Source organism: Zea mays, chromosome 9 (genome assembly GCF_902167145.1).
Source record: "Zea mays cultivar B73 chromosome 9, Zm-B73-REFERENCE-NAM-5.0, whole genome shotgun sequence".
NCBI lineage: Eukaryota > Viridiplantae > Streptophyta > Magnoliopsida > Poales > Poaceae > Zea > Zea mays.
The window spans coordinates 146,879,804-146,951,282 of NC_050104.1; the positions used below are offsets into that span (position 1 = coordinate 146,879,804).

General features: G+C 49.6%; 2 protein-coding genes and 1 long non-coding RNA gene across 3 annotated transcripts; 2 read left to right on the forward strand and 1 right to left on the reverse strand.

Moving 5' to 3' along the window:
* Window positions 1-27,697: 27,697 nt before the first annotated feature.
* LOC111590112 (uncharacterized) lies at window positions 27,698-28,268 on the forward strand. The gene is made up of 2 exons (XR_002749197.2): window positions 27,698-27,852; window positions 28,040-28,268. It is a non-coding gene; the product is annotated as an uncharacterized lncRNA (long non-coding RNA).
* A 1,472-nt stretch (window positions 28,269-29,740) lies between these two features.
* Window positions 29,741-31,419, forward strand: LOC100304244 (uncharacterized). The gene has a single exon (NM_001165689.1). The coding sequence runs from the start codon at window positions 29,835-29,837 to the stop codon at window positions 31,266-31,268; it is 1,434 nt and encodes a 477-aa protein (NP_001159161.1). The 5' UTR covers window positions 29,741-29,834; the 3' UTR covers window positions 31,269-31,419.
* Window positions 31,420-36,604: 5,185 nt separating this feature from the next.
* LOC103639325 (putative serine/threonine-protein kinase) lies at window positions 36,605-41,806 on the reverse strand. The gene is made up of 7 exons (XM_008662086.4): window positions 39,546-41,806; window positions 39,141-39,300; window positions 38,735-38,859; window positions 38,403-38,613; window positions 38,087-38,324; window positions 37,691-37,841; window positions 36,605-37,305 (listed from the first exon to the last, which is right to left on the reverse strand). Exons 2-7 carry the CDS (start codon window positions 39,229-39,231, stop codon window positions 37,006-37,008), a joined length of 1,116 nt encoding a protein of 371 aa, XP_008660308.1. The 5' UTR covers window positions 39,232-39,300; window positions 39,546-41,806; the 3' UTR covers window positions 36,605-37,005.
* Between the last annotated feature and the right edge of the window lie 29,673 nt (window positions 41,807-71,479).

A 71,479-nucleotide genomic window follows, 5' to 3' on the forward strand; every position in this document is an offset into this window, starting at 1 on the left:
CGGAGCCCGGTTCCTTCGCGGAGAAGGATCCCTTTCGGGGCATCCCCCTTTCCCGGTCCTTGTTGCAAGAGATAGAGAAAGAGGAAAACGGAAAAGGATACGAAATCGGACGACGTGGCGTACCTTTTCTGACGCGGTTATTATGGCGAAGGTGAAGCGTCGCGCGCTCCTCCCGTCAGAGACGCCGCCTGTCCCGCCGCGGAGTTAATGCGACGGGGCGAGTGGTTGGCGGGGCGGCCGTTGCGCGTGTGCGATCCGTTCGAGGAACGGGTCACGGGTGCACCGTTTCCACGCCGTGAGAGGAGGCTCTCTTGCTGTCCCGGGATGGGACGTGAGCCTGGCTGACGACGTGACCGCTGCGCCCGCCCGCCTGCCACCGCTATTACTGCCGGCCCACTTTCGGTCGCTTTGACCGACGCGCCAGGCTGGCGCTGTTGGGTTGCCTCGAGTCGCGGCATAGGCTCCGCAACCGAAGAGGCGCGATGGTGGCACAAGTAGCGGTGCAGTTGCTTGCATGCAGCAACTGGCGCGCCGGTTGCTCGACGCGTGGGCCTGGGTTCCCAAGCTGACGTGTCAGAAGTTGGAGAAGCGCGTCCACCTGGCGCGGTTGCATGCCGCCTGCATGGCTGCCCGCCCCTTCTGCCCGTTGGTCTGGGCGAAAATGGGGGGTCGCTTGTAACCGCTGGACGGTCGTGCGCACCACGTGCGGCGGTTTGGCTTCTTCTGCCCTGAGCCGGCTTGCATGACATGCGGGACCCAGCCCCCGAGTCGCAGGGGAGGGCCTTGGAGCGTGTTGGAGAAGACTCAGCCTGTGGCGCCTGGGGGCGCACGTAGGGAGAGTTGCCTTTAAAAGGAGGGAGACTCCTTTCGGAAGGCAACCATGTCTTCTTCCTCCCTTAAGCGCCGTGTCTTCCCATCTTCCAAGCCCCCGGATGGGGGGTATCCACCGCCTTTCCGCCTCCTCGTTGGAGGAACGCAACTCCATGGGAGTTGGTACCTCTCAGCCATCGTTCGGCTTCAGGGATTTTCATCATGCTGCCCGGCTGCTCCCCTCCGCCGGCGGTCACCTGAGATGGCGACCTCCGGCTTGATGGTGGGGGAAAGCGAGCCAGGCTGCGGCCTCTTCCCCTCCCTCAGCCTCAAGGATTTTCATCACCAGGGCTGGGGAGGGGAGTGCGCCGAGTTGAGGTCGGCCCCCGAGGGGGCGGCGGCCCGCTCCTTCACTCAGTGATCGGAAGGAAAGGCGGCCGCCGTTCGTGGCGCTGACAGCTGCAGCGTGCCTGGCTTTCAGGCGCGAGTGGCTTCGGAGCCGCTCGCGGTGCCGGCATCCGCCACGGCAGCTTGAAGAGGTTCTGCTGCCGGCGGGATAGCCGGGGCCGGCCACGGGCTGACCTCCAACTCTACGGCCTTCTGCCCGTCCTTGCCTCACAAGTTTTGGCATGGGCGGGGGCCTCCTGGCAGCGGCATCGAGCCTGAGGTCGGCGTTGCCGCTGCTTGGTCCCTCGGAGCAGAAGGCGTCGTCGTCGCCGCTGCTGGAGCAGGTGACGGCGCACCATTCGTCGGCCTTCCGTTGCTCCGCAGGCCTTCCCCCTCGGAGTGGGGTTGTTCGTGCCTGCGGAGGGGGGAACCGGAGTTCCGTTGGTAATGGCACTTCGAATGCCAGTGTTTTTTGTTCATTGTGGCTGTCGGGGCCTGAACATGTATGTAATTTCGGCACGGAGCCGTGTTTTTTCCTCATTTTCGAGCACTAAGTCTCGCCTGTTGGTTATCTGAACCGCTTTACCAAGCATGAGTCGCCCCGTGTTAAGGTGACGGGTGAGGTATCCGTATCCCGGAGGCGTAGGAATCTCTCGGCCCGTTTGGCCTTGTTGTCTGGGGCTCCTCTAGCTTAGTTAAAGAGACCCCTCGGCCGCCCTTCGGTGGACCGAGGCCAGGGGTAGCGATATCAGTATGAATAGAGGCGGAGTTGGCTCGAGAATGGGAACCTAGTTGGCCGGAGCCTAGTCGTGTTGTCCGTCAGCGGAGCCGACGCCAAAGTCGATCAGTTGAGGCCTCGGGTCGGGCTGGCGCCCTTGGAAGCCGGTTGACCGAGGCCCTGGGGGTAACCGGTTGAGCCGCCTGCTCGGGCCGGATTCCCGGAGGAGTCCCTGGATCGCGTCGCCGCCCGAGGCTGGGTCGGACTTTGCTGAGGACGTCGTCGATGCCGAGGGTGCTATGGCTCCCTTCAGCGTGAAGACCCGAGCCTGCAGGATCAGATCATCTTGTAGCGTGTGCTTTCTGCGGCCGCCGAGGCCAGAAAAAACACACCCTCGCCGCGCTTGCGAAGCTGCGCCTTTTTTCCTCATGTTTCGAGCATCTGGACTCTGTCGGTAACAGGGATGTTTGTGTGAGCGAGAGTTGTTTTTCGCGGAAGGGACGAGTGAGGTATCCGTATCCCAGAGGCGTGGGAATCCCTCGGCTCGGTCGGCCTTGCCGCTTACGCGTACTTTCACCCATCCATGAGGCCCTGTCCCCGACTCAGTCGAGAAAGCTTGAAGGACTGCTTCGGCAGGAGAACTTCCGAACGTGAAGACTTGTTCGGTCCACGGGGTCGCTTTATCCGAGCGCAAGTTACTTATCGCAGAAGGTGATGAGTGAGGTATCCGTATCCCAGAGGCGTAGGAGTCCCTCGGCTCGGTCAGCCTTGGCTGCTTACGTGTACTCCGCCGTTTCCAGGATCCGCTTTTCGAAGTAGTCAAGAAGCACGAAAGAAATCCTGCTAAAAAGAGGTCCTTTTTCGAGGAAAAATTCGACGCAGAGGGGGTCTCCCCCCTTTTAGCCCCCGAGGGAGGGTCGGGCTTTGCCGAGGCTAGGCCGACCCTTCCTTGACGACTAAACTTTGCGTAGGTGCGAGGTATATGAACAACTTGAAAACATCTTAAGGGTAGAAGCGACGTAGCTGTTTGATGTTCCAAGCGTTGCCGTAGATTTCGCCTTGATTGTTGGCCAGCTTGTATGTTCCGGGCTTCAGAACTTTGGCGATGACGAATGGCCCTTCCCAGGGGGGCGTGAGCTTGTGCCTCCCTCGGGCGTCTTGCCGCAGCCGGAGCACCAGATCGCCCACCTGGAGTTCTCGGGACCGGACCCCTCGGGCGTGGTAGCGTCGCAGGGACTGTTGGTACCGCGCCGAGTGTAGTAAGGCCCTGTCCCGAGCTTCCTCCAGCTGGTCCAGCGATTCCTCTCGGCTAGCTTGGTTGCTTTGTTCGGTGTAGGCCCTCGCCCTCGGGGAGCCGTATTCCAGGTCAGTGGGCAAGATAGCTTCAGCCCCGTAGACCAGGAAAAACGGCGTGAAGCCCGTGGCACGACTCGGCGTCGTCCTTAGGCTCCAGACCACCGAGGGGAGTTCCTTCATCCATCGCTTGCCGAACTTGTTGAGGTCGTTGTAGATTCGAGGCTTGAGCCCTTGTAGAATCATGCCGTTGGCACGCTCTACTTGCCCATTCGACATGGGATGAGCCACGGCGGCCCAGTCCACCCGAATATGGTGATCCTCGCAAAAATCCAAGAATTTTTTGCCGGTGAACTGGGTGCCGTTGTCGGTGATGATGGAGTTCGGGACCCCAAAGCGATGGATGATGTTGGTGAAGAATGCCACCGCCTGCTCGGACCTGATGCTGTTCAGAGGTCGGACCTCGATCCACTTGGAGAATTTGTCGATGGCGACCAGCAGGTGCGTGTAGCCCCCGGGCGCCTTCTGCAAGGGACCGACGAGGTCCAGACCCCATACAGCGAAGGGCCAGGTGATGGGTATTGTCTGCAGAGCCTGAGCGGGCAGGTGTGTCCGCTTCGCGTAGAATTGGCACCCTTCGCAGGTGCGGACAATTCTAGTGGCGTCAACCACCGCCGTTGGCCAGTAGAAGCCTTGCCGGAAAGCATTTCCGACAAGGGCTCGGGGCGCTGCGTGGTGGCCGCAAGCCCCCGAGTGTATTTCTTGCAGCAGTTCCCGACCTTCGGCGATGGAGATGCATCGCTGGAGGATGCCCGAGGGGCTGCGATGGTAGAGCTCCTCTTCGTCGCCCAGCAAGATGAATGACTTGGCGCGTCGCGCTACCCGCCGAGCATCGGCTTGGTCGAGGGGTAGCTCTCCTCGGCGGAGATATTGCAGGTACGGGGCCTGCCAATCTTGATCTGGCGTGGCCCCGCTCTGCCCTTCCTCGATGTTCAGTGCCCCGCCCTCGGGGGCCGAGGGTACCTCGAGCTATGCCGAGGGTACCTCGGGCTGAGCCGAGGGTACCTCGGGCTTGGGCGCGTCGTCGAGCTTGACGGAGGGTCGATGCAGATCCCGGGAGAAGACGTCCGGGGGGACTGTCGTTCGCCCCGAGGCTATCTTAGCCAGCTCGTCTGCGGTTTCGTTGTAGCGCCGAGCGATGTGGTTGAGCTCGAGCCCGAAGAACTTGTCTTCCAGGCGCCGAACCTCGTCGCAGTAGGCCTCCATCTTCGGGTCGCGGCAGTGGGAGTTCTTCATGACTTGGTCGATGACGAGCTGCGAATCACCGCGGGCGTCGAGGCGTCTGACCCCTAGCTCGATGGCGATCCGCAATCCGTTGACCAGAGCTTCGTACTCGGCCACATTGTTGGACGCCGGGAAATGGAGGCGCAGCACGTAGCGCAAGTGCTTTCCGAGGGGCGAGATGAAGAGCAGGCCCGCGCCGGCCCCCGTCTTCATCAGCGACCCGTCGAAAAACATGGTCCAGAGCTCCGGTTGGATCGGAGTCGTTGGCAGCTGGGTGTCGACCCATTCGGCCACGAAATCCGCCAACACTTGGGACTTGATGGCCTTCCGAGGGGCGAACGAGATCGTTTCGCCCATGATTTCCACCGCCCACTTTGCGATCCTGCCCGAGGCCTCTCGGCACTGGATGATCTCCCCCAGGGGGAAGGATGACACCACAGTTACCGGATGAGACTCGAAGTAGTGTCGCAGCTTCCGCCTCGTCAGGATCACAGCATACAGCAGCTTTTGAACTTGTGGGTAGCGGATCTTAGTCTCGGACAGCACTTCGCTGATGAAGTAGACCGGCCTCTGAACGGGCAATGCATGCCCTTCCTCTTGCCTTTCGACCACAATCGCGGCGCTAACCACCTGAGTGGTCGCGGCGACGTAGACCAAGAGGGCTTCTCCGTCCACCGGGGGCACCAAGACAGGCGCCTTTGTAAGGAGCGCCTTCAGGTTGCCGAGGGCTTCCTCGGCCTCAGGGGTCCAAGCGAAACACTCGGCCTTCCTTAAGAGGCGGTACAGAGGCAGACCTCTTTCGCCGAGGCGTGAGATGAAGCGGCTCAAGGCCGCGAGGCATCCCATGACCCTCTATACCCCTTTTAAGTCCTTGATGGGTCCCATGCTGGTGATGGTCGCGATCTTCTCCGGGTTGGCTTCGATGCCTCGCTCGGAGACGATGAACCCTAGGAGCATGCCTCGGGGGACCCCGAAGACACACTTCTCAGGATTAAGCTTGACTCCTTTCGCCTTGAGACACCGGAATGTCACTTCAAGGTCGGAGAGGAGGTCGGAAGCCTTCCTTGTCTTGACTACGATGTCATCGACGTAGGCCTCGACTGTGCGACCGATGTGTTGGCCGAACACATGGTTCATGCACCACTGGTACGTCGCGCCCGCATTCCTCAATCCGAACGGCATGGTGACATAGCAGTACATGCCGAACGGCGTGATGAAAGAAGTCGCGAGCTGGTCGGACTCTTTCATCCGGATCTGGTGATACCCTGAGTAGGCATCGAGGAAGGACAGGGTTTCGCACCCAGCGGTGGAATCCACGATTTGGTCGATGCGAGGCAGAGGGTAGGGAACCTTCGGGCATGCTTTGTTGAGACCAGTGTAGTCTACACACATCCGCCATTTCCCCCCTTTCTTCCTCACAAGCACAGGGTTGGCAAGCCATTCGGGATGGAATACCTCTTTGATGAACCCTGCTGCCATTAGCTTGTGGATCTCTTCGCCAATCGCTCTGCGCTTCTCCTCGTCGAATCGGCGCAGAGGCTGCCTGACGGGTCGGGCTCCGGCCCGAATATCCAGCGAGTGCTCGGCGACATCCCTCGGTATGCCGGGCATGTCCGAGGGACTCCACACAAAGACGTCGGCGTTTGCGCGGAGAAAGTCGACGAGCACTGCTTCCTTTTTGGGGTCGAGCCCGGAACCGATCCGGACCTGCTTGGTGGTGTCGCCACTGGGGTCGAGAGGGACGGCCTTGACCGTCTCCGCTGGCTCGAAGTTGCCGGCGTGGCGCTTCACGTCTGGCACCTCCTTGGAGAGGTTCTCCAGGTCGGCGATGAGGGCCTCGGACTCGGCGAGGGCCTCGGCGTACTCCACGCACTCCACGTCGCATTCGAACGCGTGTTTGTACGTGGGGCCGACAGTGATGACCCCGTTGGGGCCCGGCATCTTGAGCTTCAGGTAGGTGTAGTTGGGGACGGCCATGAACTTCGCGTAGCATGGCCTCCCTAGCACGGCGTGGTAGGTTCCTCGGAACCCGACCACCTCGAACGTCAGGGTCTCCCTTCGGAAGTTGGAGGGTGTCCCGAAGCAGACGGGGAGGTCGAGTCGCCCGAGGGGCTGGACGCGCTTCCCAGGGATGATCCCGTGGAAGGGTGCAGCGCCTGCTCGGACGGAGGACAGATCGACGCGCAGGAGCTTGAGGGTCTCGGCGTAGATGATGTTGAGGCAGCTGCCCCCATCCATCAGGACCTTGGTGAGCCTGACATCGCCGACAACGGGGTCGACGACGAGCGGGTATTTCCCCGGGCTCGGCACATGATCGGGGTGGTCGGCCTGGTCGAAAGTGATGGGCTTGTCGGACCAGTCTAGGTAGACTGGCGCCGCCACCTTTACCGAGCAGACCTCCCGGCGCTCTTGCTTGCGGTGCCGAGCCGAGGTATTCGCCGCATGCCCTCCATAGATCATGAAGCAGTCGCGGACCTCGGGGAATTCTCCTGCTAGGTGATCTTCGTTCTTGTCGTCGTCGCGGGCCCTGCCACCCTCGGCGGGTGGCCCGGCCCTGTGGAAGTGACGCCGAAGCATAACGCACTCCTCGAGGGTGTGCTTGACGGGCCCCTGATGGTAGGGGCACGGCTCCTTGAGCATCTTGTCGAAGAGGTTCGCACCTCCGGGGGGCTTCCGAGGGTTCTTATACTCGGCGGCGGCGACAAGGTCCGCGTCAGCGGCGTCGCGTTTCGATTGCGACTTCTTCTTGCCTTTCTTCTTGGCGCCGCGCGGAGCAGACGCCTCGGGAGCCTCTTCCGATGGGCGGCCCTGGGGCTGCTTGTCTTTTCGGAAGATAGCCTCGACCGCCTCCTGGCCAGAGGCGAACTTGGTGGCGATGTCCATCAGCTCGCTCGCCCTGGTGGGGGTTTTGCGACCCAGCTTGCTCACCAGGTCGCGGCAAGTGGTGTCGGCGAGGAACGCGTCGATGACATCCGAGTCGGTGATGTTGGGCAGCTCGGTGCGTTGCTTCGAGAATCGCCGGATATAGTCCCGGAGCGACTCTCCCGGCTGTTGCCGGCAGCTTCGAAGGTCCCAGGAATTCCCGGGGCGCACGTATGTGCCCTGGAAATTGCCAGCGAAGGCTTGGACCAAGTCGTCCCAGTTGGAGATCTGCCCCGGAGGCAGGTGCTCCAACCAGGCGCGAGCAGTGTCGGAGAGGAACAGGGGGAGGTTACGGATGATGAGGTTGTCGTCGTCCGTTCCACCCAGTTGGCAGGCAAGGCGGTAGTCCGCGAGCCACAGTTCCGGTCTCGTTTCCCCCGAGTACTTTGTGATAGTAGTCGGGGGTCGGAACCGGGTCGGGAATGGCGCCCGTCGGATGGCCCGACTGAAGGCCTGCGGACCGGGTGGTTCGGGCGAGGGACTCCGATCCTCCCCGCTGTCGTAGCGCCCCCACGCCTGGGGTGGTAGCCTCGGCGCACCCTTTCGTCGAGGTGAGCCCGACGGTCACGTCGATGGTGCTCGTTGCCGAGGTGGCCCGGGGCCGCAGGCGCGGTGTTGCGCGTGCGCCCGGTGTAGACCGAGGCTTCCCGCATGAATCGGGAAGTCGCGGCATGAGGTTCCGAGGGACAACCTTGCCTTCAGGAGGCAGTGCTCTCGGCCCGCCGGGCCGCAGCGCCTTCCAGGAGATTCTTGAGTTCTCCCTGGATTCGCCGACCCTCGGTGGTTGACGGCTCCGGCATCGCGCGGATGAGCATTGCTGCGGCTGCCAGGTTCTGACCAACCCCGCTGGATGCGGGCGGCGGCCTGATCCTGACATCGTCGGCGACGCGGTGCTGGAGACCTCGGGGCAGGTGACGTATTTCTCCGGCCAGGGGTTGGCCCACCCACGCCTGTCCGACGTCCCGACGGATCGGCTCAAGCGCTCCTGTTCCCTCGTTGAGCCTGGCCTGCGCCTCGCGGACTTGCTCGAGTTGTGGGTCGTAACCCCCCGCCGGAGCGGGGACCACAGCTAGCTCCCGTGGGATGTCGGCGCGAGGCACCGGCCTAGGGAGATCACCGTCCTCCGGCATGCCAAGATGGTTGCCTTCGGAGGGATCCCCTAGCTCGATGTGGAAACATTCGCGGCTTGGGCCGCAGCTCTCGTCGCCAAGGCTGCGGCTTCCATCGGAACAGTCGGATAGGCAGTAGTCACATGCGGTCATGAAGTCCCGCACGGCGCTGGGGTTGCCAAGTTCGGAGAAATCCCAACCGATGCTGGGATCGTCATCTTCCTCGGACCCAGAGGGCCCGTAGGTCGAGACGTCCGTCAGTCGGTCCCAAGGCGACCGCATACGGAACCTCAGTGGGGTTGCACTCGCCTTAATGAGAGCGCCCGCCAAAACGAGGTCGTTTGGCGGGTTGAGGCCGAGTCGAAATGACGCAAGATGGGAGTTAGTCGTTACCTTTTGGTCGACGAGGAGCGACGTAGTCACATCGGGGACTGGTCGCACCATCATCTCTGGTCCGAGGGCGACGTCCTGCAGGCTTTCCGCGAGCGCGCCGGCGCCGTCTTCTTGCTCGGGGTCAGCGTGCCGCGGGGGGACGGCGCTTGCCTCCGTCTTGAACGCGAGGTCGACGTCCGGCGTGCCTTCCGTCGGGGTGTCGGGGGCGTCGATTTGCTCGACGGCCGACGAAGCGCGGCCTCCCACCTGGCCTTGACGGCCCCGTCTCCTCCTCCGTTGGCGGGGGAGAGAACGGAGCGAGCCCGAATGTTGCCCTTCCACCACGCGGGGAAGACGTCGTCGATTCCGCCGCCAGCTGGCGGGTTGTCGGCCGCCATTGTCGTAGTCGCGCGGCGGTGGAAGGAGTATCATGTCGTAGCTGCCGTCGAAGGACATGAACTCAAGAGTCCCGAAACGAAGCACCGTCCCGGGGCGGAGAGGTTGCTGGAGACTGCCCATCTGGAGCTTGACGGGGAGCTGTTCGTCAGCACGCAGCGTGCCCCTACCTGGCGCGCCAACTGTCGGCGTTTCGAGACAGGGGGTCCCTAAGCCGACGAGTGAGTGTGCTGCGTGCCCCAGCCCAGATGGGTCGAGCGCGTGGGCGAGCGCGAAGGGGGGAGAGGCGAGGTGGCCGGAGTCGAGCGTGAGAGAGGTGGAAGTCCCGCGGCCTTCGTGTTCGTCCCGCGCCCAGGTCGGGTGCGCTTGCAGTAGGGGGGTTACAAGCGTCCACGCGGGTGAGGGAAGCGAGCGGCCCCAAGAGAGCGCCTGTCCCGTCCTCGGTCCCGCGCGGCCAACCTTCTCTGAGAAGGCCCTGGTCCTTCCTTTTATAGTCGTAAGGAGAGGATCCAGGTGTACAATGGGGGGTGTAGCAGAACGCTACGTGTCTAGCGGAGGGAGAGCTAGCGCCCTAGGTACATGCCAATGTGGCAGCCGGAGAGATCTGGGCACCCTGCTGGTGTGATGTCGTGGCTGTCGGAGGTGCGGCGGAGCCTGGCGGAGGGACAGCTGTTGGAGCGGTCGAGTCCCTGCTGACGTCGTTCTGCTTCCGTAAGAGAGCTGGGGGCCGCCGTCGTCATAGAGCTTGTGGAGCGCCATTATTGCCCCTCTGGCGGAGCTGGCCGGATGGGACGCCGGTCTTGTTCTCCGTGACCCGAGTCGATTCGGGGTAGGATGATGATGGCGCTTCCTGTTGACGTGGCGGTCTGTGCCCTAGGCAGGGCGACGTGGGGGTTCCTCCGAAGCCGAGGTCGAGTCCGTCTTCTATTGCCGTGGCTGAGCCCGAGCCATGGGGTCGGGCGAGGCGGAAGTCGTTCGGCCGAGGCGAAGTCCGAGCCCTGGGGTCGGGCGAGGCGGAGTTTCGTCGTCTTCTGGGTCTTAGCCCGAGTCCAAGCCCTAGGGTCGGGCGGAGCGGAGTTCGCCGTCTTCCGGGTCTTAGCCCGAGTCCGAGCCCTGGGGTCGGGCGGAGCGGAGTTCGCCGTCTTCCGGGTCTTAGCCCGAGTCCGAGCCCTGGGGTCGGGCGGAGCGGAGTTCGCCGTCTTCCGGGTCTTAGCCCGAGTCCGAGCCCTGGGGTCGGGCGGAGCGGAGTTCGTCGTGGCGCCTTTGTCAAGACCTGACTGCCGGTCAGACTCACTCTGTCGAGTGGCGCTGCAGTCGGAGTGGCGCAGGCGGCGCTGTCCCTCTATCAGACTGGTTAGTGGAGCGGTGGAGTGACGGCGGTCACTTCGGCTCTGCCGGGGGCGCGTGTCAGGATAAAGGTGTCAGGCCATCTTTGCGTTAAATGCCCCTGCAATTTGGTCAGTCGGTGTGGCGATTTAGTCAAGGTTGCTTCTGAGCGAAGCCAAGGCCTCGGGCGAGCCGGTGATGTGTCCGCCATAAAAAGGGGGCCTCGGGCGAGACAGAAGTCTCTCGAGGTCGGCTGCCCTTGGCCGAGGCTAGGCTCGGGTGAAGCATGATCGAGTCACTCGTGTGGACTGATCCCTGACTTAATCGTACCCATCAGGCCTTTGCAGCTTTATGCTGATGGGGGTTACCAGCTGAGAATTAGGCGTCTTGAGGGTACCCCTAATTATGGTCCCCGACACTCTTGGGGTTCATCGTCTCCGAGCGGGGCATCGAATCCAACCCGGAGAAGATCGCGGCCATCACCAGCATGAGGCCCATCAAGGACTTGAAAGGCGTACAGAGAGTCATGGGATGCCTTGCGGCTCTGAGCCGCTTCATCTCACGCCTCGGCGAAAGAGGCCTGCCTCTGTACCGCCTCTTAAGGAAAGCCGAGTGCTTCACTTGGACCCCCGAGGCCGAGGAAGCCCTCGGGAACCTGAAGGCGCTTCTCACGAACGCGCCCATCTTGGTGCCCCCCCACTGCCGGAGAAGCCCTCTTGATCTACGTCGCCGCGACCACTCAGGTGGCTAGCGCCGCGATTGTGGTTGAGAGACGAGAAGAGGGGCATGCATTGCCCATTCAGAGGCCAGTCTACTTCATCAGCGAGGTACTGTCCGAAACCAAGATTCGCTACCCACAAATTCAGAAGCTGCTGTACGCGATGATCCTGACGCGGCGGAAGTTACGACACTACTTCGAGTCTCATCCGGTAACTATGGTGTCATCCTTCCCCCTGGGGGAGATCATCCAGTGCCGAGAGGCCTCGGGTAGAATCGCAAAGTGGGCGGTGGAAATCATGGGTGAAGCAATCTCGTTCGCCCCTCAGAAGGCCATCAAGTCCCAGGTCTTGGCGGACTTCGTGGCTGAATGGGTCGACACCCAGCTCCCTACGGTTCCGATCCAGCCGGAACTCTGGACCATGTTCTTTGACGGGTCGCTGATGAAGACAGGGGCCGGCGCAGGCCTACTCTTCATCTCGCCCGTCGGAAAGCATCTACGCTACATGCTACGCCTCCACTTCCCGGCGTCCAACAATGTGGCTGAGTACGAGGCTCTGGTCAACGGGTTGCACATCGCCATCGAGCTAGGGGTCCGACGCCTCGACACTCGTGGTGACTCGCAGCTCGTCATCGACCAAGTCATGAAGAACTCCCACTGCCGCGACCCGAAGATGGAAGCCTACTGCGATGAGGTTCGGCGCCTGGAAGACAAGTTCTACGGGCTCGAGCTCAACCACATCGCCCGACGCTACAACGAGACTGTGGACAAGCTGGCTAAAATAGCCTCGGGGCGAACAACGGTTCCCCCAGACGTCTTCTCTCGAGACCTGCATCAACCCTCCGTCAAGATCGACGACACGCCCGAGCCCGAGGCACCCTCGGCCCAGCCCGAGGAACCATCGGCTCAGTCCGAGGCACCCTCGGCTCGGCCCGAGGCTCCCTCATCTCGGCCCGAAGCACCCTCGGTTCAGCCCGAGGTACCCTCGGCCCCCGAGGGTGAGGCACTGCGCGTCGAGGAGGAGCGAAGCGGGGTCACGCCTAATCGAAACTGGCAGACCCCATACCTGCAATATCTCCACCGAGGAGAGCTACCCCTCGACCGAGCCGAAGCTCGGCGGTTGGCGCGGCGCGCCAAGTCGTTTGTCCTGGTGGGGGACGGGAAGGAGCTCTACCACCGCAGCCCCTCAGGCATCCTCCAGCGATGCATTTCCATCGCCGAAGGCCAGGAGCTCCTACGAGAGATACACTCGGAGGCTTGCGGCCATCACGCAGCACCTTGAGCCCTCGTCGGAAACGCCTTCCGACAAGGTTTCTACTGGCCGACGGCGGTGGCCAACGCCACTAGAATTGTCCGCACCTGCGAAGGGTGTCAGTTCTACGCGAGGCAGACCCACCTGTCCGCTCAGGCTCCGCAGACGATACCCATCACCTGGCCTTTCGCTGTGTGGCGTCTGGACCTCGTCGGCCCCTTGCAGAAGGCACCCGGGGGCTACACGCACCTGTTGGTGGCCATCGACAAATTCTCCAAGTGGATCGAGGTCCGGCCCCTAAACAGCATCAGGTCCGAACAGGCGGTGGCGTTCTTCACCAACATCATCCATCGCTTTGGGGTCCCGAACTCCATCATCACCGACAACGGCACCCAGTTCACCGGCAGAAAGTTCCTGGACTTCTGCGAGGATCACCACATCCGGGTGGACTGGGTAGCCGTGGCTCACCCCATGACGAATGGGCAAGTAGAGTGTGCCAACGGCATGATTCTACATGGGCTCAAGCCTCGGATCTACAACGACCTCAACAAGTTCGGCAAGCGATGGATGAAGGAACTCCCTTCGGTGGTCTGGAGCCTGAGGACAACGCCGAGCCGAGCCACGGGCTTCACGCCGTTCCTTCTAGTCTATGGGGCCGAGGCCATCTTGCCCACAGACTTAGAATACGGTTCCCCGAGGACGAGGGCCTACGCCGACCAAAGCAACCAAGCTAGTCGAGAAGACTCGCTGGACCAGCTGGAAGAGGCTCGGGACATGGCCTTACTACACTCGGCGCGGTACCAGCAGTCCCTGCGACGCTACCATGCTCGAGGGGTCCGGTCCCGAGACCTCCAGGTGGGCGACCTGGTGCTTCGGCTGCGACAGGACGCCCAGGGCGGCACAAGCTCACGCCTCCCTGGGAAGGGCCGTTCGTCATCGCCAAAGTTCTGAAGCCCGGAACGTACAAGCTGGCCAACAGTCAAGGCGAGGTCTACAGCAACGCCTGGAACATCCAACAGCTACGTCGCTTCTACCCTTAAGATGCTTTCAAGTTGTTCATATACCTCGCTCCCACGCAAAGTTTAGTCATCAAGGAAGGGTCAGCCTTGCCTCGGCAAAGCCCGACCCTCCCTCGGGGGCTAAAAGGGGGGAACCCCCTCTGCGTCGAAATTTTTCCTCGAAAAAAGATCCTTTCTGCCAGAATGTCTTTCGTGCTTTTCGACTACTTCGAAAGTGGATCCTGAAAACGACGGAGTACACGTAAGCAGCCAAGGCTGACCGAGCCGAGGGACTCCTACGCCTCCGGAATACGGATACCTCACTCATCACCTTCTGCGATAAGTAACTCACGTTCGGATAAGTGATTCCGCGGACCGAACAAGTCTTCACGTTCGAAAGCTCCTCTGCCGAAGCGATTCTTTGAGCCTTCTCGACTGTGTCGGTGACAGAACCCTATGGACGGGCAAGAGTGCGCGTAAGCGGCAAGGCCGACCGAGCCGAGGGATTCCTATGCCTCCGGGATACGGATACCTCACTCATCACCTTCCGTGAAAAGAAACTCTCGCTCGCACAGACAATTCTGTTACCGACGAAAAAGTCTAGATACTCGAAACGAGAGGAAAAGAAGCGCAGCTTTACAACACGGCGAGGGTGTGTTTGGGCCTCAGCAGCCGCAGAAAACACACGCTACAAGATAATTCGATCCTGCAGGCTCGGATCTTGACGGCTGAAGGGAGCAGCAGCACCCTCGGCGTCGACTACACCTTCGGCGAGGTCCGACCTAGCCTCGGACGGCGACGCGGTCCGAGGATCTCCACTCTGAAGGACGACGTCATCATCTCGCCCGGGCCATCGCCGCCAGGGTCTCCTCCAAGAATCCGGCTCGAGCAGGCGACTCGGCTGGTCACCCCGAGGCCTCGGCCAACTGTCCCCCGAAGACATCAGCCCGGCCCGAGGCCTCGGCAGATCAACTCCGGCGTCGGTCCCGCTAACGAACGACCAGGCCAGGCTCCGGCCGACCAAGTCTTCTTTTCGAGCCGACTCTGCCTCTGTCCGTGTTGACACCGCTACCCCTGGCTTCGGCTCATCGAAGAGCGGCCGAGGGGTTCCTTTAACTAAGCAAGAGAAGCCTCGGACAGCAAGGCCGACCGAGCCGAGGGACTCCTACGCCTCCGGGATACGGATACCTCACTCGTCACCTTTGCACGGGGCGGCTCACGCTTGGTGAAGCGGTTCAGACAACCAACAGGCGAGTCTTAGTGCTCGAGAATGAGGAAAAACACGGCTCCGTGCCAAAAATACATACTTGTTTAGGCCCCGACAGCCACAATGAACAAAAACACTGGCATTCAAGGTGCCATTACAAACGGAACTCCGGTTCCACCTCCGCAGGTCTGAACAACCTCCACACCGGGGAACCTGCGGGGCGACAAGTTCCAGGTGACTCGCCGGCGACCTCTGCAGCAGCAGCCATGGTCCCAGGACGGACGCGGCCACCAGGAGGCTCTCGTTCGCGTCCCCGCTCAAGGGATGCAAACCAGCCATCAAAGCCAAAGAGCGGGCCGCTCCGAAGCGCACCGGCAGGTCCTCGCTCCTGCCCTCACCACGAAAGCGAGGAAGAGGGCGGAATGTTGCATCCAAGCTGGGCAGCAACAGTCCGCCTTCCTCGGCATGGCTGGAGGACGTCTCCTCCGCAGAGCTGGAGGATGGTATCCACCACCAGAAGCTGGAAGAAGAGGTGGCCAGCCGACCCGCGCGGGAGGTAGAGCCCCGGCTCACCTCACTCTCCGCCCCAGCAAGGATGATGAACATCCTTGAAGCTAAGGGCAGGACCAAGGTCGCCGCCCAGCTTGCTTCTCCCCATCCAGGGGCTGGTGGTCACCATCTCGGGTGACCACCGGCGAGGGGATGCAGTCGGGCTGCATGATGAAAATCCTTGAAGCCGAACGATGGCTGAAAGGTACCAACTCCTACGGAGTTGCGTCCCTCCAACGACAAGGCGGAAGGACTGCGGGTGTCCCCCATCCGGGGGCTCGGAAGGTGGAAAGACACGATGCATAAGGGAGTGCGAAGACATGGTCGCCTTTCAAGGGGGTCACCCTCCTTTTAAAGGCGACTCTCCCTACTTGCGTCCCCAGCTGTCGTGGGCCGAGTCTTCTCCAACACGCTCCAAGGTCCTCCCCCTACGGCGCGGGGGCTGGGTCCCACACGTCATGCAAACTGGCCCAGAGCAGAAGAAGCCAAACCGCCGCGCGCGGTGCATGCAACCGCCCAGCGGTTACGAGCATTCCTCCACTTTCGCCCAGACCAGCGGGCGAAAGGGCGGACAGCCATGTAGGCGGCATGCAACCGCGACAAGTGGGCGCGCCCCTCCGACTTCCAACGCACCCAGCATGGGGGCCCACGCCCACGCGCCACGCAACCGGCGCGTCGGTTGCAACGTGCGAGCAACTGCACCGCCGCTCGCGCCACTGCCACGCCTCCTCGACTACGGAACCAGTACCGTGACTCGAGGCAACCCTGCATACGACCCAGCAGTGTCAGCCAGGCGCGATGGTCAATACGGCCAAAAATGGGCCGGCAGTGATGGCGATGGCAGGCGGGCGGGAGCAGCGGTCACGTCGTCAGCCAAGCTTGCGTCCCATCCGGGGCAGTGAGAAAACCCTCTCTCATGGCGTGAAGACGGCGCGCCCGTGTTCCGTTCCTCGAATGGCTCGCGCACGCGCAACGGCCGCCCCGTGAACCGCACGCCCCGTCGCATTAACTCCGCGGCGGGAAAGGCGGCGCCTTTGGCAGGGGAAGTGAGCGACGCTTCGCCTTCGCCATAATGACCGCGTCAAAAAAAGGTATGCCACGTCATTCAATTTCGTATCCTTTTCCTTTTCCCTCTTTCTCTCTCTTACAAAAGGGACCGGGAAAGGGGGATACCCTGAAAAGGATCCTTCTACGTGAAGGAAACAGGCTCCGAGCCTCCCTACTGATCAGGGGTTCGAAGGCTAGCCCCTCGGAGGGTTTCGACTGCCGCCTCAGAGCGCGTGGGCTCCACACCCACTACTGAGAGCACCTAGAGGGGGGGTGAATAGGTGATCCTGTGAAAACTTAAACTTATAGCCACAAAAACTTGTTAAGTGTTAGCACAATAATTTCCAAGTGGCTAGAGAGGAGTCTCAACAAAACACAATACCACAAGAGATCAAACACAGAGATGACACAGTGGTTTATCCCGTGGTTCGGCCAAGACCAACGCTTGCCTACTCCACGTTGTGGCGTCCCAACGGACGAGGGTTGCAATCAACCCCTCTCAAGCGGTCCAAAGACCAACTTGAATACCACGGTGTTTTGCTTTGCCTTTCAATATCCCGTTTGCGAGGAATCTCCACAACTTGGAGCCTCTCGCCCTTACACTTAAGATTCACAAAGAAATACGGAGTAAGGGAGAACTAGCAACGCACACAAGACTCAAAATCAGAGCAACAGCACGCACACAAGTCGCAACAAGAGCTCGCAACACAACTCAATGAGTTCACAACTCAACAAGAGCTCTAGATGCTATCACAATGAACCAAATGCGTGGAATCGATGTCTTGGTGCTTAGGAATGTTGTAGGAATGCTTGGTGTTCTCCTCCATGCGCCTAGGGGTCCCTTTTATAGCCCCAAGGCAGCTAGGAGCCGTTGAGAACAAATCTAGAAGGTCATCCTTGCCTTCTGTCGTCGGGCGCACCGGACAGTCCGGTGCACACCGGACACTGTCCGGTGCCCGATTCCCTTCCTTAAATAGCGAAGCCGACCGTTGCAGATGCGGGAGCCGTTGGCGCACCGGACATGTCCGGTGCACACCGGACAGTCCGGTGCCCCCTTCCGACCGTTGGCTCGGCCACGTGTCCCGCGCAGATCGCGCGGCCGACCGTTGGCCCGGCCGACCGTTGGCTCACCGGACAGTCCGGTGCACACCGGACAGTCCGGTGAATTTTAGTCGTACGTCGCCAGTCAATTCCCGAGAGCGGCCAGTTCGCCCGAGGCAGCCTGGCGCACCGGACACTGTCCGGTGCGCCACCGGACAGTCCGGTGCCCCAGACCGAAACAGCCTCTTGGCTGTACACAGCCAACTCTTCTCTTTTCCTCTTCTTCCTGTTTCTGATACTTAGACAAGTATATTAGTACACAAAACCAATGTACTAAGACTTAGAAACATACCTTTGCTCTAGATTTGCACTTTGTTCATCCATGAGCATAGATTCACATTTAAGCGCTTGTGTTGGCACTCAATCACCAAAATACTTAGAAATGGCTCAAGGGCACATTTCCCTTTCAATCTCCCCCTTTTTGGTGATTTATGCCAACACAACATAAAGCAACTAGAACAAGTGCAATATCACTTCAAATAAAACTCAAATTTATTTTGATTCAATTTTGGCATATATGGATCATCCTTTGCCACCACTTGGTTTGTTTTTGCAAATCAAACTCAAATCTCTATCTTTAAGTCAAACACACATGTTGAAGCATAAATAGAGTCATTCCAAAAGAGATTGATCAAAGATTTCAAAAACTCCCCCTATTTCCCATAATCAAACACTTCTCCCCACAAGAGGCCAACTTTTGACAAAAGAGACAATGCAAGAGTTTTGACAAACCAAAAACTCTATCCTACTGTTTTCAAAGTTTCTCAAGTGGTAGCTGATCCATTTATTGCTTTGGCCTTTATTTTCTCCCCCTTTGGCATCAAGCACCAAAACGGGATCAATCTTGGCCCTATAACCCCATTGCCTCACCAAAGTCTTCAATTAAGATCAAATGGTAATAAGAGTTTATGAGATGAACTTGGAATAAGTTACCCTCTCATCGGAGTGCAGTGGAAGTCTTTCATGGTCCAAGTCCACCTTTTCCCTTTCAATCCTCTCTTCGAGACTAAATCATCAAACTTAAGCACATGGTTAGTCTTCAAAGGGTCAAGTTGTAACATATCTCCCCCTAAACATGTGCATCACTTTGCAACGGACTTGTGAGGTCCAGGGAGTGTTTGTACAACTTGAGCACCATAATAAACAACAAAATGCAAAAAGGAACATGATCAAAGGCATAAACACATGTATGCTATAAATCAATCCAGGTTCCGCGAATCTAAGACATTTAGCTCACTACGCAACCTGCAAAAGGTCTTCTCATCTAGAGGCTTAGTGAAGATATCGGCTAGCTGGTTCTCGGTGCTAACATGAAACACTTCGATATCTCCCTTTTGCTGGTGGTCTCTCAAAAAGTGATGCCGGATGTCTATGTGCTTTGTGCGGCTGTGCTCAACAGGATTCTCCGCCATGCGGATAGCACTCTCATTATCACATAGGAGTGGGACTTTGCTCAGATTGTAGCCAAAGTCCCGGAGGGTTTGCCTCATCCAAAGCAGTTGCGCGCAACACTGTCCTGCGGCAACGTACTCGGCCTCAGCGGTGGATAGGGCAACGGAAGTTTGTTTCTTAGAGTTCCACGACACCAGGGACCTTCCTAAGAATTGGCACGTCCCTGATGTACTCTTCCTATCGACCTTACATCCAGCATAGTCGGAGTCTGAGTATCCAACTAAGTCAAAGGTAGACCCCTTTGGATACCAGAGCCCGAAGCAAGGCGTAACAACCAAATATCTAAGAATTCGCTTCACCGCCACTAAGTGACACTCCTTAGGATCGGATTGAAATCTAGCACACATGCATACGCTAAGCATAATATCCGGTCTACTAGCACATAAATAAAGTAAAGACCCTATCATTGACCGGTATGCTTTTTGATCAACGGACTTACCTCCTTTGTTGAGGTCGGTGTGTCCGTCGGTCCCCATCGGAGTCTTTGCGGGCTTGGCGTCCTTCATCCCAAACCGCTTCAGCAAGTCTTGCGTGTACTTTGATCATACGCCTCCTTTTGATGAACCTGTTCATCGTCTTGAGATGGGGGATGCACCGTTGTTGAGGAAGAAGGTTGATCTCGTTCATCTTGTTCCTGTGGCCGCACTTCTCCAATCGCCATGGTTCGTATAGCGGCCGTCGGAACATCTTCTTCATCTACATCATCACAGTCAACAACTTGCTCTCTTGGAGAGCCATTAGTCTCATCAAATACAACGTCGCTAGAGACTTCAACCAAACCCGATGATTTGTTGAGGACTCTATACGCCTTTGTATTTGAGTCATATCCTAACAAAAACCCTTCTACAGCTTTGGGAGCAAATTTAGAATTTCTACCTTTCTTCACTAGAATGTAGCACTTGCTCCCAAATACACGAAAGTAAGATACATTGGGTTTGTTACCGGTTAGTAGCTCATACGAAGTCTTCTTGAGGAGGCGATGAAGGTAGACCCTGTTGATGGCGTGGCAAGCCGTGTTCACAGCTTCCGACCAGAAACACTCGGGGGGTCTTGAATTCTCCAAGCATTGTCCTCGCCATATTGATTAGCGTCCTGTTCTTCCTCTCTACCACACCATTTTGCTGTGGTGTGTAGGGAGCGGAGAACTCATGCTTGATCCCTTCCTCCTCAAGGAACTCCTCCACTTGAAGATTCTTGAACTCGGACCCGTTGTCGCTCCTTATCTTCTTCACCTTGAGCTCAAACTCATTTTGAGCTCTCCTTAGGAAGCGCTTGAGGGTCCCTTGGGTTTCAGACTTATCCTGCAAAAAGAACACCCAAGTGAAGCGGGAAAAGTCATCAACAATAACTAGACCATACTTACTTCCCCCTATGCTCAGATAGGCGACGGGTCCGAAGAGGTCCATATGCAGCAGCTCCAGGGGTCTTGAAGTGGTCATCACATTCTTGCTGTGATGCGCTCCTCCCACCTGTTTACCTGCTTGACAAGCTGCACAAGGTCTATCTTTTTCGAATTGTACGTTAGTCAAACCTATCACGTGTTCTCCCTTTAGAAGCTTGTGAAGGTTCTTCATCCCCACATGTGCTAAGCGGCGATGCCATAGCCAGCCCATGCTAGTCTTAGCAATTAAGCATGCATCTAGACCGGCCTCTTCTTTTGCAAAATCAACTAAGTAAAGCTTGCCGTCTAATACACCCTTAAAAGCTAGTGAACCATCACTTCTTCTAAAGACAGACACATCTACATTTGTAAACAAACAGTTATATCCCATATTGCATAATTGACTAACAGATAGCAGATTATATCCAAGAGACTCTACTAAAAACACATTAGAGATAGAGTGCTCATTAGAAATTGCAATTTTACCTAACCCTTTTACCTTGCCTTGATTCCCATCACCGAATATAATTGAATCTTGGGAGTCCTTATTCTTGACATAGGAGGTGAACATCTTCTTCTCCCCCGTCATATGGTTTGTGCATCCGCTGTCGATAATCCAGCTTGAACCCCCGGATGCATAAACCTGCAAGGCAAATTTAGGCTTGGGACTTAGGTACCCAACTCTTGTTGGGTCCTACAAGGTTAGTCACAATTTCCTTAGGGATCCAAATGCAAGTCTTATCACCCTTGCATTTTGCCCCTAACTTCCTAGCAATCACCTTTCTATCCTTTCTACAAATTGCAAAGGAAGCATTCAAAGCATGATATATTGTAGAAGGTTCATTGACTTTCCTAGGTACATTAACAACATTTCTCCTAGGCATGTTATGAACAACATTTCTCCTACCAACATTTCTATCATGCACATAAGAAGAGCTAGAAGCATACATGGCATGAGAATCAAAGGCATTATATGCATTACAACTCCTATAAGCATTTCTAGGTTGTCTTCTATCATAGTACATAAAGGCATGGTTCTTTTGCACATTACTAGCCATAGGGGCCTTCCCTTTCTCCTTGGCGGAAATGGGAGCCTTATGGCTTGTCAAGTTCTTGGCTTCCCTCTTGAAGCCAAGCCCATCCTTAATTGAGGGGTGTCTACCAATCGTGTAGGCATCCCTAGCAAATTTTAGTTTATCAAATTCGCTTTTGCTAGTCTTAAGTTGGGCATTAAGACTAGCCACTTCATCATTCAATTTAGAAATTGAAACTAGGTGTTCACTACAAGCATCAACATTAAAATCTTTACACCTAGTGCAAACCATAACATGTTCTACACAAGAGTTAGATTTACTAGCCACTTCTAGTCTAGCATTTAAATCATCATTAAAACTCTTTAACTTAGCAATTGTTTCATGACAAGAAGATAATTCACTAGAAAGCACTTCATTCCTTTTAATTTCTAGAGCAAGAGATTTCTGAGCTTCTACAAATTTATCATGTTCTTCATACAACAAATCCTCTTGCTTTTCTAACAGTATATTCCTATCATTCAAGGCATCAATCAATTCATTAATTTTGTCTACCTTAGTTCTATCTAATCCCTTGAATAAGCATGAGTAATCTATCTCATCATCATCACTAGACTCATCCTCACTTGAAGAAGCATAAGTACTAGTATTATGAGTGCTTACTTTCTTCTCCCTTGCCATGAGGCAAGTGTGTCGCTCGTTGGGGAAGAGGGATAACTTGTTGAAGGCAGTGGCGGCGAGTCCTTCATTGTCGGAGTCGGACGAAGAGCAGTCCGAATCCCACTCCTTGCCAAGATGAGCCTCGCCCTTTGCCTTCTTATAGTTCTTCTTTTTCTCCCTCTTGTTCCCTTGATCCTGATCACTATCATTGTCGGGACAGTTAGCAATAAAATGACCAAGCTTACCGCATTTGAAGCATGAGCACTTCCCCTTGGCTTTGGTCTTGCTAGGCTGTCCTTTGCGACCTTTAAGCACCGTCTTGAATCTTTTAATGATGAGAGCCATCTCTTCATCATTAAGTCCGGCCGCCTCAATTTGTGCCACCTTGCTAGGTAGCGCCTCCTTGCTTCGTGTTGCCTTGAGAGCAAGGGGTTGCGGCTCGTTGATCGGACCATTCAAGGCGTCGTCCACGTACCTTGCCTCCTTGATCATCATTCGCCCGCTAACGAATTTCCCAAGAACTTCTTTGGGCGACATCTTGGTGTACCTGGGATTTTCACGTATATTGTTTACCAAATGAGGATCAAGAATGGTAAATGACCTTAGCATTAGGCGGACGACGTCGTGGTCCGTCCATCGCGTGCTCCCGTAGCTCCTTATTTTGTTGATAAGGGTCTTGAGCCGGTTGTATGTTTGCGTCGGCTCCTCCCCCCTTATCATCGCGAACCGTCCAAGTTCGCCTTCCACCAACTCCATTTTGGTGAGCAAGGTGACGTCGTTTCCCTCATGCGAGATCTTGAGGGTGTCCCAGATCTGCTTGGCATTGTCCAAGCCGCTCACCTTGTGATACTCGTCCCTGCACAAAGAGGCTAGCAATACAGTAGTAGCTTGTGCATTTCTATGAATCTGTTCATTAATAAACATAGGACTATCCGAGCTATCAAATTTCATTCCACTTTCCACAATCTCCCAAATGCTTGGATGGAGAGAAAACAGGTGAGTACGCATTTTGTGGCTCCAAATTCCGTAATCCTCTCCATCAAAGTGAGGGGGCTTGCCAAGTGGAATGGGAAGCAATTGAGCATTTGAACTATGCGGGATGCGCGAATAATCGAAAGAAAAGTTTGAGTTAACCGTCTTTCGTTTATCGTAGTCGTCGTCGTCCTTTTGGGAGGAAGTAGACTCATCGCTGTCGTAGTAGACGATCTCCTTGATGCGTCTTGTCTTCTTCTTCTTCCCATCTTTGCGTCTGTGGCCCGAGCCCGAGTCGTTGGACTTGTCATCCCTTGGCTCGTTGACGAAGGACTCCTTTTCCTTGTCGTTGATCACCATCCCCTTGCCTTTAGGATCCATCTCTTCGGGCGGTTAGTCCCTTTCTTGAAGAGAACGACTCTGATACCAATTGAGAGCACCTAGAGGGGGGGTGAATAGGTGATCCTGTGAAAACTTAAACTTATAGCCACAAAAACTTGTTAAGTGTTAGCACAATAATTTCCAAGTGGCTAGAGAGGAGTCTCAACAAAACACAATACCACAAGAGATCAAACACAGAGATGACACAGTGGTTTATCCCGTGGTTCAGCCAAGACCAACGCTTGCCTACTCCACGTTGTGGCGTCCCAACGGACGAGGGATGCAATCAACCCCTCTCAAGCGGTCCAAAGACCAACTTGAATACCACGGTGTTTTGCTTTGCCTTTCAATATCCCGTTTGCGAGGAATCTCCACAACTTGGAGCCTCTCGCCCTTACACTTAAGATTCACAAAGAAATACGGAGTAAGGGAGAACTAGCAACGCACACAAGACTCAAAATCAGAGCAACAGCACGCACACAAGTCGCAACAAGAGCTCGCAACACAACTCAATGAGTTCACAACTCAACAAGAGCTCTAGATGCTATCACAATGAACCAAATGCGTGGAATCGATGTCTTGGTGCTTAGGAATGTTGTAGGAATGCTTGGTGTTCTCCTCCATGTGCCTAGGGGTCCCTTTTATAGCCCCAAGGCAGCTAGGAGCCGTTGAGAACAAATCTAGAAGGTCATCCTTGCCTTCTGTCGTCGGGCGCACCGGACAGTCCGGTGCACACCGGACACTGTCTGGTGCCCGATTCCCTTCCTTAAATAGCGAAGCCGACCGTTGCAGATGCGGGAGCCGTTGGCGCACCGGACATGTCCGGTGCACACCAGACAATCCGGTGCCCCCTTCCGACCGTTGGCTCGGCCACGTGTCCCGCGCAGATCGCGCGGCCGACCGTTGGCCCGGCCGACCGTTGGCTCACCGGACAGTCCGGTGCTCACCGGACAGTCCGGTGAATTTTAGCCGTACGTCGCCAGTCAATTCCCGAGAGCGACCAGTTCGCCCGAGGCAGCCTGGCGCACCGGACACTGTCCGGTGCGCCACCGGACACTGTCCGGTGCCCCAGACCGAAACAGCCTCTTGGCTGTACACAGCCAACTCTTCTCTTTTCCTCTTCTTCCTGTTTCTGATACTTAGACAAGTATATTAGTACACAAAACCAATGTACTAAGACTTAGAAACATACCTTTGCTCTAGATTTGCACTTTGTTCATCCATGAGCATAGATTCACATTTAAGCGCTTGTGTTGGCACTCAATCACCAAAATACTTAGAAATGGCTCAAGGGCACATTTCCCTTTCAACTACTGGTCAGAGGTTCGAAGGCCGGCCCCTCGGAAGGGTTCAACGGCTGCCTCAGGCCACTCGGGCTCCGCGCCCACTACTGATCAGGGGTTCGTAGGTTGGCCCTCGAAGGGTTCACAGCCGCCTTAGACACAGAGCGAGGGATGACCATGGGTACGTTCGATACATAACCGAGGCTCGGGCTACGCTCCCGAGGTACCCTAGGACATTTCCGAGACCAGCGGGAACGATCTTGTAACGGAATCCCATCAGAGGGAGGCATCGAGCCCTCGGACCCCGTCGACAGGGGACCGGGTCCGGCAGATCACCCGCAGGTACTTTTGGGCGCGCCTCTGGGCCTCTAGCCGACCCCTAGCAAATGGGGCACATGCGTCCACTCGGATTACCCGCCAGCAGCTCACCAGAGACACCATGTTCGGCGCCCTCCGAGGGCAACATGGCGCTTTCCCCCCTCCTCCTTGCGGAAAGGCGATGCAGAGGCGTATGTAAAAAAGTCGAGTCTGTCCCTGACCGTCCTCTCGCCCTGTGCGGAGGCTCGGGGGCTGCTCTCGCAAACTCGGCTCCGACCAAACCGTTGACAGCGTCAACATACCAGCCCGAGAACTTGGAACCCGACCGTGCACCCGGGCTACGGCCAGCTCGCATGAGGGAACGACCAGACCAACCGAAGCATTGCGCGAGGCATTAAGACCTCGGAGGAGTCAAACCACTCCTCCGAGGCCTCGGGGGCTACACCCGGCGGGTGCGCTCGCGCGCACCCACCGGAACAAAACGCAACCGAGAAAGGCTGGTCCCCTTGCAAAAAAGTGCGACAAAAGCCTCCAAGCGAGTGTTAACACTCCCTTCGAGGCTCGGGGGCTACTGTCGGGGACCATAATTAGGGGTACCCTCAAGACTCCTAATTCTCAGCTGGTAACCCCCATCAGCACAAAGCTGCAAAGGCCTGATGGGTGCGACTAAGTCAGGGACCGGTCCATTCGACGGACTCGATCACGCCTCGCCCGAGCCCAGCCTCGGGCAAGGGCAACCGACCCCGGAGGATCTCCGTCTCGCCCGAGGCCCCCCTCCAGCGACGAACATACTTCCAGCTCGCCCGAGGCCCAGTCTTCGCCAAGAAGCAACCCTGGCCGAATCGCCACGCCAACCGACCAAATCGCAGAGGCATTTAATGCAAAGGTGGCCTGACACCTTTATCCTGACGCACGTCCTCCAGTCGACAGAGCCGAAGTGACCGCAGTCACTTCGCCGCTCCACTGACCGGCCTGACAAAAGGACAGCGCCGCCTGCGCCGCTCCGACTGTTGCGCCGCTCGATAGAGTGAGGCTGACAGGCAGTCAGGCTCGGCCTCAGGCACCATAGGAAACTCCGCTTCGCCCGACCCAGGGCTCGGACTCGGGCTCGGCCCCGGAAGACGGCGAACTCCGCTCCGCCCGACCCAGGGCTCGGACTCGGGCTCAGCCCCGGAAGACGGCGAACTCCGCTCCGCCCGACCCAGGGCTCGGACTCGGGCTCAGCCCCGGAAGACGACGAACTCCGCTCCGCCCGACCCAGGGCTCGGACTCGGGCTCTGTCCCAGAAGACGGCGAACTCCGCTTCGCCCGACCTAGGGCTCGGACTCGGGCTCAGTCCCGGAAGATGGCGAACTCCGCTCCGCCCGACCCAGGGCTCGGACTCGGGCTCAGCCCCGGAAGACGACGAACTCCGCTTCGCCCAACCCCAGGGCTCGGACTCAGCCCTGGCCTCAGCCGACGGTCTCCGCCTTGCCCGACCCAGGGGCTCGGACTCGACCTCGGCCTCGGAAGACAGACTCGACCTCGACCTCGGAGGAGCCTCCACATCGCCCAACCTAGGGCACGGACCGACCACGTCAACAGGGGGCGCCATCATTACCCTACCCCAAGCTGACTCAGGCTACGGGAAACAAGACCGGCGTCCCATCTGGCTCGCTCCGCCAAACAAGCAATGATGGCGCCCCACACGCTCTATGACGACGGCGGCTCTCAGCCCCCTTACGGAAGCAAGAGGACGTCAGCAAGGACTCGACAGCTCCGACAGCTGTCCCTCCGCCAAGCTTCAGCGGTCCTCCGACGGCCACGACACCACACGAACCGGGTGCCAAAACCTCTCCGGCTGCCACGATGGCATGTACTTAGGGCGCTAGCTCTCCTCCGCTAGACACGTTAGCACTCTGCTACACCCCCAATGTACACCTGGATCCTCTCCTTACGCCTATAAAAGGAAGGACCAGGGCCCTCTTACAGAGGGTTGGCCGCGCGGGGAGGAGGACGGGACAGGCGCTCGCGTGAGGCCGCTTGCTCCCTCTCCCACGTGGATGCTTGTAACCCCCTACTGCAAGCGCACCCGACCTGGGCGCGGGACAAGAACACGAAGGCCGTGGGATTTCCACCTCCCTCTCTCGCTCCGGCTGCCCTTTCTTCCCCCCTTCGCGCTCCGTCTCGCGCCGACCCATCTGGGCTGGGGCACGCGGCGACATTTCACTCGTCGGCCCAGGGACCCCCCGGTCTCGAAACGCCGACATTATTAGATTAACCAATAGGACTGACATATTATGTGTCGTTTCTATATGTGAAAATTATATTAAAAAAGGTTCTCATAATTTTTGCATTTTTCCATTGGTAACTTTTTTAAGAACTTGCATGGTTTTTGTAGACTATCTATAGGTTTTACAGAACTTTATGGCAGCAAGTTCCCATGTGTATAAGTGTTTGGATCATCTCTTCTGCATTTTAATCTAATTCTCGTTATGATACCTCCCAAATTTTAGGCTTGTGATCTGAGTCTTGGGTGTTGAGACTTGAATACTATTTTCATCTTGCACCATAAAGCATCTTGTAATCTGAATTTGCTAAGGTTTCATGGACCATAATTTCATTCTTAAGGAATGAATGGTTTGCAGTGTTATCTTTAGCATCCGAGAAGCATAAGAAATATTTTCTCCCTGTTGTGAATGAACTGTATATTTGCTTATAAAATCTCTCTTGGTGTTATGTACGTATGTACGAAGACCCTTTTATTAACATTCTGCTGTTTTATCGGCCCGATACATGTTGATTGACATATGATACCATTTATCTCAGTTGGCAAGACATGACATTGGCGCTTGATCAAAAGCGATGGAAGAAAGCTATTGAGAAAAAGCAACAGCGAGCTTAAGGTGAGCATATGTCATGTTCTAACTTTTTTTATAAAAGGGTCAGGTTCTAACTTGCTTATGCTTACAGGTCAACTAAATTGGCTTTTTTATCAGATGATGACAGTTGACATCGACCGTGTCATGTTCTAACTTTTTTTATAAAAGGGTCAGGTTCTAACTTGCTTATGCTTCCTCCTGTTTGCTACAGCTCATTATTCTTTCCTGCCCCTTGGGCCCCAGTTGGATGAGCATGTGTCTGGTCATCAATTCTGGCGCATGAAGTTTCAGAGTTTTCTATCTCTACACATAATGTATTGACTGAGGTTCTACTTTTGGTTTCCCTATGTAGCGTTAGAGCACTGTGAAAACGAATGAATTATGTTAAACTGCCCCCAATTTTTATGTTTGCTACATCCCAGATCCTCACATGACATTCATAATGATTCGTCTGTTCTTGAAATCTTTATTATCCTTTTTAACATGCTACTCCATCCGTTCCAAACTATAGTTCTTTCTGGCTTTTCTAGGTACGTAGCTTTTGCTACACATTTAGATATATATAGCTTTTAGTATGTATCTAGAAAAGCTAAAAGAACTTGTAATTTGGAACATAGGGGAGTACATGTTATCTTGCATATGCAGCATTGGTGTGATTGTGTACTCCAAATGAACTCAAACCCCTGGTATAGTATATAGTCGAACAATCTCAAGTTTAGCCAGGTTGATATAAAACAATATAAAAAATTTGAGGGTTTCTTCAGGCTAGGATTTAAGGGTTTTCTTATTTTTTTAATGTTTTAACAGATGAGATAGGTGCAGGTTCCAGCATGTCCTCGTTTTTTGTGACCACATACCTTCACGGTTCATGATGCATCATACCATCTCTTGATCGTACCGCAGGTACATTCAAGGTGCTCCTCTTCTGGGGAACTCCGCAGCTGCTTCTGATGAGATCCTCGCAGTTGACACTCCTTCAGAAGGAGGCGATGCTGTTATTGTCAGTAGCAGTGACAATTCTACATCTACTCCATCAGCTGTCTCGTGGCGAGCCCGGTTCGTTGGGCAAGGTTACAAGCAGGTAAAACACATCATTTCCCGTGGTTAAGGGAGGGTTTTATGGTTCAGTTGAGACAGTTTGCGGATCAAGTGTGAAGCAAAACCATTTGACATCAGATTCACGACCAGGTTTGTGGGCGAGCAGATGTGTGGGGTGACGGCGTTGTTCCTGAGATGGCAGCGCATCTGGACTACTTATCTATTAATTTCTTGAGAATTAAAGCAGGAGGTCTTGAATATTTGTCCTTAACAGTTTATATTGTCAGTTTTACAAGAGTAGATATCTCATTACAGATATCTCATTACACTGGTTGTTGTTCTTGGATTTGAAATTTCTGTTGGAGTTGTTGTCTGGAAATGATAAGAAAATATATATGTTGCTTATGTAAAGGAGAAGTGTAGAACAAAAAGGTCTCGACTTATAGTGAGTTCGTTTTCCCACTGTTCTGTAATCTTTCAGTTGGTTTGACCACGGTTGAAGGAATCTGATACTGCTACCGAGACATGAGAGACTATGCACGAGACATGTAAATTAATAAGACTCATACAAGCGCGGAACAGTGTGCTGATGGGGCATAAGGGTAACACATGCTCAGGTCTTAACATATTTGGTTTTCGAGTAAACTTTCTCTAGACCCCCAAGGAAATATAAGATCCGATTAGATATGTGTCGATGCCCATCCCAGCGTACTCCCGTTGCAACGCACGGGTCTAATTAATAGAGAAGAGGATTTGAATATGGCTCAATTTGTTTGTTTGTGTTGTTACCCCATCATGGGCCTATGGGGATTGGGCTGCCTGATCGTCCTGAAATAGTCCCAACACCGTGTCTGATTCATCATCACACTCTGCACGGCTGGAGTCTGAAGAGAGGTCGTCGTCTCGTTGGACAGCCGAACAACAGCCAGCAGTCCACATCAAGGTTCCTGAGTCTGCACTCTGCAGCCATGGGAACCATCGTCCACGGCGGGCGGAGCGGCATGATGAAGCAGCTCAACGTGGGGGGCAAGCTCTTCTCGCTGGAGGCAAGCTCCCTTTCCCTCCCCATGTCTATCGGTTCCCCTTCCCCTACCCCAACATTCGTGGACCGCGACCCAGCCCTCCTATCCGCCGTCCTCGCTGCCATCCGCTCCCCGTCCACCGCAGCGCCCGACTTCCCCGCGCGCGTCCTCCTCGACGAGGCCAACTTCTACGGCCTGCACGCCCAGCTCCTCGCTGCGCTATCTCCGCCGCCGCTCCGCGGCTTCTCAGCCTCCCTCGCCTCCACCCTCTGCCCCTCCTCCGAGCCCTTCTCCACCGCCCTTGCGCCGCACCACGACGGGTCACTATGCCTCGCCCATGGCGCCGGGCTGGTCACCTATTACTCCCCAGCGCTGGATCACCGCGCCACCATTCGGACCCACCTCCACCGCGTCACCTCCCTCCTGCAGCTGCCCTCCAGTCTCGCCGTCCTTGGGTCTGACTCCGCTCCTGGGCTTCACGTGTACGACTTTCTCGATGGCAAACATGTCGCCTCCGTTCAGTGGTCGGATCCCACTGACACTCGCACCAGCAAGGCGAAGGTCGTCGCCATTGCGGCCCGTCCTCCAGCTGATGCCGCCGATAAGAATTCACCGATCTTGGCAACGTTTGAGTGCCCTCATCGGGAAAACTGCATCATGGCTGTTGACCCTGTAACTCTGAAGCCTACACAGGAGATTGGCCGGCAAAGTGGTAGTGCGGCTAAGTCATCGGCACCAGGTCGAGTGGTGCACCTGCAGGCACTTGGTCTGGTGTTTGCGTCATTCGTTAGTTCCGGGGCATTTGGCTACTCTGGCTATATGAGGCTATGGGACATTCGGTCTGGGAATGTGGTGTGGGAGACAAGCGAGCCAGGGGGAGCTGGAAGAAGCAGTAGGTTTGGGGATCCATTTGCAGATGCAGATGTGGATGTGAAGCAGCAGGCAATATACAAGGTTTGCTCAAAGTCAGGAGATTTAGCAGTGGCAGACCTGAGATGCCTTGGCGATGACCCCTGGGTGTATATGTCATCAGGACCACGAGGGAGCGCAGGAGGCTATGGCAGTGTTCTGTGCTGTCACCGCTCTCAAGTTTTTGTCAGCCGAAAGGATGGATTGGAGGTTTGGTCCCGACTGGAAGAGCACCGCCACAACACAGGGGAATTGACAGAGCAATCAGGAGTAAAGGAAAGACCCAAAAATGAAGGAATTGATGACAGATTTTATAGGAGTTGCTATGTGGACACAGAAAAGGATGCTAAGCGTGGGATGATACAGATGATTGAAGGGGGTGGAGACCGCTTGTTTGTGACAAGAGAAGAGATGCAAGGTGTGCAAGTGTGGGAGACCTCCCACCTTGCTGGTTCTACTTCTCTCTCGTAGCTTTATTCTCTTGTGCACATGGAGTGACCATTCAGTAGGTCTACCAAGAGAATTGAAATTGCATGATGCCAATATTGTTCTTGGTTCATGGCTTCATGCATAATTTGACATTGAACAAATATGTGTTTTATGTAGTCTTGGCTCTCAAGATATATCATGTATCACATGTCTTGCTTCTGCATATGCATGTCATGGTAAATGCTGAGAATAGAAAGACACAATCTTCTTTGATGTAAAACTATTTTCTTAATATCTTAGCACGAATATTTTAGCTTCTACAGTATCATTTGTGCAGAAGTTATTTCAGTGACAGTTTTAATGGTATGCTTTCCACTTTTAATGGAAAGGACATACAAGGCAACTCCCTCTGTTATTAGTAGTATTTTTAATGGTATCCTCAAAGTTATTTTTAATAGTATATTTAATCATCCCTGTTGTTACATTTTATTAGTAGTATTTTTCTAAGGATAAATAGGGAAAAAGGTTACTCCCTCTGTTTTTAAATATATGGCATCTTCGTTATTTCCAATTTGTCTTTTCTATACACTTTTGAGTTTTGAGTGAAAGGACATACAAGGTATGCTCAAAGTTATTTCAGTGACAGTTTTAATGGTATGCTTTCCATTTTAGTAGTTAAATAATTAAATAAATTTGTTGGTCAAAGTTTGAGAAAAAAGGTCAATGATACATGGAGCTCTAAAGAATAATGATGCAGTGAATCTTAAAATAAAAGGAGTAATCCTGAGCTGAGAGTATAATATCAACTTATTATTCTAATCTTGTTAAATGCACCAGAACAACTTATTTTCTGGCATGGAAGTAACCTCTTGCTATCCTTGTCTTTAAAAGGCTATTGGTTAGGACTGAGAAGAGTAAAATAATAGTCCAGGTACTTGATATTTCATATTTCAAACAATAAATTAAAATATCCTAATCCGTTGGGCATAACCATATAGGAAGTGTTTGGGTAGACTGGTAGAGACATTACCCCATCTAGATGATTTATCTCTTCTATATCATATGCATTTCATTCTAGTTGTAGTGTATCTTTTGAAGAAACTGCTGCGATTTCTTTGAAAGATGATGCTGTGGCAACTGCTTCAGTGAAGTCACCACGAGCAGGTTGGTTACTAACTGTTCCCTTTTCATCATCTTGGGCAATCTCATTATCAGATAACTTACGGCTCTTCTATCGGTGTATCTTGCTAATCATAAGGAAATAAATGTGTCACCTAAAATTCGTGATTGGTGTCTCCCTATGTATACAGTGTTCAACCTCACTTGTGAGCTGCGACCTTTTCATTGTTGGAGTAGGACTTTCAAAGTGCAAATCCAACCCTAGATTGTTTTTATCTACAAATTCGTATGCTTGAGCACCTATCCTTCATTTGTTTTGAGCTTGCTGAAATTCATATATGTGTAGTAAATTGTGTTCTACACTGACCATAGTGTACAAGTTCATATGAATTATCCAATAAACTAGGATTGTTTCTTATGAGAAATTTCATAACTCAAAGTTCATTAATTACACCCCCACCAAGAAATAAAGTTCTATTCATTCAAAACAGCAGCTTCTGTTCATATTTAAAAGCTTCATTTCGTAATGTTGCAACGAAAACAGTATCTGCAATAGCAGATTAGTACAGTACAGTTTTTTTTAGGAATTTAAGTACGATTCAGTAGGTAGGGTGCCTGTGTCAAAACTCAAAACAACATATCAGATATAATGCAAAGAAAGACAACAGCGTATTCATCTAAAGTAACATATCAGATATCACCCCAAGACCCTCATTTTTAGGAAAGCCCAAGGACCCTGTTTTGAAGGCTCTTTTATAAACTTGTCGCGCATACTATTCATCCAAAATATCTTGTTACTGGACATATACTGTTGATTTTACTTGGACACAGTAGAACCACATAGATCCAAATAGGCTTGCTTGATGATTATACCGGCCATATAGCTTTGATTAGCACATCATTATAAACTAGGGCCCACTTGAAGCGCATTGGATTGCTGGTATTTTTGGAGGAACACCATAGGGAATAATTCAATTCTGATGGAGGGTTAGAAATTATCATGTTTTAGATGGGATCTTTCCACACTTCTACCTATAGAATCGATAATGTGAGTTTGTGTCATTCTTATAAATTGAAACTAGTTAGTTACCCGTACATTGTTACGGTTTGCATATATCATATAGGCATATATAGGCATATTTTCCTTAAATGAGATATTTATTCAAACACAATTATGTTTTTATATTTACAATATCTCTTCTTGGATCCTGGTACATTACAATCAATGGTTGCAGTGGTGGAAGACCAGCGATTTCATTTGAGGGCGCTAGGGTTTGAATCCTTCTTGCCCCTCATTTTTTGGCTGGTTATTCTGCTCCTCCTTTTCTTGTTTTGGAGGATTCCCAACTATTACAGGCAGCTCGAAATGGGTATGGTATGGGTATTTCAGCAGTCTAGTCTTAACAACTGGCGTTTTGTTTGGGAACTCGACGGCTCGATGGTGTGGTATGGGTATTTCAGCAGTCTAGTCTTAACAACTGGTTTCATAGTAGGTTAGCACCGCATACATTAAACTTGGCGATTTTCGTGCTTTATATTGGTATGAGCTATACTTGGATAGTTTTTTTTATGATATAACTTCATATTGCTACTGGTCTAGCAGCTTCCTTTGTTGTTTCATGATGAGGTCCGCGAATCACATACTCCTAAATATTAGTCGTTTTAGCTTTTATTTTTTATATCTATATTTAAATGAATGATGATAAATCTAAACACATATACAAAAGATATGCATCAAGAATTGTATGAACTCACTAATTCTCTAAAGCGACTACTATTTAGGATATATGGAGTATTATTATACAGTACTTTAGTTTAGTGTCTCCACGGAGTGTTGTAATTGCATGGCAAAAATGGCAAGCTGTGACACGTTGGTTGATCCCTAACTCCTTCGCGGAATGAGTTGCACTACTGCTTGTACATCACGGCCGCCGTGGCCACTCTGACCCGATACACACTTGTTTCTCATTGCTCTAAATATAACGCCTTGTTTCTCATGGGGAAACCACAAATCAGCATTCAGCAACACAGCTTAGGGCTTGTTCGGTTAGCTCTCAATCCATGTGGATTGAGTGGGATTGGATGAGTTTGAATCCCAAACAAGTCAAACTTCTTAAGAATTTTTTCCAATCTCATCCAATCCATGTGTATTGGGAATAACCGAACAAGGCCTTATGCGGTCCGGCGGAAATTGTCGCCTACCAAGTACCAACCACACGCTCATGCGCGCTGTGGTGCCACGGGCGCTTGTGGCCCGCTGCCGTGTAGTTTCTCGTGACAGGACACGACCAACGCACACCAGTCATCAGGTCGACGGTGACTCGCACGAATGCCCCAGCCTAATGAGCCCTCGTCTCTAACCACACACTGACAATCTGGTCTTGCGTCCACGCGCACTGGTGCTCCACGCGCAACGCCTCGGAGCCGCTCCCCAACCACGTTCCCAAAGCCTATGTGCCGCTACCCCGCTCCCCCCGCCTCAGCGCCGAGAATCCGCGCCTCCCAAGCCCCACGGTCCTGTTCTCGGATGGTGCTCCCGTCCTATACACCGCTACCCACGCTCCCCCGGTCCCCCCTCCCTTGGCACCGAGTCGTCTGGCCGTGCCGAGAATCCGCACGCGCCCACGGCTCTGTTCTCCCATTTGGAAACACCGACTTTCTCGTTTTACGCTGTTACCCGTGAATTTGCAATTAGAGATCGACGCCATTTGGCAATTTGAGATCGATGCCGATTTGACAATGTCGAGCGCACCTTCCAAATCACGTTGACATCTGCGCATGCCAAATGTGCCAGTCATCCCCCACCCCCAATATATACCACCACTGTCTCATGCCTCTTTGCGTTTTCAGTCCAAGGATTTGAACTTCTAGCACTTGCTCTTGCGACGAAAGTCAAGGTTAGAGATTTCGGAACATTGCATTCTCATATCTATAGCAGTTTTATTTGTGTATGCCTACTGTTTGGTTTATATCTCTAATAGTGCCTACTGTTTGGTTTATATCTAGAACAGATTCTTAGCTTCTTATATTTTGTACCAGCGCTCTGTTGGGTTGTGTATTGCTTACATTGTATATGCTTACCTGTTGGTTAGTGTTATACATGTATTAGCATTCTATTTGCCTACTCAATTTAAAGCATTTGAATTAAAAAACTAAAGAAATTCAAGAAAAAAAACTAGATTCACCATATAATTAGATGGGGATATTTCCATTCTTTCACCCACATTCACCTTTCCTTCTTTCATTCATATTCACCCACGTTCGTATAATTTTATCCTTCTTTTAGATATGAATTCGAAGTGTAGCACTAACTATAAAACTTTTGCCTTTTTTAAACAACAAATTTCTATTGCACCACATTGGTTGCTCTTATATGGCCAGTGCAAGAACACCATATGGTACAATAAAAACCAGTTTTTGAATAGAATCGTGGTCGCCGAACTGAATAATAACTTTATTCTTTTATTGTTTTTAAATTTAATGCACTTTGTTTAATTTATGTAGTATTATTTTTAACTAGCTATATATTATTTATTTTTTCTCATTTTACTTATGATATTTGAATTAAAACCCGTGTTTCATTGTGTATGGAGTCTGTAAAAAGGAAAACGGACGTGGCGTTGATATAGTGTAGGCCGATGGTATATATAGTGCATTAAAAAGTTGTGAAAGATAAATGCTGACAATGGTCGACAGATCGGTGGACAGTGATGTGGCGGTAGATATCGGAGTTGTTTGTTTCAGCTTTTGGCTACCATAAGTTGTTGTAGACTGCCGAACGTCCAGCTTTTTAGTCTGCTTCTATGAGAATCACTTTAGTCACCATCTAAAATCAACGTGAACACAAAATTGGTCGAGTTGTTACGATAGTAGGAGACCGTCACTTTCTTCACCTAAACCCTTTGGACTCTTTTATCTTTTATGCATGTAATCTCCACGATATTTAGATTATCCACATAGCCATTCTTAGAAAAGCTCCTTAGATATAGCTGAACCAAGCAGATTGGCTTATGGCATTAGAACCAACAAGTATGCAAATGGCTTGTTAGATAAGGTAGACTGAGTAGAGTAGTATAGACTCTCAATACGACTCATCACTCATGTGTGATCCTCTTTGTTGCAAATTATATTACATAGTTATATGCTAGTGGTATATATATTCCTTCTCCGACAACTTTAATTAAGTTTTACATTCATTGTATTACTAGTACGGTTGCCAGAAACAACCATGTACAGTTGCAACTCAATGTTGAATAGTATATTGTAAAAAAACGTTGAATAGTATAAACTGCTACTAAATGTGTCTAATATATAGAGAACTTGATGCCTAAAATAACTGTCCTTTGTAACGTGGCCGCCAGAAGGTAAAATCAATCGTCAAATCAAACTACAATTCCTCTTTTGCAAAAGAACAAAAAAAAGATGAGCTACAATTCCTGTACATCAGCAATTCACAGCGGCCTTCGCATACTACGTAACTCTAAAACAGGATGAAAATGGATCAGGCCTTCCATATCACTAGAGTTTGTGACACCTTTGAAGAGTGAAGACGTCAAACAAGCTTGCAAGCTGACAGTCTATCACGTCACCTTGGTGATGCGTCGGTTGTGCTAAACTGACAGCTGTTCATGTTGGTCTTTGTACAATTGTACTGTATGATTCAGCTGGATTGCCTTTGGTGCTTTGGCTTTGAGGACGTGCCTGCTGTCAAACTCCCAAAGCCGCCAGTACGCTGCCGAGGTTCTTTCAGTACACCTGGTGCAACTACATTTTGCAGGTCAATTTCTGCTTTGTTAGATAGCATATTGACAACCTGCTTCATGGATGGCCTCTGTTGGGACGTGGCTTGTGTGCACAGCAGTGCCACCTTGATGAAACGAAGCATTTGCTCCTCTGGGTACTTTTTCAGTTCTGGATCAACAATTTCCAAGAGTCTTCCTTCTTCTCGCAGCTTCCATGTCTGCAGTTTAACCCATGTAATAAGCTCAACCATTTTTCCAAAGAAGTAGCTATATCTTGAATGTAAACTTCTAAAGTTAGAACACCATCGTCAACAAGTACTGTGAGTCTGTCATGGAAAAAGTTGGTACTTATTATGTGCATGTGTGATTCTACGGTCCATCAAGAGCTGACACAATCATGGCAAATGCTACAAGGCTCGCAGGTTCACAATTAGACCTAGTTTGTGTACTCTTGGATTAAAATGGTTTGAAGGGATTGGAGAGTGTTTAAATCCTCAATAGATCAAAAACTCCTACGATACATTCCAATCCACTCTAATCCCTCTCCTTCCTAGAGTACTCAAACTAAGCCTTAACGGGAAACAAGAGGGAAAAGTGAGTTACCCATTCCACAAGAACATGCATATTAGGCCCCCAAGTCGGCTTGCTGCTGTTTTCACCACTTATCACTTCGAGAAGAAGCACACCAAAACTATATATGTCTGCTTTCTTGGTTAATTGTCCCAACAATGCATACTCTGGTGCCAAATAACCCCTGCAGGAAAATTATATATTGAGATTTCAATGCAAGTACGTTATAACAGACTACTATTAGTCGATCGGCGCCCTGGTAAACTGGCAGCAAAAACAACAAAATCGCTGGGTAAAACCAGAATAGCACAATGAAAAAAAAACACGACATGACATACACATAAGTTCATTGTATATAAGCAAGTAAATACAGGGAAATGTTCCCTTTTTGAGAGGAAGATACATAAAAAGATTTAGAAATGCACTAACATTGTTCCTGCAACACGCGTGCTAATGTGAGTAACGGTATCAGGAAAAATCTTGGCCAATCCAAAATCTCCAATTTTGGGCAGCAGTTTCTTATCAAGTAAAATGTTGCTAGCCTTGATATCACGGTGGACAATGCATGGTTGTGCTTTCTCATGAAGAAAAGCAAGGCCAGAAGCAGTTCCAATACATATAGCAGCTCTTTTCTGCCAGTCCAATGGGATACATTTATTCTTTGGTCCTGGCCATAATTCACAAAGGTAAAGTTAATATGTTTGGATTGACCGACTTCGAAAGTCCAAGTTCAATATTAACTTACCAAGCAAAGCATTCGCCAAACTATTATTCTCCGCATACTCATACACCAATAGTCTGTTTTTCCCTTCAGCGCAGCAACCAATCAGCCTGACAAGGTTTGGGTGCCTAACATTTGATATGACATTAATTTCTGTCAAGAATTCACTAATTCTTTGTTTTGACTCAACTGCAAGCTTTTTAATTGCAATTTGAGTGCCATCTTTGAGGTTTCCCTAAGTGAGGAACAGGCTTTGTTAGTCATTGACTACAGCCTCGAAACATGCATTTAGAGTAGAAGCAACAAATAAAGCACGGATTTTAAACAAAAATGCATAAACAAGTCCTGGGCATCACCTTATACACTGCTCCGAAACCCCCACGGCCAATGCAATTCAACATGTGAAAGTTTTGTGTGGCAGTCTTCAACTCGTTTAGGGAGAATACCTGTACATTATTTCCAGCTCTTGATAAGACATGACCTGCACTTTTATCAGAGTTGCATCATCAATTGCTGTTGAGCACAAGAACACAGACACGAAAGTAATGTCAGCACAGAAGTGCACTGAAATAGGATAACTGTCACTTTGTCAATGGTATACAGTTACGTGTGGCTAAAAAGGAAAAAAAAAATACAATGTTGTCCACGCTTTCAATGCAAAGCGACACAAACACAAGTGTTCTTCAATTCGAAGATGAAATGAAGTCACGACACTATTGAGCAGTAGTCTCCTCGAATCATGTGCTCACAGAACGGATGTACCTGAACTGTGAGACGAACCCGCGACGACCTGACAATTCTGATCTTGCCTCGACTTGGAGCCGCCTACCAAGCAGCCGACCGAACTCCCCATGTTCCAAATCGCAATCCCGTTGCCTCCTCCAGAAGTCTATGTGAAGCCAGCTCCAGTTGGAGGTCGCAACTGCGCGGAGGGTGCGAAGTTATCAGTAAATAAAGCTGTAAAAGCTTGTTTACTTTAGCGCGTCGAACTGTCGATAGACGAAGCAATATTGTATACTCTGCTCGTTCGCAACAAGCTACATAAACTGAAAAGGGGGGCGAAATCGAGGACAAAATGAGAAAAATCTTGAAAAACGCATGAGAATAGCTGGATTCGATGCGCCATACCATTCCCCAAAGCAAAGCAGACAAGAATCGGGCACGAACCTGTCGACTGTAGACCGTAGACGTGATCGCTCCCGCAGACCGCAGACAGCAGACAGCTGAAGCTCCGGACTGTATCCTTCCTCTGCTCCCCTCCTTCCCGATCGTCTCGCCTCCGCGTTGGCGTTGGCAACGCCGGCGCTCCGACGCTGCCTGTCCGGGGACAGGGTGGACTAGAGGGGGTAGGAGGCGGCCGATGCCCGGCGGATTTTTAACCGCTCCACTGCCCCGCGTCGCTGTTGCTTTTTTTGCTCGCTTCTGTGGCGACGCGCCTATTCATTGATCATTTTTTAGACCCATGCATAGTGCCGGTTTGAGTCGAATTAGCCGTGACCCTTGATCAGACGCGTTGGATCGGTTTATTCCACATGAATTGCTCGAGGGTCTCGGAGCCTACATCTGACAAATACGCTTGGGCGTACCCGGAATTCGGTTTTAACAGAAAACCAATAATGATGGACTCACAATCAGCGCGTGACGACCATCGTAGAAACGATCCGCACCTAAACTACACGCACGCGGAATAAACCCCCCAAGCGATCCATACATGATTACTAGTACTGTGCCCGTGCGATACGACGGCGCACAGGAACAATAACACACAATCATATATAATGAGTGACTCTATAAATCAATCTTAGTTCACACCTACATTGTCTAGATTGTCTTAGATCAATTGATTATTAGCTGGTAATCTGGTATGTACTGATGTATATTAGTATGTTATATATAATCTTGTCAAATTGTTTCCGTCAGTTCATTACCAAATAAATATCATTAGGTACATCATTGAATTTATTTTCACAATATAATTGTTCAAAGTATCATGAGATTCACCCTTTGAATTTATTTTCATAAGTATTAAGTACTCACGAGAGTAAAATTTTATATGGCTTGTGGCCATACTCAGGCAAGTTTCGTTCCATAAATGGAGGCAAGAACATGGTAGAAACTGTACAGAAACAAGGAACAGGACCATGCCTACATTGTCACATACTACAGTCTACAGTAGATAGCAAAGATCTTGCATACTATTCACATGATGATTTGAAATCTATTATAATATGAGTCTATATGCAAGAAGCAATTAGTTTTACTCTAAGTAGGAGAGACATTCAATATAATATGATTCTATATGCAAGAATCTGCATATTAATGACCCAACATTGCTGCCTTATTTTTTTTCTTTCAGCAACGCCTAAAAACGCTGGTCATATTAATGACACTCATCAACATCTGAAACCGCATAAAAACGCTTGTGAAATCTCTGCGTGTGGGCACTTGAAACAAAAGAACAACAGATTAGTTAATAAGAGAACATGACAGAGTTGAAACCCCAAAACAATGCACGAAGATGGTAGTACGACCGTGCACGCTACTTCCCTCACTAATGGTATAGGCACGAAAGTATATACAACCTATAGTTCGGTTTGTAGTACAAATAATTCATGTATGTTCCTAAGCTAAGTTGATATGAACACTATTCCAGTTTTACTACATAAATATGCATGTAAGAATGAGTAGATGAATAAATGTAATTGCACACATAACATTGAAATGAAAAATATATGAACATGGCTTTGCTGATGTCTAAAGTTGGATAATTTCTTTCGCTCTCACAATATTAGCAAACCTCTCGTGCGTACGGCGATGGAGACCCTGCAGGCCCACAACCTCTCGTGCGCGGCTACCAGCGCGGCGGGCGAGTAGCGGAGCGAGGTAGCGTCGAGGAGGAGGAGCATCATCGCGGCGGCTAGATCGGCCTTCTCCAGTTGCGCTGCATGGTCGCCCGCGACAGCAATTGCCGCCGCTTGCCTGCCTTCAAAGAAGTCCACGCCCTCGTCGCCCTCGACGGCGAGCGCGTCGCCGTTCGTCCTGGAGGATGCGACCGACGAGCGGGTGGAAGGAGACGCGCTCGGCCTCGGCTTCGCCCTCGAAGACCTCCACGCCCTCGTCGTTCTCGACGGTGAGAGCGCCGCCATCGGTGTCGTCCTGGTGGATGCGGCCGTCGAGTCGGTAGGCGTCGTCCTGGCGGAGCATGTCGGCGAGCGGGTAGAAGACACGGATCACTTTGGCGAGCACGATCGTCATGCATGTTATGGCGGGATTTATTTGTTGTTTGTTGGAGAAGATAAGGCTTATCCGATAGCCATAGCGGATTCTTTGTTAGTTCACTGATGGTACGAAGGTTTGTTGCTTCCATTGCGCGCGGATAGCCACGACGGATTGTTTGTTAGGTCACTGATGAAGCGGTTGGTTTGTTGCTTCCATTTTGCGCGGAGGACATAGTCAGAGAGTATACGTGTGTGAGAGGAGGCATCACGTTCGTGAACGACGTGACAACTGTAGGCTGATTTAGAATAAATGGAAAGGGGGTTTTTGTAAAATTTTGACGCACGACGACCGTTGAAACTGGTGCTTTAAGTATAGTATAGACTTGAGGGCTTAGGGCTACATCTAACCTATGCGTTTGCGTGCACCGAGGATTCGGACCTTAAGGAAAAGCCTCTACACAACTCTAGTTACACGAAGACTCACGAATTGTTGTCGGGTACTTGGAAACATGGTACCTGAAATAGGTCCATAACCTCATTTCGGCTCGTTTGTCGATCAGATCCTCTGCCGGACAGCCCTACAAGGAGCGACTGACCAAGTCCCCGTCGAGCAAACCTACAAGGCAGAGCGACCAAACAAGTCCTCGTCGAGCATGCATGCCTACATGGCGGACGACCGACTAAGTCCACACCGAGCAAGCCTACGAAATAGAGCGGTCGATCAAGTCCCCCCGAGCAAGCCTGCAAGGCAGAGCGGTCGATCAAGTCCTAGCCAAACAACTCGACGAGGCGGAGGTCCCAGTCCAAGTAAAATTATCCCGCGTCATCTACGACAAGACGTGTCATCAACATGCCACGTTTGAACATATGTGCAGCATACCAAAGGGCCATCGGGAGGACTATCGACACAACTGTACGCCCCACGTACGGTCTCAGACGTGTCCCCACTGCCCTATGGGGTAAGTCAACCTTAGTCGTGGAAGAACCTCAGCACCGGAGTCTGTATAGTGCCCCGTGTACCAGAAAAGACGGGACAGTGCACTATACCGAGTATATGCCTACACACCAGCAGGTGATGCAGGGCTCATGACGGCAGAAAGAGTCGTGCAACACACGATCCCACCATGAGAAAAATCCATGGGACCCACCACGCACTACTACAAGGACATCAACAACGGACTCACTACAAGAATTTGTACGACGAACAAATAAGGTGGTACCCCCATACCGGAAGTACGGCTACACACGACACTATGAACGACGTCAGGAACGCTACCTCAACCCGGGGCGATAGATCGCCCTCTTGCTAGTAGAGAACAAGTCTTAACTGAAGTGGACTAAGGCGCAAGCTTGAAACAGTATAATCTCTCTGTTCCAAACTCTATGCTCAAATCCCAGCAATTTACCATTCGGAGTGAGTTTGCGCTAATATCTCCACGAACATATATCTCATTGTCCTTCGGTTTTTGAAACACGATACAACAATTTTCTAAAAAACGATTCTCATATAAACGGAATGAGAAGTGAAGTGTTTAGCGGCCTAAAACCGATTCTGACGGCGCTAGAAGCCGAAACAGGCCCCAAGTATACCCAACCCGGTTCCAAGCACCATAGCCCACACCAGACAATGCTTTACTCGTGGTTTTGTTTGAACTTAGGATCTAATGTTTTAAATATAACATCACCACTAAGTTACAAATACATCTTCATCACGTCTATGAAAAACAAATACAATACCTATAAAAATAATTTTGTTAGAGTACATCATGTGCCATATTGCGTCATAAGACTATCTCCAGCAGTTTATCTATCTATATATTCATATTCAAATTATCTCTACTACTTATTAAGGCGGTAAGGGGTAGGCTGCCATTCTGTGTTCTGCCATTTCCATTCCCCCCTCCCCGCACTGTCTTCCCATTCTCATTCCCGGTTGTCATTCCGTGTTCTGTCATTCCCATTACCCTCTCCCCCCTCCCCGTGCATCCCACGCCTAGCTAAAATTAAATAAAAAAACACAAATGTGGCCCCAATGGGATTCAAACCTGTGACCTCTCAAGCAAATGTGCTCGTAGCTACCACTACACCACATGTGTGTTTATGTCAATATCTGTTACAGTAAAAATATCTACTACATCTCTCTCAAAGCCCACATGCTACCTTTGCATAATGTGTAGTAGTAGATAATTATCAACGAGATTCCTGAATTATATTTTTGGATGGAGGGAGTAGTATTTAAAGAAGAGCCTTGCATGCAATTTCTTTTGTTTGAATAATGTTTTCAACTTAAATTCTTTTTTATATGTGTGACATTTATTCTCCGTAATATTTTTCCATGGATCTAACTTGTGAGTCATTTTCATAAACCAACGCCAAAGATGAATCCATGTTTCTTACTTGGAAACCCCGAACAAACACCACTGGCAGGAGGCGCTCGCGTTGGCGTCGCTCATCGACGACGAGAAGAAGCTTGGCGACTGCCAGTTCGACCTCTGGAAGCAGTATTACGTGGCCACATGCGTCGCTGTGTTCGGCAAGCTCCGGCGCAGCCACCGCTTGGACGCGGTCCAGAGCGGCTGCATCGCGCTGTCCATCTTCAAATAGGGAGACCTCATGGTCGTCGCCAACGCCGATGACTATCGGGTTGTTATGGGCACCGCATCCGACAACGGTGCCGTCACACCGTCCGGCTCATCATCCACCTAAAGCTCAACCTCCCACGTAAGTCACTACTGGCCGACCATGAATTCTTGTGCGCTGGGACGACGGCCGTTGCTGACATTGTGTGAGTGTCCTCCAACAAGATTTATGTAGAGGAGTAACACATCCGGTGGTGCAACGGCTAGGTGTACTACCTCGCTGGTGAGCCTGGGGTGCACTTCGTTTGACAGCCCAGCCAAGAGTCATCGGTACTTGCCATGTCGTGCGCGTTTGACAACTACTATATCAAGGACTTTGGCGTCATCTTGGCACCAGAGGTTACGAAGAGGAGGACCGACAGTAATGATCACTCGCCATCGTCGGGGTAGCTTTTGTGTCGGCATGCCTTTAATTCTCTTCGCAAACACATACACTTGCTTTTTTGTTTAAGCAAGCGTGTATGGTGGTGCGTACCTGATGACTGACAATGTACGAGGGAACTTTTACCGGCAGGTGTGACACATGCTCTTCAATGATGAGACCATGCAAACCGTGGTATATATCGAAGTCTGCATGATACTGATGGTTGCAATGTTTATGTATGGCTAGGATTACAAATGGATTATGAAATATTTTTTATAACAATATAAGATACATTTTGTATATAAGTTATTATGTTATTATATATTTCCGTTGCAACGCACGAGTACTCACCTAGTAGTACAGAACAGTGCAATCTATAGTACATAACAGTTCTAAATAACGTTGTTGGTAAACTACGGGTAGACAGTTGCAGACGGGCTAACGGCCTAACGGGTGCTATGTCCCTACGAGACCGGGGGAATCCACAAAACAACACACGTTTGAGATAGTGTTCAGCCCCCATTTTCAAGTAATTCAAAGAACAACACCAATTTTATCAAATGAATTCAAAATACAGTACTCCATCTATATTTTTTTATTCTTTTATTTCTAACGTCACAAGCGAATGGACCAAATTGCACATATCATTTCATAGCCTTATTTTTTATCTATTATGTCTATAAGAATATAAATGCATACAAATATACGAGCTCTATTTTATATTGTTAAGCATAACATACAATTAAATTCAGATGTTCTACTAGCTGTATGCCCGTGCGTTGCCATAGAAATAAAAATTACTATTTCTAGCGGTATAGGTGCTTTGTCACAATACAAAACATGTGCATACGATTCATATTTAGAGATATTCCTACAACGTAGTAAAGAAATTAATAACAAATACAAATTACGCCTACGAGCCCACGAAAAAGGACGATATATGTATATGACTACACCGATACTTGACTTGTTTAAATCAATTCTCCAGGGCGCACCCTAGAGAATTGATTGAAAGCGTACGTCTATCGCTATCCGGTGCCTTTTCATTACTTTCGAGGAAGTACATCCGATGTTTGGCAAAAAAACATAGATATAGAACGATAAACATCACTACGATATACAAAATCTATATGGCAAAATATCACAGTAACACTTTTGGCTATTATTACAAAATTCAGTTTGCTACTCATGGGAAGTACTCTTGATACAAATGCACATGGTTATTCATCGAACCATTGATTTTAACCATCAAGCTACTCATGGTAAATACTCTTGATACAAAATAAGACATGCAATACATAAAACGTACCAAACATCATAGCTTGAAAAAAGGCAAGCACAATAAAATATTAATACCAATGACTACATGAAAACAAACAACATATATATTATCATCAGTCTCAATATCTTATAAATTCTTTGTCAACAGATAATAGAATATTTCTTTCGATTTTACATAAGCTATTCAAACTCCATCCTACTATTGGACCAACTCTCTCATTTATCACAGCAGATTAATCGCTTAACACTGAAAAAACTAATCGAAGAGCCTAAATTTTGCCCATTTGTTTAGCCTTTAACGGGTGCTTGATTTTGACACATCGAGATGTCAAAAAAGAAAATAAACTCCAAATTTTAGTGCAGTGTGCAAATTGTACATGGAATGTCATTAATAGAACAATTAATTTATTTAAAGTAATAAATGCAAATATCTAAAAAGACTAAGATTGTGCACAGTAGTATAGTTGTAAAAAATTAATAGTGGTAGTATAGTTGTAAAAAAGAATCGGTGATAGTTAGTCCAAACACCATTCTTTTGTGTCTGTTAATAGTACCACTATCGAACTCTAGCTCGACCTTTTTTTCTTTCGCTCGGACAAAGACAAAGAGCGGTGATTTTTAGTGCAGGTCTTCTTGCAACAGCAGCTAGGGTTCATGTTTCAGATCAATATGAACTTAAGACTGTGCATGACTGCAAGTAAAGGCAAATATCAGTATACACCAGAAAACTAATATGTGAAACCAAGTTACAAGAACTAGCATAAAAGACGCTAATCCCAAAAGGCAAAGAAAATAGCATCAAATTAGCACACAAGTATTTGAAAATATGAAAAGCAAAAATATGAAAAGGACTATTCATTGTCTTTCAAATGTGTTACATAATTTTGAACTTGGAATCAAAGAAGTATAAGACATCATAGAAAGAAAACAAAAAATCTTTAAAAAACTTGAATAAAAAAAGTTAACCTTAACATGAGCCCCTTTTGAGAGTGCTACACTGTAAAGTGTGACAAACCAACCATCAATGTTCTATGAATATACTTTTTAAGAAGTAGAAATGTATGCATTACATTAGAACATAAAAGTTGAATTCCACTTCCTAATTAATGGAGAATTCGAACAGGTAGGCAAGGCATCTCAACTAAACATAGAACAAAACTGACAACGGTAGTAACACTAACAAAATAAAAGATTAAGATTCCTGATACCGGTAAGCACCAAAACCAAAATAGGCACTACAGGAATCCAGTTAATTCCCGTCGGCTAAAAACCAATGGGAATAACCTATAAACCGATGGGAATAACTAATTCCTGTCGGCCTCAAGCCGATGGCCATAAGGTGTCGGGGATAAACTTATTCCCGTCGGCAGCTGACGCGAATAAGTAATCCTCGTCGGCCAAGGACTAGCCGACGGGGATAAGCCTTAACTCCCGTCGACCACGTGGGCTGACGAGGATAAGCCTTAACTCCCGTCGGCCACGTGGGTGGCGTCGTCGCTTCGGAGAGGCGGTCGGGGGGGGGGGGGGCGCTCGGGGAGGCGGTCGGGGGCAGCGACGGCGCTCCGAGAGGCGTTTGAGGGTGGCAGCAGCCCTTGGGACGGCTGCGGCGGTGGGGGCGCGGCGGCGGTGTGGGCGGTGGGGGCGCGGCGGGGACGGGCGGGGGCGGGCGCGGCGGTGGTGTGGGCGGTGGGGCCGGCGGGCGTCGCGGGGGGGGGGGGGGGGGGGGGGACGGGCGAGGGCAGGCGCGGCGGTGGGGGCGCGGCAGTGGTGTGGGCGGTGGGGGCCGGCGGCGGACCGGCGGGTATGGCGACGGGGTCCCGCGTGGGGTCCCCGCGGCGCTCATAAACCAGTAATCCCCGTCGGCTTTTGTCAGGGCCGACAGGAGTTAACTTATTCCCGTCGGCCTGTGTCTGGGCCGACGGGAGTTAACTTAAGGCCCTTCGGCTGGAAGGTAGCCGACGGGAGTTAACTAACTCCTGTCGGCTTTTTCTATGGCCGACGGGAGTTAAGCCGGCCGACGGGAATCTTTAGAATTCCTGTAGTGAGGCCACATATTAATATAATTTATTTACTTTGTGACTTTTAATGTATATTTTGTGATGAATGAAATATTTAGCTTTTACTGATTATTATTTGCTTTTAATCTATCACTTAGCACTTAAGCTAACAATCATGGTGTGAACACCTAAATCTAGAGCCAAAGACAACAAGGCAGGAGTTCAGTATCCTACAACTCTTACCTTCAGAGGTTAGTGAAAGTCACCTAGAGGAGGGGTGAATAGGCGAAACCTGAAAATTATAACTTTAAACCCAGACTTGATCCCTCGATTAGCGGTTAGAACAAGATGAACAATTATCAGAGTATAAAACTAAGTCCTTTGCTTGCAAAGAGTATTGCTTTCAAAGAATGCGGAATTAATACAAAACAACACAATTGAAATGTTTATGGAGAATAATGCAAGAGGACTTTAGATAAGAAGAGGAAGAACACAAGTTCTTTCTTGCAAGGCATTGCTTCTATATATTTGAATTTAACTTGAAGCAACACAAAATAATATTAGCAAGGAATAGTGCAAGAGAACTTAGAGAGGAAGAAAACAAACAAATCAAAAGTAATAAGCACAAGAGACACGGGTGATTTGTTTTACCGAGGTTCGGTTCTCTAGAACCTAATCCCCGTTGAGGAGTCCACTAAGGACGGGTCTTTTTCAACCCTTCCCCTCTCTCCACCGATCACCAAGATCGGCGAGCTCTTATTCTTCTTTGTCAACGAAAGACCAAAGTCTCCTCAAGGCCAACCACAAAGATAAGGGGCTCTTGCTAGCTTTACAATGAATGGGAGTCAAAACTCCACGCTCAAATGATCACAAGAGGTAGCACACACTTTCTCTCAATAATTCTCACAAGGCACTATTACTAAACGCACACGAGTAGCTCTTTCTTGCTTGATCTCTCTTTTGTGGCACTTGTGAGGCTTTGATGTGTATAGAAGTGTTGCTATAGTAGATAGGAGTGTATACCCAACTCTTGTGTATGAAATGGATCAATGAATGCTTTTGAATGGGCTGGTTGGGGTGGCCTTTATAGCCCTCAACTACCCATATAGCCGTTGGGGCGCATCTGCTAGAAAATGCACTGGCGGACGGTCCGCGGCTAGGGCCCGGACGGTCCGCGACCCTCCAACGGTAGATTCTGACATATCCAACGAATACGTCTAACAGATCAACGGCTAGATCAACGATTATCTACCTTGGTCACACCACGCGGACGGTCCGCCCTTGGTCCCGGACGGTCCGCGCCAGCTCTATAATTCCTTTTTCTCAACTTGTCACCTTCGAGCTGAACCAGGTCTTCACATGCGGACGGTCCGTGAATTATAGTCGGACGGTCCGCACTGTATAGATGGACAGTCCGCGGTTTAGTCAGACTATCCACGATTTTCAATTCCTGATCGAAGTCGAAACAGTGTCGCGGACGGTCCGCCAGAAGGGGTCGGACGGTCCGCGCTAGGCAATTTCAGAACTTGAGTTTCTGACTTCCCGTTGATCTTTGAACAATCTTCTCCAAGTTGTTTTGGCTAAACTTGAGAGAGATCCTATGACTTAGAAAAGTATCTCAAGTGGCTTTCCATCTAGTCTAAGTCATGGATTATGAACATTTTGATTCTTTCATTCATATTTCTTCTTTTGCTCAAACTAGCTCCGAAATAGTGATATGTTGATTTCGAGCTTTCCAACCTTTTTGGAAGTGTTGAATACGTTCCTCGGGGTATTTAGAACTTATCCAAAGAGTAGAACTATTGGTAGTTCATCTATTCCATGTTTTACCCCTATTTGGTTGAATCTGAGCTGATCATGACTTAGAAACTAAACTGTTGAATCTTATGAACCTGAGAATCAAAGACTAGGCAAACTAGTTAATCCGAATGGTTGTGATGGTCACCAAGCACCAAAATACAAGAAATGGTTTAAGGCCATTTCCCTTTCGGTTAGCTAATAGATGTTTGGGTTGCCACGCTCCCAACTTAGTGATGCCTTTTTATACACAGGCACACATCTCAATCAGAATGTGTGATGCTCTGTTCTGTTATGATACTACTATATCATGAGTAGTGGATGTCCAAAAAAAAATTATGAAAACCAAATTATGCTTCCTAACAAACTCTGGCCAGAAAGTATCCTTGACGTGCCTCTTGCCCCTTGTATTTCAAGCATTCCGCTTCCTGAAACTCAGGCCTAACATAAGATTTTCATCTATAGGGCATGATCCATTCCATTCAAAATAGTGTCAATGCTGAAGTTAAACACAGCCAAATCCTAAACTATTGGCCTCTCGTCTTTAACATTTTTCTCTGTGAGATGGTAATGGATATTATTCGTACGAACATTCACTTTGACAGAACTGCAAGTAGACATAACGTCAATAGCCAACCAATGATCAGGTGGGTTCTCTGAAACCTTTTTAGTCATTATGTGCTGCTTCACAGTTCACCACAACTAAAGAGGATATTGTACAGAAAGCAAAAGGGAAGGAAAGTAACAGCAGGACAACCAATAAAGCATTTTACCAAGACAAGTGTCTTTATTTATGATAGCTTCTATGTATGTCCTCCAGATTGGTTGATGCCAGTTTTCAACTATGTCTCGCTCGCCCTCTCACATACAATTTGTTAACTGATACAAAAGTAGCCATCAACTAATTCAGAAGTAGGACACTGCTACAAACTAAACCTGGTATTCTCAAATTAAATGATATAATAGTGCTTTAGTAATTTTGTGAGGATCTAAATTTCAAAAATATGTTGTAACCTTGACGAAGCCTCCCGACTTAACCAGCAACAGCTCGACCATGTGTGTGCAAGTGCAATTGCTATGAATAAAAAAAGCTTTCGTAGCCGCTTCCGGGACAAAGTTGATCAACGTCTCGCCAAACATCACCATCTGGTGTGTGCAAGTGAAATTGTTAAGAATAATAAAAAAGCTTTCACAGTGCTTGGGGAATGAACATGCCAAAAGGTTGTTCCTGAAATTCTGAGTGCACGGTAAAATCTAATTACACCCAAAATTAAATCTATGCAAACTATTTTCAAAGTGTAACATTATTAAGTGTATATTCCATGGTGCAAGCTGGAACACGATCACTCTAAGAATATGTCAGTTACATAAACGACAAACAAGTGTACTTTTAGACCAATCAGCACGTCTATATGACAACACAATACCTTCGAGCAGTCAGTGATGGACTTCTTGTACTCACTAACCTCCTTATGAGGAAGCACTTGAAAACAACACTTCGATAATGACAACACCTCGAAAATTATTTAATAAAGCAATAATCTCGTCTAGAATAGAAAGCACTGAATAAGAAGAGAACCACTCTGACATAATCAAGCCACATTTTCACGAAAAAGTATAGGAGCAAAAGGGGCATGAAATTTGTGCCACTATACTACTTCAAGAGACTGAGACCAAATTAGATGTGCTTGATCAAATCTGACCGAACGGGCAAGCACTCAATTCTACCGCTTCTACCATGTTGAACCATGATAGACCAAAACAGGAGAGGGAAGAAAACCTGATCTCGCAGATGAAGGCAATGCCCTTGTGCACCCAGTAGTTCAGTGTTGCGATGGCAAAATCCATCCCCAACGGCCCTTTGACCTACAGAAAAAATGAACAGCAAACTCACCACCACCTCTGCACACCTCCCCAAGTTCCAGCCAACCAGAACAATAGTGTTGCTGATGCAGACAATAACAGTCGATTGAGGCGGGTGCATGTGCGGTTGAGGGCTGATTTTGGAATGGGGCGGAGAAGGGGTGCAGTGCATGCCATGTCAATCAAATATGGAAGGGGCCGCCTACCATGGCCGCAGATCTCGCCTACCATGGAAGGGGGCCGCCTACCATGGAAGGTCTCGCCTCTGAGTTTGTCAGTTTGGAAGGAGATATGTGGCCCACATCCGCCTCCCCACGGGTGTGGCGTGGCCTGAGCCTGGAGCCGTGCATCGGTTGTCGCGCTAGACGGAAAGGACGATGTTAGGAGGGGAAAGGAGCGCGATAGGCGCGGGGGACGGGGACGGAGAAGAGGCGGGCATGGGATCGGGGGACGGGGGCGTGCGCGGCATGGTGGCGGTGGGAATCGGCCGCAGCGGGCGAGGTGGAGGATGCGAGCAGATTCCATGGAGGAGAATTTCGCGGCCACGAGCGAGGTGGAGGGCGCTGATGGCGGCGGGCGATCGGGGGCACTGATGTGGAGGAGGTTTTTGGGGGAGCTTCGATGGCGGAGAGCGGCGAGTCGGGGGCCGTGCGGCGTCTGTCGTGGCGGGCAACACGTGCGGTGGAGAGGGTTGTCTCTGTCGGTGTTTTGGGTCCGACCGCGCACCCGGGGTTGCCCCTCGAGGTGCTTTTTGGAGTAGGACGGTGTTACCAGCTGTAGCTCGATGGTTCGTGCGAGATGCACTAGAGACAATGGGCAATTTTATACAGGTTCGGGCCACTTAGAGAGGCCTAACACCCTACTTCCTGGTGTGGATCTTTTATGTGGTAGGTTATAGGGGAGTTCTCTAGTATGAGGGATACTAGAGAGCTGAGTAAACGGCTAATGAGTGAGTTGTTGTTTGATGGGGTGCCCCCTAGGCCTTATATACTCGAACGTGGGGCGTTACATGCGGATATGATAACAACATGAGCCTAAGTAATAGTGAACCGACTGAGCTTATCTTCCTATAATCCTGTCGACTTATCATCATTCAGTTCCGACGTCTGAGGGCGCTGCGCGGGAGTATCGGATCACTGTTGTGGATAACGTTTGAATTCAGTGAGCCGCACGGGCTCGAGTCGATCCGATCTCACGTTGATCCATTCTGCCAGACATTCCTCCTCTGGCCCACGAAGGGATGGCCTTGGGAAATAATGGGCTCGAGGCCTTTCGTGAGGCCTTCTTGCCTTCTAGTGGACCCGAGGGATATCTGTCCCCCACAAGCCCCCAATCTTTGAGTTGATTTTGAAATAACCGGCCCAAAGATTCTAGGTCCAACTTGCAGTTTTTTATTTTGGTAAGGAATGCTCTGAAAATAGGCCTATCGAATCATTGCTTCTGAACTCTGAGTAACTCGGTAAAAACGATCTTCTGTTATCCTCTTCTGTCGTTATTCATCGGTCTTCGCTTTATTCTTCAGAAATCGGTGCTCTGTCTCTGGCTTATGCTTTGGAGATCAACATTCTGTTCTCTGGGGTTCAGGATTCATTGGGTGCACCGGAGGTGCACCCAATGGATGTAGCCCCCGAGCTTTGAGTGGATTACTGAAAATAATCCACTCAAAGGTCTTCATCTTATGCTTTTTTAGAAATCATTGTTTTATCTTCATCTCATGCTTTAGAAATCAGCACTGTATCGCTAGTTCATGCTTTAGATATCAGCATTCTGTCTTTTGGGTTAATGATTCATTGGGTGCACCGGAGATGCACCCAATGGGTGTAGCCCCCGAGCTTTGAGTGAATTATTGAAAATAATCCACTCAAAGGTCTTCATCTCATGTTTTTAGAAATCATCCTTTTATCTTCGTCGAATGCCTTGGAATTCAGCATTATATCATCAGCTTTATGCTTTAGAGATCAGCATACGGTTTTGCCTTTGATATCAACAACGTGGTCTACCCATGCCCTGTTAGGTTTGAAATTTATTTGATCTGCGATAGATTGGACGTCCGGTAGATGGCTCTTGGCTGGTCTTCATTTCGCTTCGTGCTTCAATGCTTCTGTTGATTAGACTTGTACTTCAGCAGCTATTTTTGGCTTTCCTCCGATCTCTATCGATATCTTCCTTCTGTCTTGATACATTCATTGCGTATACTGTATGGATGTGACTGCTTGGGAAAATCTATTGAAAATTCATGGACGTCCCCCTCCCCAATGGGTGTAGCCAAGGGACGGCTTGGTGCACTGAGCGTTTAGCAAACTGCCCCTGAGTAGTAACTTGACGTGACCGCGGATGTAATCATATCGTCCAAGCAGTTGACTTCAGTCCCAAGGTGTGTCGTGTTACGGGAAACGGCGTTTGCCGCCTGACTTGTTTCCAGATGATTTGAATTGCATATTGAATATTTGTGACTGTTCAGTGACCGTGGTAGGAGATGAGCGGTTGCCTCCCGTCCTTATAAATAGAGCACTTGCTTCACTGGTGTCTTCACACATCTCTCGACCGTTTGTTGCTTATTCTCCTCTTTTCTCTTCTCTTCTACTCCACCATGGGCAAGAGCAAGAAAGGCGGAAGTTCATCGCACCACTCCGGCGACAAGCGGAAGCGCGAGCTGAGTCCCCCTTCCGAGGACTTCGGTGACTCCGAGTACTCGGAGGAGGAGTTCTCCTTCGAGTCCGAGGGATCGCCAGCCTACGCCTCTCCCCCGGTGTCGTCCGATGACTCGGACAATTCCCAGGGGATCGCCGCCGAGGTGTGGACGTACATCTGGGCCGTCGAGCGCTCCGGGCTCGAGGGCTTGGATGAGTTGGAGATCTCCTCGGACGAGGAGGACTCCTCCGACTCATCCGAGGAGGGGAGCGGTGATGACGGCGATGACGAGGGTGACAACGGTGACAAGGGCGACAGTGATGTCGGCAAGGGCGACGGCGGCAACGGCAAGGACGATGGCGGCAGCGGCAGGGCCACTGGCAAAGCGCCACTAGCTTAAATATTAGTATAGATAAGTAGCAGTAGAAGTAGTATTAGTAATAGTGAAATAATGTAGTAGTAGTTAGTAGTATAGAGTAGTGTAAGTAGAGATGGCAATGGGTACCCGAAACCCGAAACCCGATGGGTTTTTACCCCATTAGTGTACGGGTTTGGGTCAATTTTCATACCCATGGGTTTGTTAATGGGCATAAATCTATACCCGTCGGGTTTATGGGTACGGGTTTGTTCCTATAGTACCCAAACCCGTGAACCCGTGGGTTTTTTAAACCCGACCAAACCTAGTGTATATTGTCATTTTATTTTATAAACAAACAACAAACTTGTTATTCCTTATTTACTTCATAATTTTTATCAATTGGTGAATGTATCAGTAGTCGATGTGAGTGTTGCTTGCTTGCTATTATCATTTTTACTAACGTTATATATATGGTGGATGGATAATTTAGTGCAAGGTCACTTAATTATACAACTTATTATTTGTATTTCATTCTCTCTACTAATAATTCTTATACCGAATCATGAACTCGTTGTTCATTATATAGATTTTGGATCATGATATCATTAATCATTATGATACTTATTGATTATGAGAAGAACAAGTATATTGGAGATGAAACCCGCGGGTAACCCATGGGTACCCGCTAACCCGATGGGTACGAGTTTGGACAAAATCTCAAACCCGTCATGGGTACGGGTTTTTTAATTGGCATAGATATTTTTCACGGGTACGGGTTTGGGACGGCAAAACCCAGCGGGTTTGTACCCGTTGCCATCTCTAAGTGTAAGTAGTGTGGTGGTGTAGTAGTGTAATGTAGCGAAAAAAGGAAGGAAGGTCGGCTCATAATGAATTGGTCTTTGAGTTTGTGGAAGAACTTTACTTATCAATATATTAAAGAAAATTTCGGCTTGTTCTGAGTCTCTCCTTTTTGCTTTTCCATCGTTCTTTATAGTCAATCAATAGCTTGTATTTAGTCCCAGCGTTGCCCTTGTTTTTAGAGATAACGCCCGAGTAATGACTGGTAATTGCTGAGTCGTATTTGGTTCTGTTGGCGTTTACATGGAGAAAACGGCTGAGTTATGCATTGCCGGCGTTTTTTAGAAATAACTGTCGAGCTGCTCTGGATCATGTCGGCGTTTTAGAAGTAACAGCCAAGTTATGTTGGGCCACGTCAGCACTTTAGAGGTAACTGCCGAGTTATGCTGGGCCACGTCAGCGCTTTAGAGGTAGCCGCTGAATTATGCTGGGTAACGTCGGCGCTTTAGAAGTAGCTGCCGAGTCATGCTAGGCCACGTCGGCGCTTTAGAGGTAGCTGCCGAGTTATGCTAGGACATCTTGCTTTTTCCGAGTGATGACTTAGCACTTTTTAGAAACGGTGTCTGACCCGGGAAAACCCCATTTATATCATGTCGTCGCACGCCTCTGTATTCTGAGCCCTAACTTCGTCTTCCTCCAAACATTACTCTGCTTCCCTCTGATTTCGCTTCCTTTCAATCCGCTAACGAGATTGCGATGGCACCCAAATGGAAGAACCAAAGTTCTACTGCGGTGGTCATTCCTCCCATCGACCCCAACAGCCAGTTGCCTTTCGCAGGTAACCATATGTCTGTTGTCTCGGAATCGGATCTCCTTTACCTTGTCGATGTTGGAATTCTTCCTCCGAAAGAGCTTTGTTCTTGGCGGATTTGCCGTGGGGTTACTGTCCCAACAGAGGATACCCACGAGTCCGTTGTTTATGTTCCTTTTCTTATCTGTGGCCTTGCTCTTCCCACTTCTCCCTTCTTCCGCAGTCTCCTTGACTTTTACAATCAGAACCTAACTCATCTGAATCCCAATTCCATTCTGCAAATCTCTATCTTTGTTCATCTGTGCGAGGCCTACCTCAGAGTTCTCCCCACTTTGGTTTATGGAAGTATCTGTACCACTGTCGACCTAAGATGGCTGGGGGTCAGCACCAACTCGTGGGTGGTGCGAGTCTGGAGATGCGGCGCGGAAGGAAAACGGAATATCTTGATATTTTGCTTAAGGACAGCATTAAGGGGTGGCGTCTTGAGTGGTTTATTATGGAAAACCATGGCAAGTCCCTCCCCCTCGGTCGGGAAGACAGCCAGATGTGCGCACTCCAAGTTGGATTGAGTCTCCTACTGCCCTAGAAGTAACAGAGGCTAAGGTTCTGCTTGCTGAAGTCTGTCTGTTGAAGGAAAGAGGTCTGACCGCCGAAGCTGTGGTTGCTGATTTTGTTTTTAAGAACATCCAGCCCCTGAAGGACAGAGCATACCCGGCTTACTTGTACAGCGGTGTTACCGACTCCACTCGGGTTACTAATAGGACAATTCCTGCTAAGGATTTGGTGAGCCGGCTAGACATGATCTTGAGAGGCAAAGTATCAAATGTTGGTGCTCCTGTTGCCTACTCTGCTTGGAATCTGCCTCCTCCTAAGTCTTTTTTCAATTTCGTGTCTAATCCTCCTGCTGGTGATAGTGGTCTGGGTCTTAGAGTGCGACCCTCTCCCGAAGATATTGAGGCCTTGGTTGCTTCTCTTTATGATCTTCCCAATGATGAGAGGCAAGTTCATTTTGAAATGCCAGCGAGTCCAGATGATGCAGAGATGAATGTTGTGCTCGATATGTTGGCTGGAGAATCTTCTAACTTGGCCCCTGCTGAAACAATGGCTGATGTAATTATACCAGAGCTTGACAGAATATTGGACACCCGAAAGCCTGAGGGTACTCGCCCAAAGCGTCTTTGCCAGGTCAGCCGCCCAACTGCACCTACTGAAGGGAAGAAGAAGAAGACAAAGAGACGGCTCTGGCGGTTGTAATGCTTGGACCAGGATGCTGGCCCTTCTGCTCCTGTTGCTGAAAAAGTTCCGGCAGAGGTTTTTACTGGAGTTGATCCCACTGGTGATGTACCTGCTGAAGTTGACCCTGCTGAAGTTGACCCCAATGGGTGTGACCCTGTTGCAGCTGAACCCAATGGGTGTAATCCTATGGAAGCTGACCCCAATCGGTGCTAATATGGAACACCTCGATATCTCCGTTTTGCTGGTTGTCTCTCAGGAAGTGATGCCGGATGTCTATGTGCTTAGTGCGGCTGTGTTCAATAGGATTATCTGCCATGCGGATTGCACTCTCATTGTCACATAGGAGTGGGACTTTGCTCAGATTGTAGCCAAAGTCCCGGAGGGTTTGCCTCATCCAAAGTAGTTGCGCGCAACACTGTCCTGCGGTAACATACTTGGCCTCAGCGGTGGATAGGGCAACGGATGTTTGTTTCTTTGAACTCCAAGACACCAGGGACCTTCCTAGGAATTAGCACGTCCCTGATGTACTCTTCCTATCAACCTTGCATCCAGCATAATCGGAGTCTGAGTATCCAATCAAGTCAAAGGTAGACCCCTTTGGATACCAGATCCCAAAGCAAGGCGTAGAGACTAAATATCTAAGAATTCGCTTAACAGCCACAAGGTGACATTCCCTGGGGTCGGATTGATATCTAGCACACATGCATACACTTAGCATAATATCCGATCTACTAGCATATAAGTAAAGCAAGGAACCTATCATAGACCGGTATGCGTTTTGATCAATGGACTTACCTCCTTTGTTGAGGTCAACATGCCCGTCGGTTCCCATCGGTGTCTTCGCGGGCTTGGCATCCTTCATCCCAAACCGCTTGAGAAGATCTTGAGTGTACTTCGTTTGGGACATGAAGGTGCCGTCCTTGAGTTGCTTCACTTGGAACCCAAGGAAGTAGTTCAACTCGCCCATCATCGACATCTCAAATTTTTGAGTCATCACCCTGCTAAACTCCTCACAAGACTTTTGGTTAGTAGAACCAAATATTATGTCATCGACATAAATTTGGCACACAAAAAGATCACCATCACAAGGCTTAGTGAAAAGAGTGGGATCGACTTTCCCAACCTTGAAAGCATTAGCAATTAAGAAATCTCTAAGGCATTCATACCATGCTCTTGGGGCTTGGTTAAGTCCATAGAGCGCCTTTCAGAGTTTAAACACATGGTCGGGGTACCTGTCATCCTCAAAGCCAGGGGGTTGTTTCACGTATACCTCCTCCTTGATTGGCCCGTTGAGGAAAGCGCTCTTCACATCCATTTGAAACAACCTGAAAGAGTGGTGAGCGGCATAGGCTAATAATATTCGAATAGACTCTAGCCTAGCCACATGAGCAAAAGTCTCCTCGAAATCCAAACCTACGACTTGGGCATAACCTTTTGCCACAAGTCGAGCCTTGTTTCTTGTCACCACCCCGTGCTCGTCTTGCTTATTGCGGAACACCCACTTGGTTCCCACAACGTTTTGCTTTGGACGTGGCACCAGGCTCCATACTTCATTTCTCTTGAAGTTGTTGAGCTCTTCCTACATGGCCAGCACCCAGTCCGGATCCTACAAGGCCTCTTCTACCCTGAAAGGCTCAATAGAAGAGACAAACGAGTAATGCTCACAAAAGTTAGCCAATCTTGAGCGAGTAGTTACTCCCTTGCTTATGTCACCCAAAATCTGATCGACGGGGTGATTTCTTTGGATCGTCGCTCGGACTTGAGTTGGAGGGGCCCGTGGTGCTTCTTCCTCCATCACTTGTTCTTCCTGTGCTCCCCCTTGATCATGCTCCTCTTCTTGAGGTACTTGTCCATCATCTCGAGTTGGGGGATGCACCATTGTAGAGAAATATGGTTGATCTTGGTCCTGCTGTTCCTGAGGTCGCACCTCTCCTATCGCCATCGTGCGCATTGCGGCCGTCGGAATATCATCTTCATCTATGTCATCAAGATCAACTTGCTCTCTTGGAGAGCCATTAGTCTCATCAAATACAACGTCGCTAGAGATTTCAACCAAACCCGATGATTTGTTGAAGACTCTATACGCCTTTGTATTTGAGTCATACCCTAGTAAAAACCCTTCTACAGCTTTGGGAGCAAATTTAGAATGTCTACCTTTCTTCACCAAAATGTATCATTTGCTCCCAAATACATGAAAGTAGGAGACATTGGGTTTGTTACCGGTAAGGAGTTCGTAGGAGGTCTTCTTGAGAAGGCGATGCAGATAGAGCCGTTTATGGCATGGCAAGCTGTGTTCATAGCTTCCGACCAAAACCGCTCGGGCATCTTGAATTCTCCAAGCATCGTCCTTGCCATGTCGATAAGTGTCATGTTCTTCCTCTCTACCACACTGTTTTGCTGTGGTGTGTAGGGAGCGGAGAACTCATGCTTGACGCCTTCCTCCTCAAGATATTCCTCAACTTGCAAATTCTTGAACTCGGACCCATTGTCGCTTCTTATCTTTTTCACCTTGAGCTCAAATTCATTTTGAGCCCTCTTTAGAAAGCGCTTGAGGGTCCCTTGGGTTTCTGATTTATCCTGCAAAAAGAACACCCAAGTGAAGCGGGAAAAGTCATCAACAATTACAAGACCATACTTACTTCCCCCGATGCTAAGGTAGGCGAAGGGTCTGAAGAGGTCTATCTGAAGAAGCTGCAGTGGTCTTGATGTTGTCATCACATTCTTGCTGTGATGAGTGCTTCCCACCTGTTTCCCTGCTTGACAAGCTGCACAAGGTCTATCTTTCTCGAAACATACATTGGTTAGTCCTAACACATGTTCTCCCTTTAGAAGTTTATGACGGTTCTTCATCCCAACATGTGCTAGACGACGATGCCACAGCCAGCCCATACTAGTCTTAGCTATTAAGCATGCATCTAGATCGACATCCTCTTTCGAAAAATCAACTAGGTAGAGTTTGCCGTCTAATACACCCTTAAAAGCTAATGAACCATCACACCTTCTAAAGACATATACATCTATATTGGTGAATAGACAATTATAACTCATGTTACATAATTGACTCAAAGACAATAAGTTGTACCCGAGCGATTCAACTAAGAACACATTGGATATAGAATGCTCGGATGTAATGACTATCTTTCCCAATCCTTTAGCCTTGCCTTGGTTCCCATCTCCAAAGATGATCGAATCCTGGGAATCCTTGTTCTTGACGTAGGAGACGAACATCTTCTTCTCCCCTGTCATGTGGTTTGTGCATCCACTGTCGATGATCCAGCTTGAGCCCCCGGATGCATAAACCTGCAAGGCAATTTACACTTGGGTTTTAGGTACCCAACTCTTGTTGGGTCCTACAAGGTTAGTCACAATAGCCTTTGGAACCCAAATACAAGTCTTGTCTCCCTTGCATTTGGATCCCAACTTTCTAGCAACTACCTTTTCATTCTTACATAAAAGCGCAAATGAAGTATTGCAAGCATGGTAAATGGTAGTAGATTCATTACATACTTTCCTAGGCACATGATGCACAACATGATTTCTCCTAGGCCTACTTCTACCATGAACAAAAGTAGAGCTAGAGGCAAACATAGCATGTGAATTAAAAGCGTCATGATCATAACTCCTATGAGCATTCCTAGAAAATTTTCTATCATAAATGTAGGCATGACTCCTTTGAGTACTACTAGCCATAGGGGCCTTCCCTTTCTCCTTGGTGAGAATGGGAGCCTTTTGGCTTGTTAAGTTCTTGGTTTCCCTTCAAAAACCAAGTCCATCCTTAATTGAGGGGTGTCTACCAACGGTGTAGGCATCCCTAGCAAACTTTAATTTATCAAAATCATTCTTGCAAGTCTTAAGTAGAGCATTAAGACTTGCCACCTCATCATTTAATGTAGTAATGGACACAAGATGTTCATCACAAGCATTAATATCAAAATCTTTGCATCTATTACAAATAACAACATGCTCTATACATGATTTTGTTTCATTAGCGTCCTCTAGTTTAGCATTTAATTCAACATTTAATTTCTTTAGACTAGACACAGATTCTTGACAGGTAGATAACTCAGAGGACAACATTTCATTTCTTTTAAGTTCTAAGGCAAGAGACTTTTGAACACTAACAAATTTGTCATGTTCCTCATACAAAATATCCTCTTGCCTTTCTAGCAATCTATCTTTTTCATTTAGAGCATCAATTAACTCATTGATTTTATCTACTTTAGCTCTATCTAAACCCTTAAATAAATCAGTATAATCTACTTCATCATCAGATGACTCTTCATCACTAGAAGAAGTATACTTGGGAGTGTCCCGAATACGTACCTTTTTCTCCTTGGCCATAAGACATGTATGGCATTTGTAGGAAACGGGTGACGCCTAAGAGGGGGGGTGAATTAGGACTTCTAAAACTTTCACTAAACTAGGCCACAAATAAATCCCTAGAGCAAAACCTATGCAAATAGTCAAACTAGAATGTGCAAACTAGGTTTTGTCTAAGTGTTGCTATCTCTACCGCAATGGCTAAGTTTCAATCTACACTAAATAAGAATGACTACAAGATTGAAACTTAAATGCTTAATATAAATGCGGAAACTTAAACAGCAAAGTAGAGAAGCAAACTCTCGTGGATGACGCCTGTATTTTTACCGAGGTATCCGGAACCGCGCAAGGTCCCGACTAATCCTCGTTGGTGCCCCTATGCAAAGGGAAGCCCACGCGAGGGCCAAGCACCTCAGTCGAGTAACTCCATAGAGAGCCACGGGCCTTCTCCACGCGCAAGTGGTGCTCCGCTTCCGGCTCCTCTCGGACGCTCCCCGCCGTCTCCACTATCGAGCTTCCGACCGAAACGCCGCGGGCCTCGTTCCCTCCGGTACACGGTGGCGGCCGTGACACAAACGCGGTTGTCACGGTCTCGTAAGACTCTCGCCCCACTCGGTATAATTACAACGACTCACGCAAGAGCCGATGGGTTGTGAGGTTTATCTAAACTCACTCAACAATCTAGGGTTCACCTAGAGCAAGCGCTAAAGCGGTCTAACTAACCTAAGCACTTCACAAAGCACCTACGCTAATCACCGAGTGATTCTATTAAGCACTTGGGTGTAAGAGCACTTTGGAATGTCTACTATATGCCTTGGTATGTCTCTTGGGCTCCCACACTTGGAAATGGCCGGTTGGGGTGTATTTATAGCCCCCAACACAAATATAGCCGTTGGAGAAAGACTGCTGCTTCTCTGCGGCACACCGGACAGTCCAGTGGTGCACCGGACAGCGCACTGTGGCCTGTCCGGTGCGCCTAGTCGTTGCCCTATCAGAGCAGGTGACCGTTGGCGCCGCAGGCTTTCCACACCGGACAGTCCAGTGGTCTTCTCTCTGGGTGCCACCTGGAACTAGCCGTTGGGCTGCAGTTCCCTGGTGCACCGGACAGTCCGGCGTGTGGGCACCGAACAGTCCGGTGCTCCACGCATAGACAGTCCGCAGGCAGCACACTTGGACTTTTCTTGGATCTCTTTAATGTCTTCTTTTGAGGTGTTGCTTTCCTCAATTCCTTAGTCCAAGTTAATCTTGCATCCTGTGAACTACAAACACAAACACTAAAATACTTATTAGTTCACGGATTGTGTTGATCATCAAACACCAAAACTCAATTAGCCAAATGGCCCGGGGTCCATTTTCCTTACAATCTCCCCGTTTTTGGTGATTGATGACAACACAACCAAAGCAAGCAAATAATACAATTATTTGAATGACAATATGCAATCTACTTGCTAGGATGCATGTTTGTCCCCACAATGTGATATTATGGACTTAAGCCTCCCCCTAACTCCATAATTCACTTACTTCCTATTTTTGGGCCAAATAACCAAAACCACTAGAAAAACCATTTGTAGATATAAAATTTTAAATTGGTGGTGTTTGGTGTTTGATATAGTTTTCATTGCTTTGGTCCCTAAACTTCTCCCCCTTTGGCATCAACCACCAAAAAGGAAGACATTAAAAGCATGTAGGAAGTAAAAAAAAATTGCCCTCAGATGAGTACTCCCCCTAAATGAGTGTTCCTGGAAAAAGCATTTTCTCTTATGCATAGGAAAAAGCATGTGAGAAATAGAGGTGCAAAACATGATTTGAAAAGACTAACTTCCCTTATGCATAGGTAACAGAATATGAGTTAACCACTTATGCATTTTTTAGCAACATGGAAGTATATGATATGAAATATAGTCTAATCAAATATTGGAGAAGACATGTAAATGATACTAGATGTAGTCTCAAAAGATACTGATTGAAATTCAATGGCGAGCTTGAGAGACATGAGAGTTCTTGGAGATTTTGCAGTGGAAGATTGTTGTCTTTCTCCGGGGACCTAATTTTCCTTACAATGAGACTATCACATGAAATAGACTTGGAAAGGTGTTAGTCTCAAAGCATTAGATTATAGAGTAATCTCCCCCTAAAGTTGTGCGTACAAGTTTTGAATACTTGTAGGAGACATGCACTTTGATTTGATATCGAATTATCTATAATCCGAACTTTGGCACATATAAATTAAATGATACACATCGTAGGATGTGAGTATTTTACCACTTGTAATATTAACAATATCAATTGATGCATCATTTATTATGGGGTGATAGAGGAGCTATGTGTCGTGCTCAAATGAACATTTTAAATCATGTAGGCTTGCTTAAGTGTATGAATTTAAAGCAAGCAGACCTACCATGTGATTTTCCTAGTATACATGCATTTAAGCTAAAGTAAGCACAAAATGTAATACTAGGCATGAAAGGTAAAACTAGATACATAAAAGATAGATACTCATATCTAAAAATAAGAAATACAGTAAATCTAGTTACCTTAGTCATGGGTGGGAAATTTGGGTCTAAGATTTTCACTAACTCACTTGGTAATAAACTTGATCCAATATGATGTATCCCATGATATACATCCCAACTTTGCCAAGTCTCCAAATTTCCCGATGACCTTCGGTCCACTCACTTCCCTTTCGGAATCCAAACCTTCTTGGTGCTTTTCATAGTTGAAATTATTTCCTTTGGCACCCAGATGCGTTTGGCCCCCTTTCCTTTGTTGGCTTGCTTGTTGGCCTTGATTGCTATCACCTTTCCATTCTTTTTCTTCTTGATCAAATATGGTGTAGCAGCCTTTTTGTCCACCTTTTTGATGTAGGTGTTGGAGATTTTGCTTGATGGCTTTTGCTTGAGCTTTTGCCTTTGTTTATCCCCGGTCATCACCTTGCATTGGAAATACTTATGGCCTTCCATGTGGCATAGCCTAGAAATCACAGTTTCTCCCTCCATAGGCTTGTTCACTCCCGCAGTGGTGTTATCCTGTGGAGGTCGGATTTGTTTGGCTTTGCCTTTCTTGTCATATAAAGCCTTGCCAAGGCGAGCCACTTCTTGCCTTAATTGTTCATTTTCCTTTGCAACCTCATCCAAACATGTTTCTACAACAATATTCTCAACAAAGACTTGGTTGCAGGGGTTAGAATCATCAATTAAATCAAAGCAAGAAGTAGAAGCATCTTTCTTAAAAATTTTAGGTATTTCAGCTAAAGATGCTGCTGGGGTGCTAAAGCGCTCGATCCTTTGGGACTCAAATGTGATACAATTACTAGTCCCAGGAGGCTAGTAACCACATTCCTTACTTCAAATAGTTACAGAGTCTGAGTAATGTTATTACAATACCGGGGGTACAAGCTCCAGAGTGAGCCGAAATTTATAAAACACAGTGGAAGATAAATTAGCCCAGACCACAGGCAGAACTAGGTGAAGACACAACCCCTTCAATCAAGCATAGCAGAAAAGAAGTCTTCAGCTGCTGAAAAACATAAATAAATCTGGGTGAATACACTAGGTATTCCGCAAGCCCACCCGACTCCCGTAAAGAGAAAGTGACCTATATTGTACATGCTTCATATGGTGGAGTTGAAGTCACTCTTCCTTTTTCTCAGAGAAACGCAGTACTTGTTGTTAGGGTTTCCCGAAACAATAGAAATGACACTTGCTTAACCACCACTGAGCTTCCCACTCCCGTGGCACCATTTTCTTTCCAGAGACACACACATATTTCCCTGTTCCCGGTTGTTGTAGAAACACTAATTGTCATACCACACCAGACTCGTCCATACCAGTGGACACGGACTATTCGAATAGGTTTAAACTCTGCGCAGAGGGGTACATTTTACCCACTAGTCCGGCTCTGCGATCTCACGGCCAATGAGATCTGAATCCGAATCTCTTTCTTTCCTCGCACGTCCTAACCTTAACGGTTATACCGAAAGGAGTCGGGCCACCGCCATGTCCAAACCGGACAAAACATTTCCCCTCCTTATCCTCCCGGTGCTCCCCAGCCTTCATAACCCTGGGGTTGGACCGTACGAGTTTAGATTGAGTAACTACCCACACAGTCTCGAGTGGTTGTACTTTTTATGAGTACAGGTAGTGAAGGATGACAAGCCGGTCCTTATACGAGAGGACAATCCTTCTGCCCAGGCCTAAACCAGCTGAGCCATCACCTTAGGCCCTCCCCTAAACCAGGGAGTCCCTGATCATCCTACTCACCAGGTGATGAGGGTGAATACCCTTCATCGCACACTTTTTGGAAACATGTTACTCACACCCCTTTTCTTATCCCATATCTTGTAATCAAATGGTATTAGTCAATGCGGGCTCTCTCATGCAAATTGATTCCATCCCATATTCCAGGCTTAGGTAGTGGTAGAGAGAAATAGGTAAATTATGCATCAAGGGAAGGATGGACTTGCCTTCGTCGAAGCTTTCCTGGCACAAAAGGTTTATCTCAGAGGGGTCGGGTTCCTGCCCTTCTTCCGGAGCTACAAATTCCGGAGGATCGGATCCCTCTTCCGCTAACAAACACATATAATAACAATACATCAATCATGGTGACTTTAGTGGGGTGTGCCATTTCTTATATCTTATTATTTTGTGCCCTATAATTTATTTGAACTATTTTTGGTACATAAAATATTAGCATATAATTCTATATGTGAAAAATGGGAAAAGAAATGAGAAAAGAAAAAGGAAAAGGGTTTCCTGCCTTGCTGGGCCGGGGGGAATTTTGGCCCACCCGGGCGCAAGCGCGCGCGCGGGGGCGCGGCTGGCGGCCCAGTTGGCCCAACAGTGAGGGGACGGCGGGGGACAACGCTGTGGTGCGGGGCCCACATGCCAGCGAGGGGAGGGGGCTTAACGGCGTGGGCGGTAACGGAGGGAGGGGGAGGTCGACCGGAGTTCGACCGCCGGTGGAATCCCGCGGCGGTTCTCTGCCGTGGGTCCGATTCCGCGGTGGGGAGGCGGTGGCGAGGCACGGGCGGGGGCAGGGGATCACAGGGGTGGGGTCAATTTGACCGGCGGGGGCCTAGGGCGGCCGGTCCGCGGCGTGGTGGCGGGTACTCACGGCGGTGAGGTCGCCGGTGAGGCTGCCGGGTGCAATAGGAGGTGGGGAGGGGTGCCCTGTGACCGTGAGCGTGTGGCGGAGCTTCACGCACTGGTTAATTCGACTGAAATTCACTTGGGAGGGGAGAACGGAGCTCACTGGAGTGACGGGGAAGACGCGGCGGCGCTGGCTCGGTTGGCTCGGGGAGGAGTGGAGGAGATGGCCGGAGCTGGTGTGGAAGGAACGGAGCTCGGGCGGTCCCTTTTATAGGCGCCCGGGAGAGGGATGGAGGGGACGGCGAGTGCCGACGAGCTCGCCATGATGGCGGGAATGGAGCAAACGACGTTTGGGATGGCTCGGGCAGGTGAGGGGTGAGGGGACGGCTCAGGTACAGTGGCGGGGTGGTCGCTGAGGCCGGTGCGAGCCTTAATGGCGAGGCGACGAGGCGTGAGGCGGTCGGCGACGAACGCGCCGGTGAGGCATGGGCGGGACGACGATGCTGACAGGCGGGCCCGGGCTGCCAGAGGGAGAGCGGCGCGAGAGGGAGAGAGTGGAGTCGCTGACCGGTGGGGCCGGTCTGTCAGAGGTGGCGCGGGCGCGCGAAGCTGGGCCGCCTGGGCCAGGGAGGAGAGGGGGGGGGGGGGAAACGCGGGCGCGGCGCGGGTTGGGCCAGAATTAGCCCAGCCGAGGGGGGAGGGTTTTCTTTTTTTTCTTTTTCTATTTTCTATTCCTTTTTTTCATTTTCAACAATTTTCTAAATGATCTTGAGTGATGAATATAGTCTATGTGAGGTTCTTTTATCATTTCAAGTGTATGCACATGATGAGATGACCTAAGGGTGGATTTTAGGGAGAAAATAAAATAAGAGGGGGGTTAGGAGATTAGGGTTCCAAACCTTGGGTTGGGATCTTTGGGGTGTTACAAGTGCTACCGATGTTTTCTAGCTTAGTAGTTAGCTCATTATTGAGTATGCTAAGAATTTCCATTTTCTCTAGCAAAATTTCAATAGCTTCTTGGGAGCTAGCTAACTTAGCCTTAAGTTTTTCATTCTTTTTAATAAAGTCATCATCAGTAGCAGTGGATGGGGCACTAGACTCTAATAGCTCAATTTTAGTTGACGACTCACAATTTAGGTTTGCAAAAGTTGCAATTTTTTCTAGCAATCTTTTATAATCATTTTGGGAGCTAATCAACTTATTTTTCAAAGTTTTAAGTTGAGCTTTTTGCTTAGTGCAAACATCCTGGAAAAATTTAACGGCTTCCGCAAGTTCATCTACGGAGGGCTTTCCCTCACCATCATCATCACTACTACTATCATCACTAGAGGATGGAATGCTCATTTTACCTCTTGCCATAAGGCATTTGTGTGATGACTGTTATGAGCGTGATGAGGATCGGTGGCTGCGCGTCCTTGGAGGTTCATCTTCACTTGAAGAATCATCCCAAGTTCTAACACTTGTTAGCGCCTTGCCTTTGCTCCTCTCCTTTTTGGGTTCGACCATAGTTGGACAGCTGTCCCTAAAGAGGCCCTTCTCCCCGCATGCGAAGCACCCTCTCTTTCTTTGCTTTTTCCAATCAATGTTAAAGAGAAGATCTTCGACCTGCAGGGGCACACCCATTGATTAATCTTGCGGATCGTCCCCATTACCTTTCCGACATGCCAGATTGTTTCTTCGTCCTTAGAGGATGATATGCATGGTTGATTATCTTCATCATCATCACTTTCTTCTTCTTCCTCTTCTTCACTTGAGGAACTTGGAGTGGGAGCCTTCCTTTTGCCCTTCCTTTCATCACATGCAAAAGCATATGGCCTTGAGGAAGTTGGCTCCTCTCCCCGACACATTTTTCGCGACATCTCAAAAGCCGCGATTTTCCCAATCACAATGGTCGGGGTCATGTTACTCAAGTCGTGGTGATGATGCTCCCATATCTTTGTTGTGGTAGGCTGGTAGCAGGGAGATAATCTTCCTCACAATGTCCGCATCACTTAGCTTATTTATGCCAATAGAGTTGAGCTCATTGATGATTAGATTTAAACGAGAATACATGTCTCTAACAAGCTCATCATCTCTCATAGCAAAAGTATTATACTCATTTAAGACTAGGCAAAGTTTTTGCTCACGGACATTTGATGTGCCGTCATGGAGCTCATGCAATTTTAGCCAAATCTCATTACCAGTTTTCAAGGTAAATACTTGATTAAAAATATCCATGCTAAGAGATTCATACAAGCAATTTTTGGCTCTAGCATTTAAATGAATTTCTTTTTCCTCACTCGTGGTGGGTTTCTCGGGATTCTTCGGGGGGTTTCATCCCGTCATGAGTGACTCTCCAAACACCTAGATCAACGGCTTCTAGGTAACAAGCCATTCTAGCACTATAATATGGGAAGTTAGTGCCGTCGAAGTGTGGTGGCCTATGGGTATCCATCCCTTCCTCTAAAAAGTGTCGGCTCTTTTAGCGGTGAAGCTAAAGCATTCCAAATGAGCCAAACCAGGCTCCGATACCACTTGTAGGAAACGGGTGACGCCTAAGAGGGGGGGTGAATTAGGACTTCTAAAACTTTCGCTAAACTAGGCCACAAATAAATCCCTAGAGCAAAACCTATGCAAATAGTCAAACTAGAGTGAGCAAACTAGGTTTTGTCTAAGTGTTGCTATCTCTACCGCAATGGCTAAGTTTCAATCTACACTAAATAAGAATGACTACAAGATTGAAACTTAAATGCTTAATATAAATGCAGAAACTTAAAGAGCAAAGTAGAGAAGCAAACTCTCGTGGATGACGCCGGTATTTTTACTGAGGTATCCAGAACCGCGCAAGGTCCCAACTAATCCTCGTTGGTGCCCCTACGCAATGGGAATCCCACGCGAGGGCCAAGCACCTCGGTCGAGTAACTCCGTAGAGAGCCGTGGGCCTTCTCCACGCAAGTGGTGCTCCGCTTCCGGCTCCTCTCGGACGCTCCCCATCGTCTCCACTATCGAGCTTCCGGCCTAAACGCCACGGGCCTCGTTCCCTCCGGTACACGGTGGCGGCCATGACACAAACGCGGTTGTCACGGTCTCGCAAGACTCTCGCCCCACTCGGTACAATTACAACGACTCACGCAAGAGCCGAGGGGTTGTGAGGTTTATCTAAACTCACTCAATAATCTAGGGTTCACCTAGAGCAAGCACTAAAGCGGTCTAACTAACCTAAACACTTCGCAAGGCACCTACGCTAATCACCGAGTGATTCTATTAAGCACTTGGGTGTAAGAGCACTTGTGAATGTCTACTATGTGCCTTGGTATGTCTCTTGGGCTCCCACACATGGAAATGGCCGGTTGGGGTGTATTTATAGCCCCCAACACAAATATAGCCGTTGGAGAAAGGCTGCTGCTTCTCTGCGGCACACCGGACAGTCCGGTGGTGCACCGGACAACGCACTGTGGCCTGTCCGGTGCGCCTAGCCGTTGCCCTGTCAGAGCAGGTGACCGTTGGTGCCGCAGGCTTTCCACACCGGACAGTCCGATCCTCACACCGGATAGTCCGGTGGTCTTCTCTCCGGGTGCCACCTAGAACTAGCCGTTGGGCTACAGTTCCCTGGTGCACCGGACAGTCCGGCATGTGGGCACCGGACAGTCCGATGTGCCACCGGATTGTCCGGTGCTCCACGCACAGATAGTCCGCAGGCAGCACACTTGGACTTTTCTTGGATCTCTTTAATGTCTTCTTTTGAGGTGTTGCTTTCCTCAATTCCTTAGTCGAAGTTAATCTTGCATCCTGTGAACTACAAACACAAACACTAGAAAACTTATTAGTTCACGGATTGTGTTGATCATCAAACACCAAAACTCAATTAGCCAAATGGCCCGGGGTCCATTTTCCTTACAACGTTTGCTGGGGAAGAGGGATGATTTGTTGAAGGTCGAAGCAGCGAGTCCTTCGTCGTCGTAGTCGGAAGAGGAGCAGTCTGAGTTCCATTCCTTTACAAGGTGCGCCTCGCCCTTTGCCTTCCTGTAGTTCTTCTTCTTCTCCTTCTTCCCGTTCTTTTCTTGTCCCTGGTCACTATCATTATCGGGACGTTGAGCTATGAAATGACCAGTCTTACCGCATTTGAAATAGGAGCGCTTTTCCCTTGCTTTGTTCTTGTTGGGGTACTCCTTGCGTCCTTTCAGTGCGGTCTCGAAGCGTTTGATGATTAGGGCCATCTCATCTTCGTTTAGCCCGGCAGTCTCAACTTGTGCCACCTTGCTTGGTAGCGCCTCCCTGTTGCTTGTTGTTTTGAGAGCAACGGGTTGAGGCTCGTAGACGGGTAGAGGGCCATTAAGAGCATCATCCACGTATCACGCCTCTTTTACCATCATACGCCCGCTCACGAATTTTCCAAGTATCTCCTCGGGTGTCATTTTGGTGTACCTGGGATTTTCATGAATAAGGTTTACAAGATGGGGGTCAATTACAGTAAAGGACCTGAGCATGAGTCGGGCGACGTCGTGGTCCGTCCATCTTGTGCTTCCATAGCTCCTAATCTTGTTGACCAGGGTCTTGAGCCTGTTGTAGGTTTGTGTTGGCTCTTCTCCCCTGATCATGGCAAATCTTCCCAACTCGCCTTCCACCAATTCCATTTTGGTGATCATTGTAGCATCGTTTCCCTCATGTGAGATCTTGAGGGTGTCCCAAATTTGCTTGGCATTGTCCAAGCCGCTCACCTTG

What these genes read in the sequence shown, in the direction of transcription:
- LOC100304244 (NM_001165689.1), top strand. Translation starts at nt 29,835, where the DNA reads ATGGGAACCATCGTCCACGGCGGGCGGAGCGGCATGATGAAGCAGCTC.
- LOC103639325 (XM_008662086.4), bottom strand. Translation starts at nt 39,231, where the DNA reads ATGGGGAGTTCGGTCGGCTGCTTGGTAGGCGGCTCCAAGTCGAGGCAA. An exon ending in GTTTCGGAGCAGTGTATAAG is followed by an intron (nt 38,614 to 38,734) that starts GTGATGCCCAGG and finishes TTCCTCACTTAG; the next exon opens with GGAAACCTCAAAGATGGCAC. An exon ending in TGCATGTTCTTGTGGAATGG is followed by an intron (nt 37,306 to 37,690) that starts GTAACTCACTTT and finishes GTTAAACTGCAG; the next exon opens with ACATGGAAGCTGCGAGAAGA.